General features: G+C 48.1%; 1 protein-coding gene across 2 annotated transcripts; it reads left to right on the plus strand.

Annotated features, from left to right (window-relative positions):
• Positions 1-42,748: 42,748 nt before the first annotated feature.
• On the plus strand, positions 42,749-57,394 carry PITX1 (paired like homeodomain 1). Of its 2 annotated transcripts, none has more exons than XM_086758918.1 (4): positions 42,749-42,836; positions 50,722-50,904; positions 53,584-53,789; positions 56,375-57,394. In XM_086758918.1, the coding sequence occupies exons 2-4, from the start codon at positions 50,742-50,744 to the stop codon at positions 56,912-56,914; spliced, it is 909 nt and encodes a 302-aa protein (XP_086615044.1). In that variant the 5' UTR covers positions 42,749-42,836; positions 50,722-50,741; the 3' UTR covers positions 56,915-57,394. The 2 variants fall into 2 exon arrangements, with proteins under 2 accessions (XP_086615044.1, XP_086615042.1); XM_086758916.1 differs by having other exon boundaries at positions 42,752-42,836; positions 50,657-50,904.
• The last annotated feature ends 13,640 nt before the right edge of the window (positions 57,395-71,034 follow it).

Below are 71,034 nucleotides of genomic sequence, written 5' to 3' on the forward strand. Positions count from 1 at the left end.
CTCTAATTCAAATAATTCCTCTGCCATTGCAGAAGCGAGTGGTGGAGCCAAGAAATCTGCAAAAGGACTTAGATGCCCAAGCACGAAACTATGATCTTTGAACCTCCCTGACCTTGCAGCAAGCATCTATAAACATCTGTGTTTTCTACATTAAAGTTCTCCAGATGTCTAAAATTCCCAGAAGTTCTCTGCTCCTCTCTGTGCACTGTGGCTCAGAGCTTATCTCACACGTAAACTCCATCGGCGTCTGCAGAGGAGGATTCTCCACCCTTCGCCCCTGCAGGTCCCAGCCTGGCAGGCACCGAAGAGGAGCACCCTGAGCTCCAGCCCCAAACCCAACTGAAGTTTAGGAGCTGTACACAGAGACCCTCTCCTCCAAATGCAGAGGACCCCCTCTTTCTTGTGCACCATGTGGACGTGCTGCCACCAGACATGACATCTCGTCGACAGAGTTCAGTGGCAATGGGGAAGGCTGGACGCGGAGGCAGCACTCACAAGACCCAGGGTGGGTGCAGGGGAGCACCCACACAGCACATAGCCTATTCACCCTCCTCTAACAGCACATACAACCAGCGCAGGGACGAGGAGTCCTCATCGGTGCCGTGCCCTGTGAAACGCTGCAGTGGCAGGGGTGCGGGTGGCTCCACCTCAGCCCTGGTCTTTCCTTCACCTCTGGAAGCTGTGGGCATGTTTCAGCAGGTCAGTGTTTTTAAGTCTTGGGGAAACACTGGGGCCAGGTGATGAAAGCTGTTCCTGCGAGGCAGAGCCGTGACCAAAGAATGATGGGCGATTCCCGCTCCTGGCATGCAAGCCATCGGCCACCAAAGAGAGCGCGCCCTTCCTTCTCCACACGTCCAGGCTTTCCTGCTGCCTGGCCTCTGCATGCCCTCATCAGGCTCAGGATAACACCTCATCCCGGGCGTTTCCTTGCTGCAATCCAGCATTTCACCATGGCTCATGCAAGCACAAGGTGCTTCACAGCACTTTACGTCAGTGAAAATACAGACACAAAACCAGGGCAAACAAAGTGGTAAAGTTGATAACAGAGACCTTGCTGTATCTATATCGAATGTGTTCCTTCAGTTAAACATCATGGACACAGGGAATCAGTGTGGATACAGCAAATCAAAGGGAGAATCAGACACAAATACATGAACATCCCAAGTCAGCCCACGTCCTGCTGGGAGACCACACCAAGGAAACGTCTGAAATGCCGGTATCACTTTGAACATCACACACCCCTTCCTCTGCCCATGAACCTTCCTAGCGTCCACATTAGGGGTGGCGACACAATTTGGTGTCCAGATGCCAGACAACCTCTTTGCTGAGAGGGAGCACCCCCACAGCCACATGGAGAGGTGAACAGCCCGACCTTCCTTTCTCCAAAGGTGTATCTCTACCCAAGCCTCCTGCAGAAAAAGCTACCCTACTTCTAAGCTGAAGGCTGAGGAACAAAAGGACAAAGTACAAACACCTTCCTCCCGCTGCCGGAGGAGGAGCTCAAGACCTTTGACCCAAATTCATGATTTTCTGAGGCCTGATTCAAATGTTTTCATTATTTCTAGAGTTGACAATAATTTTAAAGGTCCATTTGAATAGACAGAGAGGGTGATCCATTACAGTCTTGCAAGAGGTGGATGTTTGCATCCTCAAAAAGCGACTCTCGATTTATCCTCATGCACAACTAGTGAGCACTACGCCAAAATAACAATAAATCTCTTCAGCAGGTGACTCAGGGCTTGTTTCCGTCAAGCAGATCATATCTCCCTGTAAGTAGGTTTGTAGCAGAAGGGGAAGATCTCAGAACACCCTTTCCTTCTGTCTACTTGGGAAAACCTCCTGCTGCCTGCTCCTATCGTCCCAGAAGGGATTGAGAGAAATTCTGCTCCTAGGCAAAGGAGAGGAGAGCTGGAAAGTCACTCCCATTTATCTTCAATGTTTGAACCAGGTGCACCTACAAAAAAAAAAAAGAACCCAAAAGGTTGCTATTCATTACTGTATTACTGCAATTGTTTGTTCTGTAATTAGTGATGATAGCTAAGCAAGCTGGAAGGAAAGCAAATAAGAAGTTAGTAAATGGAGCGGCATTCCAAGTGGGCAGAAATGCAACAAAACGAGCCCTGAAAACGGCACTGGAAGGGAATGCTAATCACTGGTGGGTTATTATTTCCTTAGCGCCCACCTTTTAGATCGAGAGCTTTCTGCTTGCACGTAGCGAGGGGATGCAGCTCTAAAACTAGCCCCGGGCTGAGCCACACAATGACCTGCACCACAGCAGTTGGAGGGCATCAATCAGCTGGTTCTCTGTTGATGGATGGAAACAGAGAGGTCTTACCCCAGTGCAAAATCGAGCGGTGGCCACCGACTGTCGTGCCCAGAGATAGCACTGGCGTTGCTGAAGCTCATGAAACAGATCTGCTGTTTGAAGAGGGGGAAGGGTTTCCCCAGGAGCAGTTTTTGCTGGGAGGCTGAAGGTTTTTCAGGAAAACAGATGGGTTTAAAAGCCCGTTTCCATGGCAGATTGTGTAATGTTTGAAAAGCTAAAACTTCTCTGACATTTTACGGGGTAAAAGAGTAACAAAAGGGGAAAATACAGCTTGGCTGCATTTAGGAAAATATTATCTACCAGGGGAAGCCGTGGTTGAAGCCTGTACTCCTGCCTTCACCTGGATGGTGGCTCCTTCTGACCTTTTCCTTTTCTTCTGACCTTTTCCTTTTCTTCTGGCCATTCCCACCTCTCACCCTGCTCATGGCAATGCCAGCCCTCACCAGCAGCCGTGAATGGACCAGCAGCCAGAATGAAGATGAGGGCTGGAAGAGTATTCTTCCTTAAACTAAAACCAAAACGTGCTCTGGGGTTTTGAAAGCACCACATTGCGCATGCTGCCATGCCATTGGGTCATCACACCACCACACTGTGCCAATGCCTTCCTTCATGTTGTCGTGCTCTCAGGTTTCACATCAGTCTCAATCATATTGCACATTTTTGGGGGAAGAGATGCAGGTCAGTTGTCAAAATTATTCAGGCACTGAAAGATGCAGTGAAGTGCTTGGGTGATTTGAAGACAGCCTGGAGGAGGGACTTTTGCGAACCCCAATTTCCTCCATCCCAAGCACACATCTCCCATTACCTAGAATGCACTTCAATAGATGGCAGGTTTCTAATAGAGTTTTTTTAAATCTCCATATCTTATCTTCATCTTGAAGTACTTCAACAACTTCACACCTCGTCAACTCAGGCCCTGAGGCTTCCCAAGGGCTGCACCCTGATACCTCATCACTGCTCGGAGCTGAACAATGGAGAGGTTCAACCCACAGAGAAACCTGCATTGGGCAACCATCCCGCCCCACAGAGGTCACCGCAGCCACATGCCTCCACCATTTGTAGATGTCAGAAGAAGGCACAGTGCTCTGATCAGCATAGGACACAGAAAGGTTTACTAGGAAGAGGAGTTTTCGCAGATTTTTGCTTTCTTTCCCCTTTATTCTTGCCCCAGCAAGACACGGTTCCCAGTGGGTTCCAGCGCCTGGCTTGGTGGTGACAGCTATTCTGGGGTTCAACAACTTGTTTTGTTAGGGCTTGAAGAGGAGTTTCTCCTTAGTAATTACTCATAACAAAAACAAATCTCTGCAGAGTCAGCTTTGCCAGTGACAGTCCTGAAGGGTTGTCAGCCCCTCCTAGGTCACAGTGCACAAAGCATCGTAACATAATAATATAATACACCATGTAAAAAAAAAAAAAAATCCAAGGCTCTGGCTCTATTGTGGAGGCCTTGTAATTAAATAACTCCAAATGAACAGCCTAGGAATATCACACAAAGACCTGAAAAAAGCCCAACGAAGTGATAAGATCACTTATTAGTGCCAAACTTTTGATTTAATTATATATTCCTGGAGCCCTGTTCTCAAGGGAACTGCTTACACAACCACGTGGTGAAACAAAAGAAGGGATTAAAACCTGTGGGAGAGGAGCTGGAGAATTCACTCCCGATTCACAAAGAAAACTCTTCACACCTCTGACCAAGGAGGACTCCGAGATTAAAGAACCAAGGAGGCTGAAAGAAAAGGATTTCCTTATTTTTTCAGTGATAGGGAGGTAATAAAATACTCATTATCAACCTGAAACGGAGTCTGACACAGCATCTCTCTCATTAAGAGAGTTAATATTCACACCGGGGACAGGGCGCACCTTGAATCACCATCTCTCAGCCCTGCTTTTAGTTTTAGGTGATGTCCTTCAGAGTTTATCTGTCTCCACACTTTTCTTTACCCCAAATGGCAAGTTCAAGCTGGTAGGACACTGAAGGCTGAGCTAGAACCAGCTCAGCTCGTGAGAGGACAACGCGAGGGAGAAAAATGCTTTACTCTATATTTTGTGACCGGACCTTTGGGCTGTCAACAGCGTCCAAGGACAGGATTCTTCATCTCAAGGAGAGGATTCCACATCCCAGCTGTCACCTCTTCAGAGCCACCTCTGCTCCATCAACCCATGACAAAGCCTGTAATTGAGCAGTTGTGATTAACATCTCAGTCTTGCCCACACACTGGTTTCAAAACCTTTTTGTTTTGTCCTGGTGACATTTCTCCCATTCTTTCCTCCCTCTCTTAGCGTAGCCTAAAGTCTTGTTCAGGCTTTATCTTTTGCCATCTTCCTCATTACAAACCCAGGTTATTTGGCTTTTCTCATACTTATTTCTTCCCAACTGCTTAACTGGTGCCAGCTCCCGCTGCCGGCATTGCCATTGCCCCTACAGTAGGACCTTCTTGGGTGACTGCTGGTTTCTCACCCTGATCTTCACAGGACTTATTTCCCATGAACTCCACAGAGAAGTTGTAAAAGGAGCCTTTGAAAACCACCATCTCCAAATTCACATATCTACACAGACTCAGCAAAACCTTGCACACCCTCTCCCAACAAGCCGCACCCTGCCGTGTTGCTGGAACCACAGCCAAAATGCAGACTGACCCAGAAAGGTCTTTATTTTCTTTTTTCCTCTGCTTTGCCCAGTCCCAGCACAACAGCAGCACAAAACCTGGTCCCCTCATTGGCCAACTACCTTGTAAAAATTGCCAGCGCCAAGCACTTTAGGAAAGCTGTGGGAGCATTCTGCAGGGGTGCCAGCCACAAGCTAGGATCCCTCCAGCAAGCTGACCAGCTTCCACGTAGGACATATGACACGAGTGCCCCAAGTGCTCAGCAGGTCACCCTTGGCACCATCAGAAGTCAATGAACAGTAGTGGGGATGAAACAGCCAGCCTGGCAACACCAACAAGTTCAGCAGCGTCATGTTTCCTAGAGTCCATCTGGTTTCGCCTCGCCTTAGCAGCTTGCAAGACTGAAGCTCCCAATTTGCAGAGGGGGAGGCTCAGACAGTGTCTGCTGCCATCAGGAGCTGGTCCACAACACGACTGCAGGCACCCCACGGCTCTCCGTGCCTGCAGCATCCAAACCAGAGCCGGCAGGCAGCTTTCAGACCAGTGAAGCCGCAATCCTGTGACAAAGTAAAATGTTGTGCGCTTAAAGGCCGAGGACTTGTTTACCTCCAGGCTCCTGAGTCACCAAGCAGTGAGATATACAACAGGTTTTCTCCCAGACTTTGGTAGGTCCTAAAGGTAAAGAGGCTCATTACAAGGAAGTTTAGCCAGTAATCAATCATTCTTAAGGACTGAGGACTTAATAGCTCTTAAAGACCGGATCACAGCTCCAGAGCCTGAACACTGGAGGAGATGCTGGTGAGGCAAGCTGAGCATCTCACAGCACGGCGAAGGCGGCCCTGGCGCTGGGGAGATGATTCCCTGCCTGTCCAAGATAATCCTATTCAAAGCAATCGTCTGTTAAACAACTGGAGAGAGGCCAGCCCACACACTGCAGATCTGAACCTGAACATTCCCACAACCTGAGGAAGGAGCTCGGGATCAGGAAATGCTTTGTAAAAAGAAATATCATGTAAGAAGTGAGGAAAATGCTAAATTGCTCTCCAAAGGCAGTCGCCAAGCTACTGTTTATTCAAGAGATGCATTGACGCTTCACAAAAATGCCGTTTGCTTGCAGGGCAGACCCTCCTCCCCGCAGAGCAGCCAAGCACAGGCTGTGCCACATGGGCACCGTGCTTCCATCCCCCTCCAGGCTGGAGGCAACGTGTGCCAGCCCGGCTGGGTACCACCATCGCCAGCCTCCACCCTCAGCCCTCCACCCATCCATGCTCTCGGCAGCTGGGATTTGGGCCAAAGTCTCCCAGCAAGGACCCCAGTGCAGACCAACCCTGGAAATATCTCCCCCCCCCTCAACACGCTCATGTACAAGTAACCTTTTAGGCTGTTGTTTGGATATTTAAAGGAAAAATTCTGTGTTATGACAAAAAGACAGTTTTCCCCATTTATTAAATGCTCATAATTTGTTTTAATGGTTTCTCTAAACAAGTAGACTTTTTTTCTCAACTCTTTGAGCTTTTAAATGACACAACTGTTATGTTAAAAGGGAAAAGGGTGATGATTTACATTTGGAGCGGGGCGGGGGTGGCCAGGAGGCAGCGGGACAGCTGCAACCCATCGGACGTGGCTCTCCTCCACACAACTATTTCGTTTGCGCCTCTTCGGCAGCTCCAGTCTGTTGGTGCCCTCGACACTGGCCGCGGGTTCAGCCGCCGGCACACGGGTGGTGGGTGCCCCTCTGTGCCTGGTGGGGTGGGCTGGGACGGATCCTGGCCTCCACAGTGCTGTAGCCAGAACGAGTTGTCCTTCCTTCTGCATAGAACCCACGGAAGATGGGAAGTGTCCCCTAAAACATGGGTGAGCCTCTGTGGACCATAACCAAGCCAGCATCCTTGGCTAACGCCAACATCTACTTGCACCTTGGGTGATTCAGTGTGAAAATCAAACACGCTCTCATTTTTTTTGACTTACAGTTAACATCAAAAAGTAGTTGGCACACTTGGCTCCCTGCATAGGTACCACAGCTAATGGAGATCTTATGGAAATCAATGAATTATACAAAATAGCATTAACTGTATTTACGATGGACGTTGTAGATACTGCTGGATCAGCCACAAGTGGCAAACCAGATGAACAAGCTCCACTTGCTTTTCCTTTGTATATAAAATTCATCTCTTCACAAGAGGACTCCTAGCCATTGGTGCGAGCTGGAGAGTGTTTTTCACTCACCCATCTCCCTCCTCTTAACCTCTTCTCTTTGTGTCTCTCAGAGACTATTTGTCTCTCTGTGGCAAAAGCCACAAGAAGAGATGAAACAAGTTTGGATGTGCAAACCCCAGATTTTTTTTTTTTTTTAAGGAAATATCTTTGGATAGCAAACACCTGACTCAGGATTTTCCAAAGCCGTAGAGCGGGTTGGGTTATCTGATCACCCACAGGTATTTGGGTGGCATCTGCTGTGATTATTTCCTTCATATGTACACAATCTGCAGGAAGCATGGAACTATGCAGCCATGGGATGGATTCCAAAGAGAATACGTGAAAGAAACAGCATGTCATACTCATTTACAGAGCAGCAAATAGGAGCTTCCACATCTCCTGAGAGTTATAAAAATCAATGCCAGCTTGAAGCTCCAGACGGTATGGCAAAGGATGCACAGACTCGCTTGAGAGCTCATTGCTCTGCTGCTTGTTTTTCTTTTTCTCCTTCTGCCTCTGGTTGTTGTTTCTCAAAACTTTAAAATGTTTGTACAAACTTCCATCTTGGAAGCCAGGCAGAATAAACAAGAATATACATGAGCCGCAAGAAGAGCCAGCAGACGGGAAAGAGGTTTCTTTTTTTTTTCAGCTTACGGGCGTAACCATTGTGGCTATTGAAAATATGCACAAAAATAGCTATAAACCACACACAACAGTCGTTAAAAATTTCCACCTATCCATACCAGCAACTCAGGTACCCATCCAATGTAATCCCAAGAAAAATAACACTGAATCCTTATAAAACACTCAAGAAGTCAAAAAGCCTGGATTCAGAGGGGGAGGTATTTTTCACAGCCAAAGATCATGTTCAAAATCTATTGAGGATTGGAACAAATTGGTGAGTCATCCCAAAAATCCCATCTGAACTCATCATCTGTCTTGGAGTACAGCAGGCGAGGTGTTCCATCAGGGAAGAGCACCCAGATCCTAAAAGGTAGATCCCGTAAGAAAATGAAGACTTGGAACTGACTTGGTGTTGCCTTAGCCTTGAGAGAATGAAGACTGGCTGAACAACAAGAATCCAGTTTTACTAAGAAAAAAAAAAAAAAAAAATGAAATCTCAAGCTTCGGTAATGGGTCCTGTCCAAATTGAGGCAAAACTAAAATCCTTCCCTGAACAACAGTGAGGAAAGAATGATGCGCTGGGGAAAACTCTGCCTCATACAGAGTTTCTCCACCCCAAAGTTTCAATACCAGACAATGCTTGTGTTTCCTACACAGGCCACACAGAGCAAGTCTATGAACCACGAGGTTTGGCAGAGAAGTGCCACCTCTGTCAGGCTGTTTAGCTTTCTGGGCTTTGTATGTTTTGGAAGAGGTGTTACTCTGGTCCCTAGAGATTTTTCCCAGTGCAAGCTGCATAAAAAAATAATACATTTCTTAAAAAAAAAAAAAAGGCAAACAAACAAAAACTTCCTAGTTCAACTCATTTCTGCGTTCCAAATTTTAAAACATCCTGATCAAACCCCATTCCCAACCAGCTGTAGAGGTTTTACAGATCATATACAGAAATGCAGCCTCTGCAAGCTGCTTCCAGAGATGGACCTCCAGCCACCCTGGGGATCTGCTGACCCTCCACCATCCTCTTCGGCTCACCAACATGCTTGAATGTATCTCCAGGAGCAGTTTCTCCTGCCTCACTTGTCCTTGGTGGTCTTCGGGAGGAGCTGTGCGGATGGTTGGATTGCAATGATACACCCTGGAGTAACCACAGGCACGCACTACGGTGGCAAGATCTCCAGGCTGAAGAACAGTTTGCAACCTCATTCTTTGGGACAGTGACCAGATCTTCCTCTGCAAAAGAATTAAGACTTCTTTGCCAAGAGAGATCTCAAACCACAATCCAAATAGGTCTTGTTGTAGCCACAGAAGCTAACAGTTATAGAAGTGTCCTATTTGCAGACATGGTGCAGACAGTGTTATGTTTATGGTTGGACTCAGTGATCTTGAAGATCTTTTCCAATTTAAATGAGTCTATGATTCTATGATTTCCAGCATATAACTCAGGAGTACTAACTGTGCAGAAGACTGTGAATTCTACACAGGAGAACACCACCAGACCTCTGCTCTTACACCTTCCTTAGCCTTCCTACCAACACGACATGGAGAAAGCATGTACGTGACTGAGAGACACAACCAAAACCAATAATTACCTCCCTTGCCAGCATCTGTTTGGACAATGCAAATGCCATTAGCCCAATCCAGAATATGGTGGGTAATCTCAGCCCTACTCGTCAGTGGAAATGTTACCCTTGGTTTCAACAGGGCCAGATTTTTACCCATCTTACTCAATCCAGTTGCTTCATACCCAACCTCCCACCCACTCACAGAATCCAGATGGTCCTGAATGTCACCACTAAAGAGAATTCACCTCTTTCCCTAGCAGACAGCGTATTTACAGGAAGCAGCCTGCGATACGCACAGAGTGAGAAATCAAGTCGTTGCTGCTCCAAGTGCACTATTCTTCAACTAGATTAAACCCAGTTTACAGTAGTCCTGTTTGGAGAAAATCTGTGTTAGCCCAACTTTCAGTAGCTTATAAACAAACCAAAGCAAAGATGCTCAGAGCTTCTCAGAAGAAAAAGAGCCCTTTATAATACTACAGGCGCCTATCAGTAGTTAAACTGAAATCAAAGCTAATCCCGGGATTTCTAGGCTCACATGGCTATTAGGGCAGACATTAAAGCTTAATAGAGCAGGCTGCATGTGTTACAGCTGGAGTGACAGGCCAAGGATTAGCATTTCAAATTATGAGTTGTGATTGCATCCAGTTTTGAATTTCCTGTAAATTATGAGATGGAGAAAGAGATAACAGCATTGCAATGGGAAAATCAAAACCAATGCATGGACAAGAAAACGGTGTTTTAGTCACCAGCCAAAGTAGGGACATAAAGATTACCAGTGTCTTGGAAGTTAAATCAAGTGTACTTTGCAGTAACGTGGTTTGTAGAGGCACATTCACAGAATACTCATTTTTGCAGAAAGAAGAGATTCTGTTTCAAGAGAACCAGCCTGGGATAGGGGATACTATTCGTCCTAGCTCTGCTGCTGTCTCACATGGGCTTAGGGGCATGTCATTTTAGGATGCAGGTTCCCAAGGGATTGCCAGGAATTCTGTGTCCTGGTCACAAGGGCTTTCACGGGCCGTGAGTGTAAGTCCCCAAGATTGCCTGAAAACCTGAAACCTGAATGAGGCACCTATGAAAACAAGAATAATATTTCCACGTTGCCTATGTGCAATGTATGGCTTATGCCACAACTGATACCTGGAGTTGTTTTTCCAAATTGAGAACGTTTCCCTTCTCAAGTGAACAATAGTGTTTAATAATAAACTTGTAGTTGCACAAACAAATAAAGATTAATCAATACTGCAGACCTCCAAGTCAAGGATTGTTCCTTCCGCTGTGTTGGGACAATGCCTGGCACAATGGGATTCCAGCCCTAATTGTGGCCGTGGGGCTCAATAGCAAGTACAGTAAAACCAGCTATGTTCTCTTCCATTCCAAGCCCCACATTTCCTTCCAACTTTTTAGGAAAAAAAAAAATAATAATAAAAAAAAGCAAGGATCTAAATTTATTTCCTGCTAAGAAAATGTTGCATGACTTTTGGCTGGCTCGTGCCTCCCCGTTGAGTAGCCTCACAGAGAAACCCTCTGCTTTGGTCACAGACACACACAAAAAAAGTCCAGCAGTGGAAGATCCAGGTCGAATGCCTAAATTAATCTGTAGCGCAATTGTAGCTTTCAGCTTGTACCTGCTAGATGAGATGCAAATACTTCAGTCTTTTGCCTGGTTTCACTTGGTTTTTGAACTGGGTTTCAAAAATGACATTGGGCTGGTTGCGCCATGAATGGTCCTTGTGATGGTGGCACCTCTCTGGTGCTAGCGCTCTCCTAATCCTGGCAGTAGGTCGGCTCAGTAAGTGGGCAGAGAAAAAGGCAGAGGCTCCTTCTAGCAGAAACCATTTTTATCCCTGTTCGTCTCCCCAAGCACAGGCTTGTCCATCAGCTTAGCTTTGCAAACAGCTAAAAATTGGGACTAAAACCCTGCATGAGCAAAAGTCATTTTTCATGAAAAATTATGAAGGCAGCTTTTAGTCTGAAAAAAAAGGTTCACAAAAATACAGATACCAGAGGCTAAAAACCAGAAATCTTAAATTTTAATCTTAAATTTCAAGCAAGTGTAGGTCCACTGGCTGCTGCAATCGGCACCTCCAGCTTCTTTTAGGTCAAGCACACCTACGTTCATTCCACGCTTTTGGAAACCACACCGTTTGCAAAGCCGACTCGGTATTTATTAGGATAACCCTGGTAAGACAGCCAAATCTAGCATTTTTGGATCAATTTGTCTGCTCTGTGATCAAAGATGTTTAGATGTCATTAAGAGTCTGAAACATTATTATCTTTGGGACAAGCAGATAAATGCTGCAGATGCCAAGTTGCTGGATGATTTAATGGTTAAATTTAGGGTTTTTTTCGTCTCCACCCATTCCACAAGATTTTTGGATTACCTCCAAGCTGAGTTCATTCCAAAGTGTTTCCTCGTTTCAGTTCTGTCCTTCTGCAGAGGACTGCACATCCCAAAACCATAACAGAGGATTTGGCAAATATCACTCTCCTTGTTTAACATACTTCCAGAAACTATAGGCTAGTTCTGACTACACACAGTGTGTTTATGCAAACATATTTTGTAGAGGAACTTGAAAACATTAATGTATTTTCCCTTTGTCAGTCCCATATTTTCCAGTGCCTCTCTGGATACATTTCACGTTTTTTGAATCAGAAAAAAAAAAAAAAATCTGTTTTTTTCTCTTTTCCTTAGGGAAAAAAAAAAAGTGTTTGACCTAATATGGTTTCATCAAAGGCAGTGATCGTGAGCATTACCCATTACCTGACAAATTAGCTGGCTGGAAAGCAGTCCTGAGCCCCAACCTGTCCCCTTACACTGCACCAGAATGGAGAGGCTTCTCTCATCCCATCAGCAATGAGCAGGTCCAAGATGATACCGCACAGTATTTTGTAAAAGAAAAAAAAATCACACTATATAAAGTTATTTTTGCTTTGGAACTTTTATTGGCCTGTAAAATATTTTTACATTTATTACACTTTTAATGAGAACTCCTAGAATCAAGGCTGGTGTAAATAATGAAAACAACACTAGTAAATGTCCCCATAAACCTCGCACCAACCCTTTGATGCTAATTTGCAGGCCTGGCACTCCCTCCCTCCTCCCCACTGCCTTCTGCAGCGGGGCAATGGTCCCACTCAGAATGCAAGATTCCTAACAGGAAAGGCATCCCGTGGGTTTGCTGCTCCCTGCCCTGGTGATGCCGGGGGTCCGAGAGAGAGCAGCCCAGGCTCAACGGGGACCAACGCCGTTGTCTCAGCACCTCTCAGTTGCATCAGCCGCGGCGTCATTCCCTCCCAGCTGGCTCCGGAGACGCGAACCGCTGGTCCCCACGGTGGTGGAAACGGGGCTCTTGGCATTCTGGAAAGCTGTGTGTCGCTTGCTGAGTCATTTAATTAAGATCCTTACACAAGTCAGAAAATCTTGGAAGCACCTTTACAATTCCCAGAGGCTCAGCAGCAGCTGATTGCCTTTACAAATCCCAGTATTTCTGGCTTAGGTGAACTTCACTCCACTGGGTGAAATCTCCTAGTGCCCAAGCACAGCAGAGGTAGGGGATTTGGTGGGACTGGTCCCCAATTCTCGCCCTCCCTTGGACATCCTGTCTTCTTTATGCAGGTGGGACCTGGAGACATCACCATACACCCATTCAAGGATGCATCTTGGTAGCAAAATCCAAGCTTGGAGTTAGTGCACACGCAAAATGTGATTGTTCTCCACAGCCTTCCATCTCAGACTGCAGGTATTCCTCTAAATACCATTAGCTGAGTACCACCAAGCTCCAAGATCACCATGACACAGGACAGAATGAGAGCACAGCCAGGTTATGCATCAGGATTGAATGACCAGGATATGGGACCGGACCCTGAACTGATTTCAAGTCCTGTGCTCAAACCCCCGGAGCGTATTACCTCTTTTATTCTCTCCTGGAAGCCTGACCACATCATTGCTGTATTTTGGTTTCATTCCAATAGTAAAAAGCTCAAGAAGCATCTCAAACCTTGCTGATGAAACACAGAGCAGCGTTCCATGGCAGCGCATGATACACAGCGTGTTGCTGCACCCGGGGCAGGAGCGTGGGCTGCATGGCTGCAGAGAGCTTTTTATGATTTGTTTCCTGTCTTCTGCATTTTCCGGTCGAGCTTGACACTGCGCTGTGGACCTTCCCTTCGGCACCTCCGACTCAGTACGCATGGATTAATTTTGCCACATGGACTAAATTTTACCAAAGGGTTTACATTTTGCCACATGGAGTAATGGCTTCAAAAAACCTCTGGAGGCTGTGTCCCCTTTCCCACCACGGGACATCCTTCCTGAAGCCATGAAGAAATCCAGGGCTGCCTCAGCTTATTTCTTCAGCCCTGAATCCCAGACTGCCTGTGTGCACAGATGGTTGGAAATAGCTGGCTACAGGCAACTGTGACTCAAATTCCAGTTGCTACCAGAACTATCATTTCTGTGCACTATCAGTTACGAACAGCACATTGGATTTTCCTTTGCTATTTAATCCTCTCAATTCCAGGGCCAGATCCCATAAAAATTCCTTCCAGTATCTACATCACAGAAACTCACCCAAACCTTAACAAATCACTTTATGCAGGGCTTACCAGCCCTGTCTGCTGCAGAAGGCTGCACTCACTCCAGGTTGGGTCAGTAGATTTTCTCTTCCCGATTTTCCTATGACGTTTCAATTGAAGTCGTCTTTCCTCAATTCCCATCCCAAAATACTGTGTGCCAGCACAACGCTCTTTTAATGAAAATCAACACGTCTCACCCAGAGTCAGTTGGATTTCACTAGGAAGTGAAACTAGTTTCAGACTAATTTCATATTTTGGTTTTTTGTTGGGGAAACTCCCAGGCAGGAACAATCCCTTCAACAACCAGGTCTCTTAGCTGGAACTAGTGACTATTCCTTCATGAACTTTGCAAAACGTCATGTAATAAAGGAAATAATCTAAAAAGCTATGATAATGCATCATGATATGTCATATTACATGACGTTAATGACATAAATCTGAAAAAAAAACAAACACAAAGAGGAGTTTCAAGTATGCAACTGTTGAATACCACCCAGAGAGGTGGTGGATGCCCCATCCCTGGAAACATCCCAGGCCAGATTGGCCGGGGCTCTGAGCAGCCTGATCCAGTTGGAAATGTCCCTGCTCCTTGCAGGGGGGTTGGACTGGATGGACTTTAACGATCCCTTCCCACCCAAACCATTCTGTGATTCTATGATTCTATGATTTTACATCCTCAGTGAGGTGAAGGAAAAGGAGAAAGACCATCAGTGTCCATCAGGATGACCCAGGACATAAGATGAGCGACGTGCAGCACTGTTACATTCCCCACGTACAAACTGACAATGCCAATGTGCTCCCAGGAGCACTGCCCTCACAAAACATTGCATTGAGGTTCTTCATCATATAGACACCAAACCTGATGATGCCACCCTCACGACATGAGACAGAAACCTCCTTCTACCAAGTTAAAAATCCCTGCTTTGTTTTTTTTTTTTTTTATAGTGCAAAAATACCCTTCAGTATCGTTTTCCTGAACATCGATCATCAGGAAAGCAGCATTCCCACAAACGAAGACATTAAGCATTGCAAAATGCAAACGAGTTTCACGTTGCCTGGCCCAAACCCAGCAGGAGTGGGCCAGCGGTGAGGAGAGAGACCAGATGTGTCCAATAAGGGGCAACGTAAAACTCAGCCTTGGTGGGATCCGGCTTTACCCTTAAGCGGTGGCAGCGTTAACCATTGCGCTCGACTTCCACGATGGGAATGCTGCTGCTCTTGCCGCATAAATCAAACCCGGCTGAGAGATCAAAAACTTCAGCAGAACCAGATGGCTGCATATGGGGCAGATAACGCAAGGGTTAACCGTGCATGCAGTCCCTCTGCCTCTCTTCCAGGAGCCAAGACAGGGGAAAGACCATTTCTTCCTGCAGCCTCCCCCAGCTCCTGTTGTCTGTAAGGACGGGAAGGCTGCCACAGGGGAAAAATTGCACGTGGCCATTAACTAGGTGGGGGCTTGTGGTGCAAGCATGGAGGCATGCACATTTCACACTCAGGACCTGCAAATACCTGCACAAACAGCCCAGAAATGTCCTTTCCTTGCACTTTTCCAGCAGAAAAAAATACTCAAGAAAAGCATCAGCACTGGATCCTGCAGCACCCCTCTTAAGAAATCTCTGGGTAATCCTCCAAGTTGTGCAAGACTGGGCAAAGCTGGTATCTTCAAGGACGTTCTGGTTCCTCATTCCCAAGGTTGGTGCCTGTCTCCTAGAGCATGGGTGTCTGTCCCACTCATGCCTAAGACAAGAGCTGTGACATTGTGGAATGTGGAACAGTAATTAATATAAAAGCAACAAATATCAGCAAGAGACAGGTAACCTAAGCACGCAGACCAGCAGGTAGCTGGTTAGATTGTGGATTGGCTGTGCGACATTTCCTCCACCCAGCAACAGCCTTGGCGTGCCAGTGGTACCCAGTGGTACCCAGGAAGGTGCAAGCAGCTCGAGAGACCTGTCTGTGTTCTGTGCCCTCTGTGCTGTGCCACCCCCTGTCCCCACGTAGTGTGGGTGCTCACTGTGGGTCACGGACCCTGAAAAAAAACCACATTTGTGAGTGTAACACCAAGACACGTAGACCTGTTCCTTCCCTGGATGTGTCTGGCTTCCGATTCACAGAAAGGAACAAGCACGAGCTGGCTGCTGATGTGGTGATGGATTGCTTTGGGCAGACACTACCACAAGGGATGAGTGACAACCTCCCAGGACAGAGAGCACGCTGCCCAATCTGCCGAGCCCCACTGCTGAGGAGGTGGAGCCACCACCCAGCACGGACCATTTACAGGCGGCTTGATTTCAGCTGCCTCGGGCCACAGGAAAAGGGTTTTCTGGGAGATACGTGGTCTCTGGAGAGGTTCTCCACCTGTGTCTCTGCTCAGAGCAAGCATCAGTGGGGACATGGGTGCATTGCACAGCATGACCTTGCGCAATGGTTGCGGCAATGACGGGCTGGCGTATGCAATGGTGGTTCTCTCAAAAACAAGTTGCAGGAGCTCACACTCCTTTGTGATGGCTTTAAAGCAATGCTGCTATCTACATCAGTGTGTACCAAATGCTGTCCAGCCTTTTTTTAAAAATAAATATGAGCATCAGATCTAAGGAGCAGGCAAGTATTCACAGAGAGCGCGGGGATGGCATTGATTTACTAACAGTTGAAGTTCCAATTCAGATTGATTTCCATTAAACATGCCAAGGGGGGTTTTTTACTGTTTTTTTTTTCCTGAAAAAAAGATCTCCTCCATGCCATGTGAGCTCTAAGAAATTCACCACTGAAACCAAGAACAAAGAATAACTATGCTTCAAAGTTATTTACTTCACGTTTCATTGCAGAGCTATTTAACTTGTTATACACAGGAAATTGCCTCAAACGTTCTTTCTTTTGTACTACTTTCTTCAGAAGACTGTTGAAGTCACATTAGCAAAGCAAAAAACTCTTTCAGAATGAGAGATCTCTAATTCTTAGGTGATACTAAAAAGAAAACAGAATAAATTGCCCGTATTCTTTCCCTCGCCCCACATGTGGGCAAAGAAGCTGGACGGGAGCCCCCGACATCCAGGGCGCCCAGCCTGCATGCTGCCCTTCCTGAAAGAGCATCTCACTTATTTGTCCCCTTTCTACCCTCCAATCACAGCAAAACAAAACCAGGATTTCAGCGCAAAGCACTCTGTGGTTCTGGAAGAGATGGTGCTTGCTCAGAAAAAAAAATAAAATAATAATTTATTTTTTTTTTTAAGCACAATCTGAGACTGCCACTTCCAGACTTTGGTCCTGGTGAGTCATTCCCACATCGCAATGCCAAGTGTGACAACCTGCAAAGTTTGGGACAGGGCCTGGGGAGGCGAAAACCAACAGCAGTGTCACCAAATGCAGTTGAGTGCCAAGACTGAGGGGTAAATTTTTGTCAGAGGAATGTCACCTCACCTGCAAAATGCCATTCCTGTCCTCACTGCCAAGCCAAGAGTCCCAGGGAATGGCTCCTGGCATGGGGCAGCACCACCACCCTCCCTCGCTTCCCAGCCGAGCTGCACAGGAGAGAGCCTGGTCCCTGGGGGCCACCCCAGCCTGTTCCTGGGTGCTGAGGGCTTTTCCCTGACTGGAAAGGAGCACTTTTGTTCTTGTTCTTAATTTGAGGGCGAGGACCACGTGCAATTTCCCACTCGGCACCAAAGGCAAGCCTGGAACGTGGAACAGCCATGGTTTAACAGCTTTGGGAAATGCTCATTTAGAAGAAGAAGAAGGTCTCAAGAGTGGATATACTCCCCCATTTTTTACCTCGCTATTCAACCAAGATTTCTGATTCATGCTGAATTCAACTCTGCTGGCACTCCCCAAAGCCATATTATTTTCAGGTTACACTCCTTACTCCACTGTTGCAGTTTGAGAATGCAACGCCCTGCCCCAGTGGCTTTTCTTCCCAGTTGCTTTGCAAACATTTGCTGTATATCACTCATAATGCTTATAACAAATGTGTGCGCTCGTTTCTTAAACCGCTGCCAAAGCCGTCTGCAGGGGAACCCCAGGTAAGGGACTACACAGCTTCCTGCTTGCGCGGAGTTTCTTCAACAACTTTTTCTCTGCAAAGTCTCATCCGTTGTATCTTGTCTGGACTTTTCAGGAAGGCTTTTTGCTCTGAGTCACCTTACGTGTCCATATGGCACAAATACACCCAGTAGAAAACAATAACACATCTTAATTACGGTCGCCATCACTTCAGAAGAACACAGCCAACTTTATGGTAAGATCCCATTGCAACATTAAACACAGATAGCTCCTGTACAGCAGGAAAGGAAGAGAAAACAGGTAGAAACCAAGTCATTTAATTGAAAATGCATTATCTGATTGAAAAAATATGTTTCTGCAGCAGCTCTTTGGGCACAGGTTAAATTAATGAAAAGAAGGTTCCCAGCGTACATGTGTGACTCTTTAGGCGACAGTAATCAAGCCAGGGTGCATTTCCTGGGGATTGGGAGCCAGCTGAGAGGAGCTGACGTGCCTCGGGTCATTAAGTGCAGCCAGCCAGTTATCGACTGCACCGATGTTGTTACTGCTAATATCCCTGAGCAGAAAAAAAACCCTTGTCAGCTCGAGGAGGGGGAGTCCCAGGGATTTTGCCCCTTACATATCATTTACGGAGCTCATGGGATGTCAGGAACCTGTACTCATCATGTGGCGACAACACAACTTGCAAAGCTGGGGTTTTCACCAAAATAAGCACTTTCCCAAACTGAGGAACCCCTGGACATCATTTTCTTTCCCTAATGGCCCATGGAAGAGGGTGTTTGCTTTCACTGTCCTACAGCCAGAACGACATGTTTGTTCATCCCTGAGTTTGTTCCTTAATGAAGTGCTGTAAGAGCCTTCAGAAATGGCTTAGGAGAGGCAACGACTGCTAATTTAACTGTGCTTTTTTAGTAAATACCAGAGTAAATAGACATAAATGTGCAGTGTTTAAATAGCAACAGCCCTAAGGCATAAGTAAATCATCTTTATCCTCTTTTAACTAAATGGTTTCTAAGGGGTAGGGAGGGTTTTGCACATAAATATGCATCTTAACAAATATTCAGCAGAACGCTTTGAATTTATGTCCTGCTTATGCAAAGAGAAAAAGGAGTCTTCCAATTCCCAAGGCTTTCAGAGACGAGAGGAAGGGAGAGCAGCGAGGCCGCGCGGTAGGGAAGCTGCACTTTGTGCAGAAAATATACGTGCTTGCTGGTCCCAGTGTGGCTCTAAGACCAAAGGACCTGCTGGGGATGAACCATAGTGAGATGCCTCCTCGCCACGCCATGCACCTCTGCAAGGATGCTGCTGCCGCTGGGTGAGCTGTGCCAAATCTGCAGATGGTATCAGCACATGTACTCCTCGTCTATCAGTGTGAAATCTAAAGTGATTCACAGCCCAAACATCGCTCCTGGGGCTATAATTAAGCAGAAGTCTTGTTGCTGGCTTGCGGTGTGATTTGAGGAAGGGGAACGATGAGATTGGGGTTGGACTCTCAAAGTGGCTTTGATGGGAGCATATTCGCACCGCGTAATCACATTCAAAAACTGCAGGAGCCGTTTCTTAAACATGCAGGGCCATTTACACCAAGCCTTATTCTTCTTTTACCATGTTTGTACTCATCTTTTACAAAGTAAAATAATGATTCACAAACAAAATCATAATTACTAGTACTTAAGCAACCCATTTGATCCTGCAGTCTTCCCAAGCGTTTTCTTCACTCCCACCACTCCCAGCCCAAGCTCCCAATGCATGAAGGGGTGCAGGCATCTGTTGCTGGGTAGAGGGGTGCCAACACCACCCCATGATCCAGCCCCTGTTTGGGGCTTCTCTAATGAAAGGATCTTTGCTCATCTGCAGAAGGTTCTCAACAGCTCTTCAAAATGGGTCTCTGCTTGCCTAAGGAAGCTTGTTGGGGAGATTGTGAGGTTTTAGAGGAAGTTCACAGAGATTTTAGGAAGAGGACACAGTTCCTCTAATGCTGAGCCTTATTTCTGCCCTTCAGAGAAGCAGTTGCTATCACTTTGTGGTTTCCAGGAGGATGTACCATGGCTCACTCCTGCCAAAGGAAGGCACTTGTTAAGGGTCTTTCAGTAGATGGTGGACAGAGACCTCTCCAGAGAGCCAATACACTGCTGGAGGATGCTCCATGGATCTTCAGCTGGAGAGGAACCATCAGGGACTGAGCATGACGAGCTGGTAGCTCACTCTTGCACGCATCCTCAGTCTAAGAACATCAGTTTCCCTTGAATCAACAAGAAGCACTAACGGCTAGGGCTCAGAACAGGAGGCTATTAAACAGATGCTGAGCTCTCCATGAACTCCGGTTCGGTGTGAGGCCCTCAACTGCACATGGTGCCAAGAATAAATGAAGGAAGCGTACATGCCAGCAGGAAGAGTGAAGTGAACCAAAGCCCCATCAAGTCTGAAACTCTTCACAAATGTGAAAGGTGACCAGAGACTTTACAACGTGGGTGCAAGCAAAGAGAAAGAGAAGTGGAAAGGAGCTTTGACTGGGAGAGTCCCTGGATCTGGAGCACCGGGTGTTTACCAGGGCTGCTGGATGCCATTTCGAGCTTTGCACCTCAAAATCTGAGTGCAGCCCGGCGGCCCCTCGAAACTCCTGGTGTGAATTATCTGTCCTACAGGAAAGCCTGCTGATAAATCAGTCACTGAAACCCATTTTCTTTCTGGACTTCGGTAATTGTTACAGTTTCTCATGAACCCCATGAGGGCTGGGTTTCTCATTAGCATCTCAGTGAGCCGAAAGATGTGTAAACAGGTGTAGCTACAGAATTTCCTACTGGGTACACATCTGAGGAGGCTCCAAAGCATAAATTACTCTTTCCAAAGTCAGTTTTAAATCACGCTCACTAACAGCCATCCCCTGCCCTTGATCATTGCTCCGAGGATGGCAACAGGAGTTCCACATATGGTTTGAGTGAAGCGTGAGGCCTTCAGTCGCTCCACATCCACCTGTTTCGGATTGGGTCATAGGTATGCGCTTAAGCATTTCATTAACCTTTCTTAATGCTAACCCAAGCCACGCTAACTCCATGCATGCAGCTAGAAGTTTGCGGCAGAAATGCAACATGCATCCAAACCCGCCACACTTTGGAGGAGGCAGGGCCTGAAGCCTGCAGGTGAGCAAGGCAGGTCCAAAATATTTCTGCCAAGAACTGGATGGTTTGTCCTTTTTAAATGAAATGGGAACTCCATGGGCACGTGACCTGGGCAACTTTGAAGATCCAGCCCTAAAAGTAGGGCTGGAGATTTTGAGTATCTCCTCATTCCTCCTTGAAACATGCTCTGCTCAAGGATCTCAGCTGCATTCAAACTTAAGTTCTCCAAGGGCACATCCACGATACTGATTCCTCCTCGCCAGAGCAGAACTGCACCCCATTTCCTTTATTTCATGAGGTGGGAAGGTCCTTGCTATTTTGCAGTTGCTTTAGGAAAACCAATACAGTACCTGCGACGGAAAGAGCCGCCCATCGCTATGCCTTTTTTTTATGAGCAGCAACGTTATCCCGCAGCACAGCTCCGAAGCCCGACTGGGAGCCGAGCAGGTTTTAGCATGTTTTTTCATCTCATTCTTTCTGTCTCCTTTCAGTTGGAAGCTCAACTGTCAAGATTAAACCATCCACCTGTGTGGCATACCCCAGCGTGGCTGAACTTGATAGATCTGCACAGTTGGATTCTGCAGCAAAGATCACAGATCTGAGACGTACACATTGAGAATAGTCTACTAATCTTTCCTCCCTCCACTCCCCCCCACCAAAAAAAAAAAACCCAAACATGTGTTTTTCCTTACAGTGCTTTCTTTTTAAGGTACCTCCTGTCAGCAAAGTCATGATGGGAATTCTCAGTGGAAACCTTTGCAAAACTGTATTTCTGTCGTTACCTCGTGGCTTACGCACAGCATATCACAGCAGTCGAGGACAGAAACGTGCAAAAAAAAAAAATTTGCAAGGGGAAAAAAAAAAAAAAAGGAGAAAAGTCAGCTATGCAAGACAGAGGCAGGGTGTTCCAGGCTTGAAACCTCAGTGCAGCTTGGAAAGAGTGAACTCCTGTGCAGAAAAAGGAAGGGAAGCTCGTGAAGGGTGCAGGGTAAAGTGGGCATAAGCACCAGGCCATTCCATGGGGAAGCCTGGAGGTGAACGCATCTGCACAGAGGGTTTGGTGCTTATGTATTTTAGAGCAAGACAAACATCTGCACGCTGCTGCCCTCCTTCCATGGGAAAACATGACAGAAATTACACAAGCTACACAAGGACCTTAAACCCTTCCTGAGAGAAACCTTGCCATTCAGCCTTCTCAGGTCTGGGCTTGGAGTAACACGTCTTTCTCAGCCATTTCCTCCGCGAGGTGTTTTTTCCGTGTTATTTTCCAGGCTTGCTACCATACCACCTGCTATTTTATTTCAGTTGCAAAATCCGGTGCGTTCACATGCACCTTCAAACTTCTGTTACAATGCTCTGTGGCATCCCGTTATGTATCCGATCTTCTTTCCATTCCTCAAACCAGGCTGTTGCCCCTTTATCTTTTATTCTTACCTCATCTGTTGAACAAATGTCACAGCCGCAGTTATTAGAAATATTTGAACCTGACAGCTGCAAATACTCAAAGGCAACTATACGTGCACAGAGCTATAATTAGATGGAGCGTTTAATTTTGTTTTTAAACCACCGAGATCCAGTATTGGAATCTCTGCAGGCACAGACGATCAATACAGACAGTGTGACTTAGCAAGCTTTACGGTAATTTATTTTCCATGTATGTAAGGATAACTAATACACCCTGCCTACAACGACATATATTGTGTTGCCCAAGAAGGGATTTTGGCTCACTGAAGCTCAGACCATGATACATCTACTCATGCCAACTTTAGCAGTGATACCACCCTGACTGCAGCAGCCAAAAACTGTCCCTTAGTAAGCAGGGACTATGGGCTTGGGCTGAAAAAAAGAAAATTTGTGCGTAATAATTACTTAGTGATTGCTGTAGGGCACATTAAAAACATCAGCTGGAGTGCTTGAAGTAGGTATCTCTCATCACTCTTACCTTATAGAGGGCCAAGACACAGAAGATACCAAATTTGCTCAAGGCCAGCAGCAGAGCTGAGATTACAGTCTACAAGCCCCAGCCTCGCATCTCATTATTCAAAGCAGTTAGGTTTTCCTTGATATTTGCAGTAAATAAACATGTCTAATTTCTTGCACCTCCTGCAGTTTGATTTCTCTGATTGGACACAACCTTCTCCAGAGCTTTGGACCACCAACCCACCACCCTCACCATACAAAATCAATCCAGGAAATATTTTATCTTCCCTTCTGCCATGGCCAAAGAAGAGCAGAGATGCCCAGAGCAGAACATCTCCAAGCAGTCCATCCTCAAACAATCCAGTTCAAACATACCAGAAGACCCCAGTCTTCTCTCCCAGTTCATCAGGTTCTTCTTCTCTTTGCTGTTTTCCAAGGAATCCTTTTGGAAGTGGGATATTGTGAGTAAATATCTGGTCATCTCTGCTTCTACATTCCTGACTGATGTAGCCGCATGCGTTGCGTAATGTTACTTTGGGTTTCTAATTGTGAGATTAATTAGTTTATTTGAAGAGAATACATTTGGAGTAGTAAAAGAAAGAAGATGAAGAAGCAGCAGCCTATAAAATCATTATACCCTAGTAGTTTTATTGATATGGATTAGGAGAAATAGCTGGAAGACAGAGAAAAGAATCATATTTAGCTCAGGTAATAAAATTATATGAGCTGCCATTTTCATAATGTTAAACAAGACCTGAGGGAAGCTTAACTTAAAAGATTACACAGGTGGATTCTTTTCCTTTGGAGAACATGACAGATTATTGTAAATGTCTTTTTATGCAGCCCGCCTCTTCAAACACCGTCACAAGAAACTAGCCAAACGCTGATTTTTCACAAAGTGGCCTGACTCACACTGGAGCGTGGAGAAGGAGCCCTTCTTGCCGCCTCTGCTCAAAATGGGGCACGGGGGTGCTATTTTTTGCTCATCACAAGCTTGAGCACGGTTGCATCGTACCAGCTCCTTTCCGCGTGCCGCGGTCCCACTCCCCACGGCTTAGGCACCGCGTAGCCTGGCTTATGGGGCACCGCTGGCATTCACAGCTGCGGGCGTCGCGTGCTGACGGACAGAGCCAGGGGATAAATATGCAATATTTTTGGAGGATGTTAAGATATACCGTGTGCCTACTGGTCTGGGAACAGGCACCTGGGTTTTGCAAGCAGCTGGGCAATACCTGCAGGCAGGGGTCTGTCTTCTCCCAAAAACAGGAGCACCTACGAGCAAGCGACAAACAAGGAGAAAGCAGTCCTCCACACTCTCCCAACACGTATTGCTGTTGCTCGCTACCAGTGGTTTTAATTTATTTAACAAAGCTGGGACAAAACCTTGGGTAGAATGCATCTAAGCTTGGTTGAAATTGGTGGTTTGCCCCCCAGAGACTTTGCTGAGAGGTAACCCACTTGTTTTGGGCCATATTTTGTTAAAATGCTCCAGTTAAGCTCTTGGCTTAGGTATCCTAGTCCTTTACTTAGCAAGTTTAGTCGTATACCAAGCTTGGAAAGCTAGCAAGTCTCACCTAGCCTGAAAGATGAAGCTTAAAATTTAAAAAAGGAGAAAAACAGCAACTTTTCTGTCCTGCTAGCAGCAGGCTTTCCCAAAAAGTCAGCGCCCTGGGCTTGGGATTTTGTTTTGGTTTTTACCTTGATGTTCACTAGCTGAAAGCACGAAAGATCCAAAGCCTATGATGAGAGCAATAACCATTCCGAGACGTTTATAAATGACCCTCTTAACTGTTTATGAGACATTATCTGAGGTAAAGCAGAGTAGGAGAAATAAACTTGAAGTAGGAAGAGCTGGCTCGCCTCCCAGATGGAGCATGATAAAGCACCAGTGTCAGTGTTTCTTCTCACTTTTATGGCAGCCTTTAACTGCTTGGTGTTTAGGATTTTTTATCAGAAAACGGAAAGGAGAAGGAATGGATCCAAAGCAAAGAGGTTTTCACAAACAATATTCTCCAAATGACTTTATGTGAGCAGATACTGTGTTATCTGGCTATCAAGATAACACCATTTATTTTTTTACTTGCCACAACAGCCTGCTACTCAGATTCCCAGTCCTGGTATGTACGAGGAATTCCTGAGCACAGCAATAAATTTTCAAAGGGATCTGGATGACCCCACTGCTTCTTTCCTATTAGAAAATATCCTGAACAAAGTTAATCTCTGCTCGAATTTACCTCATTAAATAGATTTCTATTGTCTCTCTTAAACAGTGTGCTAGTTTTCTGTTCCTATATTTAGCAAAGCTCTCTGAGTTTTGTTTCTCTCCACAAAAGGTTAATGAATGGCCCTTCATGGAACCACGGGAACTGGATAAATTTGTTAAGCAGAAAGCTCTCCTGGAAGTTGAAATTACGTAAAAACTACTTTGTTTCTTACTTTTCCTTAACCGAAACCATCAGTCATCTTAAACCACAATTTTTCACTCCCTCTTCAAATCATTTTCAATACAGCTTTGAGGGGAAAAGGGTAAATCACAGTTGTTCCAGTTTGTTCAAATTTTCAAATGCAAGATGCAAGTCAAAGAGTGCCCATGTTGGACCTGGAGGAAAAGTGAACAGAAACGGAGGGATCTCAATAGAGATCTCTGCTTTTAACCACCTGCTTTAGGCAGCTCCTCAGCAAGAAGGTGCCTAAAATGTGCAACAAGGCTGCAAATAAAAAATTATATCCATGAACTGAGGGCATTCAGTTCTGAAAACACGATCTAGTTTGCTATTAAAATAGAAGACAGTAAGCTATAACATTTATAAAGCTGGTGGTTGGACCTTGACTGGTTTTTACTGCTTGATGATTCTGGCTTACTCCTTGGTTGTGAATTGGTAAAGTCATTGGGTTTACCCAACACCATTCTCCATGCAAGAGACAATCAAGGTCTAGGAGAAAGAAAAGGGAAGTGAATACTCCTTACTGAGCAACAGCTCTTCATCTAGAACAACCTATAAGGAAAATTCGCTCATTGCATTGGACATATTAATATTGGATGAAAAGCTTTCTTTTTCTCTATTCCAGTTTTCAAAATATTGTGAAAACTTTATTGAAATGGTTGTCAAATTCACAGAGCGAACAGAGTTTTGACAAGCTAAAATGTCTAGATCCATTTAAATGACATTTTTCTCGTGTTTCTGCAAGAACTTGGAAATGTGTCAAACAAAATTCATGAAAGAAATCTGGCAAAAAGGGATTTTTATTTTTTTAATACTTCAGAAATAGAAGACTTCAGATCATCCTTTGCACAAACAGAAGGTTTGACTTTTCCAGTCCACCAGCACTCACGGCACCTCCTGTGTCACGTGAAATGCCTGCAGAACCAAGGGATGGGGGCCGGGAGGAATGGAGCCGGGGGAGGCACTGGAAATCCTCTGCATCTTCTTGAACTGAAGCTGACATCGGTTCACGAGAAGAGAGCCAAAGAGCCAAGGAAGCTCCATGTCTCAGCACCCACAGAGCCAATTTTTGATTGGATCCAGCATCTCAGGCTTCTGCCAAGTCCAGTGTAAATTTATCATCAGTTCTCTTGCAACCAGTTTTCCTCTTACCGCTAATTGATTGATTCAATTTAGCTCCCTCACATCGAACTACTGTCCGCAGGCAAAAGGCAAAACCTTTTCTTCTCGAGAATTTACCAGTGGATAAAATATTTTGTGGACTGTTACAACAAATGATGAGTTACAAGAATAGAAGAGCTGGCTGTTCCCATGTCATTAACACTCTCAGTCACTTTGCTGCATGAGACAGTCCCATGGTTGATGCTCGTCTTACTTTCCCACGCATAAACTACATCCTTCAGAGCAGCATCGCTCCTGATTTTTACCGGGGCAGCTGAGCTCAAGCTGCTATCCAACAGCAACTTGTCTGCCATATCTCTGCAGGGCTGCCCAAAGCAAAATTGTGCGCTTTGTAGCTCGTGCTCCTGGCAAGCATTGGGTCAACTGCAGCAGCTGCCGCGATGGCCGGGCACAAGCAATGCCAGAGAGACCGGGCTGCCCCGGGGCTGCACAGCCGCACGAGAGCACTGGGAGTCCGCGTCGGTGACGGGCAGGCAGGGCCACTGCTTCAGCCAGGCACCAGATGCTGGAAATCCTGGATAAATATGTAAAATCTCCTAATTCCACTGGTATAAAATTTCCAGGCAGAAAAAGAGAACGTGTCCAGGGAAACCATGCAACAGCCTGAACTTCAAGCTTTCAGTTCCAGGGATTTCAGAAAGCCCTGAATCAAAATTTCCACTAACTCTGTTTAAAAATATACCCTCCCCAGCCAGCAGGAACCCAAATGGAGAGCTAAGCATTACTCGAGGCCACAGCAAACAAAAGAAATCATAGTCGGGCCCTGAAGGACCCGAACAGTTTTGGGTATCGAGGAGAGGAAAGTGATCCCATCCCTGCAGTGGTGAGATTTCCCTGCAGAGCCGTCTCCCGGCAGGACTTCGTGTCTTTCCCCCATGCACGACCTCATTGGCACTCCACGCATTTTCACTCACTTCAGTTTCTCTCGCGTTGAACCAGAGCTGCTCTAAGTCCTATTACAGCACTACCCTGGTTTACACTTGCAGGATGTTTGACCCCATCTTTCTTTTTTGTTTTCACCTTCTAGTTGGGTTTTTCTTCAGGTGAGAATAAGGTTCATGGAAATGTTTATGTATGCTACACCCTCAAAAACACAGAAATTACTAGAAATGTTCCTTCCTATTACACTTTCTAGCTGCCCAAGTGAGGGAATAAGTTGTTCTTCCAAGATGAGCCATAAGAGGTTAAGAACCAAATTTCTCTAAGAATTTAAATTGCAATTCTGCTGCCCTCATTATTTACCGGTAGAATAAAATGTAACATCCAAGTGCAAAGCAGGCAATAAATCTTTATACTTAACACAATCCTCTGCCAAGTAAACCTCCAAGATCTACACCGCTTCTAAGTACAGCCCGATGGCTGCAAACATTATTTTAAGCATCTTAGCACGTCTCCACCGAGAAAAGAGGTGCTTTGTTTGAGATCTGTAGATTTGCTCCAAGCAAGTTGATGCCTTTATAAAATATGTCACACCACCCAAAGCCTGTCGCTCGGGTACCGAAAGCACGATGGCTCTGTTAATGCAGCGCTGAGCCCAGGATAACTCATCTGGAGCAACAACGCATTGTCCATCTCTTCTGTTTGACCCGCCATTAGCTTGTGTAGGTCTTGCCTGAGGATATCTGCACCACAGACATTTGCACAGACTAGACATTGTTCCCAATACAGCAAAGTTAACCTCAGTAAAAAAGGAAAAAATATTTGAAAAATCTCTTTCATGGTGCAACTGCGCAATTTTTGATCAAAGTCATCCAGCACAGGCGCAGGCGAGGATTTTTGGACACGGAGGTGTTATTCCCCGTTTGCCACTTAGAGCAAAATGAAAGGAGAACCCAAGAAGCAGTGTGCTGCTCACAGATTAATGTAGAAAAGAGTAACTTGTAAAACAAAAATGAGGCCTTAAAAATAAAATAGCTTGACAAGGAAATACTTGAGCTGTCTAAAATAGATTTATTTATACTTTTTGGCAAAGATCACATTTTAATTGGGGTTATTACTCACTTGAGCCCGAAACTATATAATATTATCCAATAAGACAGAGAATCTGACACCAAAACATGTCACAGCACACATTATATTTGCATTTGCCAGACATGGAATCCCATAAATTGTTGTCTGATAATGGTCTGCAGTTCAATGGACAAGACTTTAAACAATTTGCAGGGGATTATGGATTTCGACATACAACATCCAGTCACGGTTATTTGTAATCACATGGTCTAGTGGGAAAGGGAATTAAGTCTTCGAAGCAGAGCCTGGCCCGAGGCTCTGTTGAACTTGAGAACAGCACCTATAAACCCTGGACCGTCTTCTGTGACGAGAGCCTGACAGCCTCAGCTATCCAAACCTCCCGAGGAAGGCAGAGCTGATCTTGATGTCTAGGAAGAGAAGGCACAAATCATCTTACAGCTTCAAAGATGGAAAATCTAGGATACAGAATTTACTGCTTACAGGATGCTATTTCAGGGACAAAGGAGATGATTGAGATTTTATAGCAGCTGCTCGTGTTTCCTCTAAAATTCAAGGCTCGTACAGGGAAACTCTCAGGAGGAAGCAAGGAGCAATTGCAACCTATTTCCTGGGGGAGCAGGGATCTGAACTGGGAAAAGGATTCAGCAGAGCCACTGCAGGGACAAAGTGCAGCAACAGCAACAGGGATGGAAATGCTCCCCAGGGCATGAGCCCAAATACCCAGAACTGTTGAAAGATTTAGTGAGCGCCGATACAATAGTCACCGTCACCGTGCTCCCTACCAGGACTGCAGTGCTTATGGGGCACACTGGAAAATTTTCTGGTTGTTAAAGAAAGGGAGGGTTGAGTAATCCAGCACCAACCCCTAATGCTGCAGGGTGAGAACCGGTCCCAGCCAACGTGCTACGGGCTCTGCCACATCCCTGCAAGACAGATGCTCAGCCTCCTTGGGGCACCTTTTTTCCAGGTCAGGTCCAAGACCCCTAGGGAAAAATGTCAAGGAACTCCCCATTTTTTGCTCATACTTCATTTGATTTAACCCATCCTGGGTCTTGTGGACCTGGTGGATCACCAGGACACCAACAGCGTGGTCACGGGGAAGCAGGGAGAAGCCTTACTTGGAGAAGCACAGACTCACATCCTTGGCAGCCTTGTCTATTTGAGAGAGTCGTGAAATCACGGCTTCAGGAGGGAACACCAGCTCTGGTGCTCAAGTTTTGATTTCTGTTGTACTGAACCCCTGCTAACGGTAATAATTAAGGATTGCAGGCCATTGCCAGGGACATGTGCAAAGAACTCAGTAAAATCCAAGTGTGTCAAGGTTTGGAAACGTGTCGTCTCAGAGCATTTCAGGAAAGAATGCATTTAATGGAATGAAATGGTAGAGAAGGAGAAAAAGCAGGTGTTGCTTTCATGCAGACCTCTGCACACACTGAGAGCAATAAGAAAAGTACCGATGACAGGACGGACCTGTGTGCGGAGATGTTCTTGGAAAGGAGGATTTTAACTACCTTAGATTATCTTTGCCTTGGTCCATTGCCTTGGAGCAGTACAAAAGAACAGCAAAGCACATAGCCTTCAAGATCTTGAATGTCAGCCTGGACATCAAGGTTATGCTCAGTTCTTTCCAAAATCTCCACAGAATTATTATCCTTTCCCCTTCTTTCTATGGAGAGTGCTGGAAACCGCTTAAAAGAGCGTGTGCTGAATGTGTGCGATCAGACCAAAGCTTTCCAAGTGAACTGAGCTCTGGCAACGCAATCCGGGTTGAGAGCGACGGGAATTGCTCTGCTCCATTTAGTAAGAGTAGAAAAGCACCACATCAGTAGTACAAACAGCCCTGCATCCCACTGCCAGGAATCTCTGCAGGCTGAGGAAGGAAAAGAAAGAGAGGCTCATAAGAAGCCATGCACACATTTGCTCCCCACGCTACAGCAATATCTGGTTCAAGCCATTTTAATCTGTCCTTCATGAATTAGGAAGGGGTCCTCTCCTTAGGGTCTTGTTCGCTCTCTGTCTTGAAAACAAAGGGACCCTCTGTCTCCAGAGAGACCCCGTGAGCTCCACATAGCACAGAACTGTGCGTTTCCACAGAAGTCAGCAGGTAAAAAGCACCAAAAAGATTGGAAGTCAAGGGTGTTCAACCACGCTCTGCCCTTCCAAACACTCAAAAAGCCAGGCTAGCCGAGCTTCATCATTTTCATAGATCTTTCGATTTAAGCAAAGGCAAAGTTTGGCTTTCTGCTTCTCAGAGCAGTTTCAAAGTACAGAGAGTCAGGCTGAGTAGCTTCAAATTCACACGGAAGGGGAGCTCCTGGTTTTGCACTGTATGATGGCAAGAGCAAAGCAAGTGCTAACCAAAAGCCAGTGATCTGCTTTTTTCTAGCAAATTTAAAGTCATCTTCTTTACCTTCTGCTACTCAGATTGCACTGCACGTGTATTGGAATCCTCTGGAGTTAGAGCTGATATAGCTCAGATTTGGGTCATGGCAGAGTTTTGAATAAAGCAATAAGAAATTAAAGTATAACTTGAGAAATAAAAAACTGTGTACTTTTCTCATCTGAAAATTAAATTAATCCAGTATGAGAGCCGGCTGGGAATACTCTTGTAACACCAGCAGCAGCTACCACCAAGCGTTTTGAAATGGGATACGGTGACATCCATTTTACTGATGGGCTCCTGAGGCAAAAAAGGCAAGAAGTGACAGTCCACACTCACCCTGGAGAGCAACCGAATCTGGGGGCTTTGCAGGTGTAAAACCACTACAGAAGATTGACATAGCCTCCTCACCTTACCAGAGCTCCGTGGAAGTTTTCTGTGGCGGAGATAACATCTGTGTAATTTCCGTGGCATCGGCAACATGAATGAGACGATGTCAGTATAAAATCAGTATTTGTGATAGGAGATTAATATTAAGGCTTGTAGGTAAAGGACTTTAAATTCTTGACTCTTTTCCTCCTGCAACCATGAAAAACAAAAGGGTGAAAGTACAAAATTCAGCTTTTCAGCTGCTTTTGCCTAAAAGTGTGAATTTTAAATGAGGAAAACTGTATCTATTAAATGTTTAATGCAGGTCTTCCAAATAGTCATGGAGCTGGTGGCGCTTGGGGATGTTTTGAATACCGCTGGAGATTTTTCACTAGGATTTTAAGTTTTCCTGGCAAATGGCTCAAACATTGATGAAATACTTCCATTACACTGAAATGGCTCTGAGGAGGAGGAGCGCACATTTCTCAGCCATCCGCTCGCCTGGACGAAGGGCAGGGTTGACCTCAGTCCCATTCAGCCTGGGACAAACAGCTTGTTTCCAAATTGGCTCCAGTACCTTGTTTCCTTACTGGTGCCACAACACAAGGCATTCCTTACGGTGCGTTTTTATTCTTTTTGCTCTTTTAACGTTATTAATTGTCCTCAGTGGCAGTTCTAAAGGGCTGGTTGTATTTTTTTTCCCCTCTGATAAGACAAACACGTTTGAATCGAACAAGCCTCGACAAATGCTGGCGATACACACTGCAGCGAAATAATGAGGGAGCTCTTTAACACACCACCACAATATGTATGGGCAAGTTGTTGTACTGGAGCAGTATGAGCTTGTCAGAGCGCAGTGAAACGGTGTTTATTGAAAGAAGAGGTACGAGGAAGAACAGCAGAAAGTATTCTGCTGTGCAAACATGCAGCTGAGCAAAACTCTTGGAAAAAAAAAACAGGACACATGCAACATCAAACCATTTGCTGTACCGAAACCGCCTGATGCCAACAAAATCGTACACAGTAAATTGAAATATTTTATTGCAAAAGAAAAATGCAAATTAAGTCCCAAATTTAGTCAGGTCCAGACGCATAAAACAGAGAGAATCAATAGCTGTCAATAGCTGTTGATTTATTGGGCTGCCAACTACAAAAAAAAAAAAAAGGCCCTGATATTTGTTGAAATACCCAAGGTTACAGCAAATTTAGAAGAATTGTACAAAGTTACACTTCCCAAACCAGTGAACCACTCAGATTGACTTGTGTGCATTTCTAATAATATTAATTTGCTAAAATCAGGAGAAGGAAAGCGTGAGAGCAGCCCTTCACACTAGGCATGTGTTCGAGCGCGTGTGTGCATAACACGGGCAGCCAACTTCACAAAGCTGGCAGCATGACTCACGTTGTCAATACAACTCCCCAACTCCGTAATTATAAGGAGGTGCCGGTTTCATGCTAGTCAAAGCATATTTTGAGGGGTAAAACACTTTCTGGCCCGACGGCTGACTGGCCAGTCTGTGTGTGTGATGCCGAGCATGGTGCCATTCTGCAGGCCAGTTGAACTACGGGAAGGAACAATGCTCCAAATCCAGCTGCAAGCCGCCTCTTCCGCCACCGCAGGACCCAGCCCGTGAAGCTGTGCCCTTGCTTGATGGTTTAGCAATGGGAAGAGGTGAAACGAGGCTTTCCAAGGGCACGTCTGGCCTGGGGTACACACAGATGCTTAACACAACCAAGCTCCCACCTATGTCACCACCACCAAAACGAGAGCTGGGTGCTACGCTGGGAAAAAGGTTGGCCACTCCGTTTCACAGCACCTTGGGAAGGGAGCTACAAATTTGAAGCCTCACATGCTGAAGAAGGAGGAAGGCAAAAATCCTACTGCCAAGATACTGTCCAGCGCTGGAAAAACAATCCCGGAGGGAAAGGGCGTGCATGGAGCCAGCTGCCCCACTCCCGGCATGCAGGACTCCCAGTCACCTGCTTGTTCTCCCTCTTGTCTTTGCTGCCGGCGCTGCAGGTCAGGGGAAGATGATAGCTGCAACCCAACACAGAAATAATTAACTGCGGTGCACCGAGGGGAAAATACCGTGATGACTGCGATGAGCATCAAGAGCTCGCAGCCTGGGGCAGCTCGGCGTTACAGGAGAAGGGAGCAGCATCCCCGTGATAGTTGCCACTCAACGCTCTAATTTGTAGTGGCTGGGCAGCCCTCTCCCAGCCTGCCCTCCGTCCGCTGTCAGAAAACAGCTCTGGGTGTGAATTTACACGGGAGGAATTAGCAGCCAGCCTGCCTTGGGCTGGAAGGAGGTGTTTCAAGTTTCACAGCTGCCGCCAGGTGAGCTGAGTGCTGGGGAAGAGGGACCCCGCACCTCACAGCATCGTCCCGCAGCCACGGAGCCCGTGGGCAAAGTGCGGGAGGGCTCCCGGGAGAGCGGTCTGGAAGATGAAAGGCAAAGCAGGTTGAAAACATGGTTTGGTCCATGCTTGGCTCCATCTTAAGAAGCTGCAGGAGATGGGAAAGGAGCACCATGAGGAGCGGGAGGGTGACAGCCTGGTCAGGTCATGGAGACAATTGTGTGTCCCCAAGGACACCCCATTGGGACAGTCCTGCCCGCCCAGCTCTGCGGGCGCTGTGCGGGGAAGGCTGCATCCTGGTCAGAGCCCCTCGGGGCAGAACAGGGATGGGGAAGGGACTGGGAAAGGGTTTGGGGAAAAGCAGAGGACCATGACAGGGCGGCCAGGATGGAGAGCGTGGGCTGAGTTCTAAGGAGAGGTTAAAAGAGCCAAATACGTATCGCTCAGCTAGGAGATGACCAAGGGGACACGATAACAGCCTGCAAGTATTTGGAGGTTGTAAACATCAAGGAGGGAGAGCAATTATTTACTGTTATACGTGGGGCATAGCTAAGAGTAATGGGATGAGATTAAGAAAGGAAGGGTTTAGGCTGAATATCAGGAAATATTTCCCAATGATGAAATGTGTTAGGCTGCAGAATAATCCTTTCAGGGGAGCCATGGGAGCGCAGCAGTTTACAAGGTTACGACTACCCATGACTAAACCCTGGGCTATGCGCTGCCAGGCGTAATGGATAATGTAATTTCTGTCTCTGGCCTCCAAGGTTATTTCCTTTCTGTCTATACTGGAGGAATATCTTATCAAGTAATACATGCTTCTAACATGATGCTCCTTTTGTCAGAGACAAAAGAGACTCCCAGCTCCCAGCCCTGCCAGGAGTGTCACCGGATTAGGGATGTAGCCTGCTTTGTGGGTCACACCTCTTGCCTTCAGGGCACAGCCACTTCTCCCAAATTCCAACCAAAACAAATACAACCCAAACTTTAAAAAAAAAAAAAAATTAAAAAAAGAGTAGAGATCAATAATTTGCACTGGTTTTAAATTTGCAGTTCAATAGCATGAAATGGAGAAATGTGAAATAAGTTGATTCAAATGAAGCACTGAAAAAAAAAGAAAGGGAATGGGAGCATTGCAAGCTCACAGCTAATATCCTTGGTTTTTTGCTGCCTCTCTTGTCATACAAGGGACCTGGACTGGCCTCAGTTCAGCGTCAAAGTACTCCTTCAGTCAAACTAGGAAGCTTTTGTGCCCCATAAACCACTGACCTCCTCCAGAAAACAGGATTTCCAGTCATTTTCATGGGAGAGCTTCCATCCAGCCTTGATGAGGAAGAGTCAGTCACCAAACAAAGAGGAAGGCACCTGGGAAGAGCCATCCATGGGGATCTGACTCACTGCATTTGCGTTTGTCATTGGGGGATTGGAAACACCCAGCAGCAGCGTTAGGTGGTAGCAGAACTGGAACAATATCACCTTTCATAGCTCTTGCGAAAAGCATCGGCTGCAAGCCCTCAGGACAGCGGTGTCATGCGGTGGCAGGACCAGGACACGTGGACGCAGGGGACCAGGGGACAGAGCAACCACACAGGCGTTTCCTGAGGGCAGGAGTGCTAAATCTTCACAGTTCTACCATGTTTCTCCTGTTTATTTAGAGCAGAGAGTAGGAGAGCAGCACAGCTCCAAGCTCCAGCCTTTGATGGAGATCCTCAAGTGGTGAAGAGGCTGTCAGGGAGAAGTGGCATTTCTGAATCTTTCAGAGCCCCAAGGCTGGGCCATGGTGGGAGGAGGAGGAGGACTAGGGAGCTATAATAAATAAACACTCTTTAACACTGGATCCCAGGGAGAATAGTCCATCAAATCCTAAAGGTTTGCCCTGAGCAACTACCTGGTTTATGTAGTGGGTTACTTCCTTTGTACAAAACCTTTCATGCATCCTCGTTTCCCATATACTGTTTCACCTCATGTTGTACCTTGTAATCTTGGCGTGTAACGCCGTTTAGAGTCATTATATGTCACATAAAGGTTGAAGTTTAAAAAAACCAAACCGCAACTCGGCTCAGACGCACCGTAGCGGTGGGAGGAGTGGCTGTGAACACTGGAGTAAATCCGGGGAATGCTTTTCCCACCTGCAGTCTTTAATACCAGCGATTTCTCCATGTGTGAGCTGTGACCTGGGACCAGGGAGGAGCTACTCCGGGACATGCAAAAACAGAAACCACAGGAGGTTTCTCATGGCAGCGTGCCGGGACGGCCACAACGTGGAAAAGACCGAGCAGCAGCAGTTCTGCAGGCGCTATCGTCGAAGAGGATGAGGGTCTTTTGAAGAAGCATTTCTAACATTTTGTGGTCTATTAAAGCTAGGAAGGTGCCATGATGTGAAACTAAAGGGTCTGCAGCCCAGGATGGCAGCTTCTCCCACTATCAGATGTGAGTCACTGCCAGAGGCAGGAGACCAGACCTGATGAACCAGAGGTCTTATCCGGTGCGGAGGATCCGAACTTCCAGTGTTTACTTAAGCATGAAGCAGAATAAACTCTGGTCCTTAAAACTAAACATCTAAATGCACTCGCTAATCTGGCGACGTACAGTAAGCAATTATACAAACACACCTTAAATGTTTTTTGGCAATTTTTGCAGTTCGCCCAGAAAGACGTGTCATCTTTCAAAACACGAGAATCCAACTTCCCCAGGTCAATGGGGAAGCGCTCTGCAGGTACCGAAAGGTGAAGCAGGAAAAGCCCTGGCCAGGTACATCTTCACACAAAACATCAACCACTACGAACAACACAGAGGTGTTTTCAGGGTGTGCAGCTGGATTTTCTCTGCAGGCTGGGGGAGGCAGAGGAGGATTAAAATACCTGACACCCTCACGCGCAGTGCTTGATTTCACCATCAGGAGCCTAAGCCTACAGTTTTCCCTCATAGCCATGTGTGATCCCTTTTAAAAAATACTGTGGTCCAGCCACACCATTGAAATACTGTTCAAATACATTCTGAAACATTTTTTTCTTTTTTTTTTTTCCCAGAAAACGTGGGCAGTCACTGAATTTAATGTTTTGTAGAGTAAAACCACAAGGTTTCACTCAGTCCTCATCCATAATTGTGGTAGACACTGAAAAATCCCTCGAGAGTCCCAGCATACAGAGCCAGACCAGACCCTCCAAGTTCTCTCCACACACAAATCCTCCTGAATAACAAATATTAATATATAGTAAATAATAATTGTAATACTTAGCACTTCCCACTCAGAGATCTCACGGTATTTCATCAAGCTGGATGAATGCCTTTATTCTCCTCCTCACAGGCAAATGAGGATTTCTCTTCTGCAAACACTTTCCACGCAGGTGTTTAGTTTTAACCTCGTACCCAGTTTGGGTGATTACGTTGTGGTCAGCCCAGTCGCTGGGAGAGCTCCAGGTTTGTCTTCTTCCATAGACATTCCCTTTGGGAGAGCAAAAATGCTAAAGGTGTTTTTCATACACACACGGACAATTGATTTGCTTTCTAAATGCCAAGTATTTGCACTCAAACTCATTAATTTTCTTGCTCTTTCGTTGCTACAAGCATCTTCGGTTTAGCGTAGTGCACGGGGAGCTCGTTGAGGAAGCTCACGTGGTGCAAAGCTTTCGGGAAGAACAAGATCCAGCAGATCTTTACACGTGCAGCTGCCAAATCCACCGTGAGCATCCTCAGCCCGGTGCCCAGCTCTGCTGTAAAACACCCAAAGGTGGATAAAATGATGTTTTGCCGCATCAGCTCAGGTTCCCTCTAGAAGTCGCCTCTCCTTTCTGCCCCACTGAATTCAGCAGATCTCGGGGGCAGGTTTGGCAGTTAAATCTCTAAATACAGCTTTGTATGGTAGACCCGTGAATAAAGAGATGCATATTGAGAAATCAACGTTGCATCCTCCCATGGCCCCAGAACGGCACAGAAGGTGAAAATTCCCTCAGAAATGCAACGCCAGCCCATGTTTAACCCCAGCTTCATCCATGGCCATGGCAGAAAGTGTGAGCTGGAGGGGAGCCCCCTGGCCCCTGCTCCTCGGTGACAGCTCAAGGCTGACGCATGGCAGCCTCTCCCTGAACCAGCACACTCTCTCCAGTTTAATCCATCCCTGCAATTAGGAGGTAATAACTCTGGTGGGAAAAATGTAACAAAATATTAAGCCATCAGCTTTCATTTGTATGAGGCCCTGCGTACGCTGCCAGAAAGCGCCGCCCGTTGTATAGCTCCTGCCAAATAACGCATATTTACCTCATTTCCACGCACAGGCCAGAGCGGTCACCTGTACAGCTCAACGCTGGGGACCTGCACGCAGAATGGAGATGAGTTTCAGATGGATCATCAGGCACTTAAACAGTATTAGAACAACTTTGGAAGTCATTAACTGTAATAGATATGGCAATAATAACACGAGATGGAGAAGGTCCCGCAGGGCTGGCGAGGAGGCAATCCTGGCTCTAAGAAAATCTCAGTCCACGGCAACGTGTAACGTCAGGGGATGAAAAGTGGCCAGGCCAGACCAAAGTCCACTCTCACCACAGCCCAAAGCCAATCCCCGGGGAAGAGGGAGGAATAAAGCACATACCCAGGGACAGTCCCCAGCACACAGCACATCTCAGCCCTCAGTCACCTGCAACGTCGGTGTGTCAGTTCAAAAGGTACGTGTGCCGTTCATCACTTCCCCCAAAATCTACATGGAATAAACTGCAGTAGAGATACTTAGATCCATGTCTAGACCTCAAGTAACTTTTCCCTAATGCCCAAATCCCCAGGATCCTGTTCTTTGGCAGTAAGTCCTTGGACAGATCTCTAGAAAGTTGTTAAACGTGTTGCGATTTAACTGGCAAGTAAACAGCTGACCGCAAGCTGCAGAATCCAAAACCCTGCTCATGCAAAGACGAGAAACGCATCAATATTTCATTGATTGAGATCTACACCCATTAATGTCTACATTGTATAAGGAATCATCTCCAAATGTCATTCTTGAAGAATAACAGGCAGTTTTATTGGAGTAAATGTGGCCTTTCCAGTTGTCCCAAGCAGGGCTATAATTATTTTTAAAGGCCTAAGAGAATCAAACTAAGTATTACCACTCTCTACAAAACTTTGTTTGTTTGTTTTTGTTTGTTGTGGGTGATCCTTCATTTGCAGCTTGTTAGCAGCATGTCACCAGGGAATAAACACAACCACACACACCAAAAAAAAAAAAAAATGCTCTTTCCCAACATCTCATTTCAAAGCATTTTGCACACTCTGCGCGCTGCTAATTGCCGATGTACGAAAAATTGCTGCAGCTTTTTTTTTTGTTGTCGCATAAATGCCGCCATTAGCATTTAGAGATGAGTAAACATGGCCTTTGTTTATTATTTAAAGATGACAATGATGATAACTTTGGTGATTTAAAAGGAGTGAAGGGATTTCCTTGCCACAACAAGTATTTTCTGTGTTCCCATCCTGCCAGCAATGCATCCGTCATCTTGTCCACACAGAAATCAGGTCTAGCATCATCCATCCAGTGCGGCTACGGCAGCCTTCCATAAGCATGACCAAATTGCCAATAAACTCTGCTCTTTTATAGCTTCTTCCATTTGCCTAACACCTTTTCCTGCCTTAACCTGCCCACACCCTGGGGGGAGGTCGACGTCGTTGGTTGCAGGCACATAAACCTCATGGGATTTGCTGGAGTCAAACCAGGAGGCTGGGCAGGGCTGGAAAGAGGACGTCTCCTGGTCCTCATACTCAACTTTCCTTGCTCCAGCATGCTTTTTGCTTTCCACAACTGTCTGCATAACATCACAGCTATGTTTTCGAAGTGACGGAGCTGCTCTGCCTCTTCCTTCGCTGTAGTCCATCGGCAGTGATGCCAGGCTGTGGGTGAGGTTAGGAGGGACAGGGACACCTCTGGGTCCCATCCCCTTGCTCTTACCACAAATCTGAGGGGGAATCCCCACTTTGCTCCTATTCCTTTCAGTGGGAAATAGGAGTGAAGCAGGGAGGGGACCGAAGCGCTGGAAATATTTCCCTGAATGGATGATCTTGCAGGTCTGACTCACACAAACCTCCCAGCAGAGTGAATGGGAGGGCTGCTGGACTCGAATATAAAGGGAAAATTTCAGTATTGACTCCCTTCCCCCATATGGTTAGGTCTGCCTTGGGAAGGACAATATTTTCCAAACAATTTGTCTTTTTTTTTTTCCTGAGCTCTCCTTTCCATTTGGCTCCAACACAAATGTGTGTGCACAGAAAAGAAAAATTATTCCTTTACATTTTGCCTCTTCTGGGAAGTTTAGAAAGGTTACAATCCACTCATGTTCCAAACATCCCAGTTTCTCCCAAAAAAACAGTGCGGCCTCTTAGACCCTACTCCAAGGATGCTCTAACAGGGAAGACTGCAAATAAAGGAATGAGCGAGTTTGGAAAGTCGTTTCTTCGCTATATTTGGAAACATTTTCATGAATGTTTGTGATTAAAAAAACAATTGCACGGGGTTCTTCTGTTCGTGTAGGAACAATTTGTGCCACCATCACACAGAACACGAGCTTGGCTGTGGAAAGCATCCTTCTGGAAACTGGGTTAGGTTGGAGATACTTTGAGGCTGGTTTGGTTGGCAGCAGGACCCTCCCCTCCCGACTCCCAGCAACGCTGTGCGCTCCTCAGTGTCTCTGGGCACAAGCTCCTCTGTGTTGCTGGCATCTGAGTCCATCTGATGTCTTCTCTGTGGGAGAAGCTTTATAGAATCATGGAATCACAGAATTGTGTGGGTGGGAAGGGACATGCAAAGCCCATCCAGTCCAACCCCCCTGCAAGGAGCAGGGACATCTGCAACCAGATCAGGTTGCTCAGAGCCCCGGCCAACCTGGCCTGGGATGTTTCCAGGGATGGGGCATCCACTGCCTCTCTGGGCAACCTGGGCCAGTGCTCGACCACCCTCGTGGAAAAATTTCTTCCTTATGTCCAGTCTGAAACTACCTCCCTCTATTTTAAAGCCATCACCCCTCATCCTATCACAACAGCTCTACTGAAGAGTTTCTCGCCTCCTTTCCTACCAGCCCCTACAAAAGATGGTGGCCATCTTTTACACTGGAAGCTGAAGCACAGACACTGTCACTAATTAATCCATCTGTGGATCAACCGCAAAGGAAATAAGACAACCTAGGCACCTGCAGAAAGATTTACACTCACAGCTTCTGTTTCCACCTTATTTCAGGCACCACATCCAGAAGTTCACTCCTACATCTTGCCGCAAAGCTATGTTTTGTTTTGGTTTTTTTTCTAGTACCTGGAGCTTGCTGTTAGTACACGGTCTCTGTGTCTCAGTCCGACTGACCTGTACCAGTGCAGAGCCTGGCCAGGCTCCAGCCCAGTACACACACGTCGCGAGGATCGTCGCCTCATCTAGGAGGGATGGGGTCTGTATAAAATCTGCCCTTGCAGCCCAAAGGTCCACAGGCCACCCCCAGCCCTGCCCCTCCTTCGCTGTGTGGTCTTTGACCAGTTTGACTTCTGATCCCCCGCTAAAAGGGACACCACTCGGAGCTTGTCCCCCCAGAAAGAGACCCCTGAGGCAGGGGATATTCCTGCATCCATGTCTGATGGAGGAAGGATCCTGGCAGCCCTGAGCTGCGCTGAGCACGGGCAGGAGGTTCTCAGCGTTCGCCAGAGTCACAACTCAAATGGCTTGAAAACCTTGCATCTCGAACTTGGAGATCTTTTCCAACGTTAAAGATTCTATGATTCTATGAATTCAGCATCCCAGAGGAGTTTCCTCAGCACCCACGCGGAGACGTGGGCAAAACCTTTCCCAGTGCCAGCCCTCATCCAAACCCAGTGCTGAGTGAGCCGTGCCCCACGCCAGGGACATCGGGGCGAGACCGATGGGACACAGGCAGCCTGGGAACCTCCCCTCCATCCTCAGCATGTTAACATCTGCCGGAGGAAGACTTTTCTCCTAATAACACATCATTAAACATTGATTTAAAGACAATCATCTTCCCCCTCTTTAATTTCACAGCACCTTTAAAACAGCTGTTAGGCTGCAGCGGGGACGATCAGCCGAACAGGAAACGCGTTGTTAGCTCCTAGCATTAAACCGGTAGAATGCATTAATTTATGAGCTCCTGCTCCCTCTCCAAACGTTTTATGATGTTAATATCACCTTGACGTGCTGGTAGGCCCCGGTGCCAAAGCCTCTTTCACACAGTGTGTGCCATCCTGAATTACAGGCTGGGTGCCTCCTGGAACTGCCTTCGGAAAAGCGGAGTAAAGCGGCGAGCACTAAAGTTAATATTATCTTACAGACTAACAACCAGCTAATGCTCGACATGTGAATCCCATTTACTTCTCCTCTCTCTAACAAATGGCAAGTGTGGGACCGGACTGTTCCTGATTTTCTGCTATTTATCTTCCTGATCCATTCCATATTCGTTGTCCTTGGTTTTCAGCTGCGGCCACGGCCTCTGCGTGAGCGTGCACGTGCGTGCGACCAGCTCCGCTCGGGAGATGGCACGTCCCCGTTGCGGTGTTTGTTCAGTCGCTGCACGACGTGGGTGTTTTTTCTTCTGGCAGGAGACCTTCCAGGGTGGGGTAGACAGGAGAAGTGAGGTGCCTGAAACTCCGGAAGCATCCCTGGAAAATTAAACTGGGCAGAGGGCCTGGGGATGGGTGTTTGGCCAACTGGGAAGCACAGTGAGCCTATGTGAGCATCTTCACTGAGCCCTGCATCCTGAAGGATGCCGTCCTGGGTGCCTTTTGCTGCCTCCCCCCGGGGTGCTCGGCGCTGCGCACTCACCTCCACACTGAAATCCTAAACCAGGAGCCCTATTTCAGAGCTTGTCAAAAAAAAAAAAAAAAGGAAAAAAAAAAAAGGGGGGACTTTTCCTTGTCCCTGCCCCCTCGGACAGGGAGGAAATGAAGAGGGCAGGGGCCGTGTAACCGGGAGCACCGGTCGGGGAAAGCGGGGGGTGCTGGGGATGCTCTGGGTTGCGGGAGGGAGGCGAAGGGCGCGGGGCGGCGGGCGCTACCGGTCTCCCGGTGCTGGCGGCCCTGCCCCCGGCCCTCCCCCGGCCGCGGCACCCTGGGACGGGGCTGACGTCAGGAGGAGACGGGGAAAAATCTCCCAAGAAAAACCCTGGAGCGGCGGCCGGGGCGCGCACAGCCCCCGCCGGGCCCGGCACCCCGCCGCCGCCGAGCGCAACGCCCGGTAAGTTGGCCTGGGGACGGCCCCACGCGCGTGTCGTGTCTCCCCCGCGCCCGTCACTCCCCACGCGTGTCGTCGCCTGTCCCCGTGCGCCCCCGTCCCGCCTCCTCCCCCCTTCAAAACGCGTGCGCCCTGCTCTCCGTCCCGCCCCACGCGCGCCAGCCGTGTCCCCCCACGCGTGTCCTGCGGGGTCGTCCCGCACCGCCCCAGCCCCCCATTCCCCCTACTCTCACAGCTGCGTGGAGGCGGCCGGCGGTGCGGAGCATTTCGGGGCTGGAAAACAAAGCCGAGACGGGACACGCGTGGGGATTGGAGTTGCGGGGGAAAGAGTGTGGGGGGGGGGTGGAGCGCCCCTCACCGCGGCCTTGCCCCCCGCCCGGAGCTCGGCCGCTCCGCTCCGCGCTCCGCGCAGCCCTTTGACATCTTTATACCGTGTATAAATTCTTTCGGGGCCTCTGCGCTTCGTCAGCTCTGACAAATGCGCTGGGAAATGCAATTCCAGAGGGGTTACCTCATTTTATTTCATATATATAATTTTTTTTTTTTTATGAACGCGCAGCACCGTTTTCAGCCTCCAGCGCTTTTGCGTGGTGTCCCGGAGAGGCCGGGGGGGTCCCCGGGACGTGGCGGGGGTCGGATTCGGACGGCGCGGGCCGGGGCTGCGCGGCCGCGGAGGAGAAGCGGCCGCTCCCGGGGATGAGAGTCTGGGCCGTCGATGAATTCTCTTTTCAGAAAAATAGTATTCTACAGCCCCTCTGCATTTCTTTGTTGTTGGTGGTGATTTTTTCCCCCTTTTTTTAATTTTTAAAAAATGCAGAATCTTGAGGAATTATCCCGCTCCGGGATAACGGCTCCTTGCAGCGGAGCGGAATTCTCGGAGTAGGAGGAAAAGGCGCTTTTTTTCCGCTTATCAACCCCGCTTAAACCCGCTTAAATGGACGTGAGGGCTCCCCACCGACGGTATCTTTCGGAGATTTTTTTATTTTAGGTCTCGCGTTTAAAAAAAAAAAAAAAGTTATTGGGCAAGTTTTCTGTTATTTCCTCCCTTTTCCCCAAATTTTGCCAGCCGCGCCGCGGGCGAACACGAAGTCCGAGGCACGGATTGAACATAAAACAATACCGTTGCGCCTCAATCGAGGACCCAGCCGCAGTTTGCTTTTTTATAACAATTCAAAAATATATGTATTCCGCTTAACAAACCCAGGTCCGCGTTCTCCGGGTCATTCCCTGCGCCGGATCCAGCCGTTAGTCTAAAAACCGACTTCCAAATATTTCCTGAGAGCCACTTCCCTGGCAGAACCTCCTCAAAATCCTTCATTTGCCTGAAATACGGACAAAATCCCTGGAAATCCGGCAACATTTCCCGGGGCAAGTTTGAGCCGAGTTAAAGCAGATATTTCCCACCGAAACCCACCGCCCAACCATAACCGGGCGGCTCCGCAGCCTGTCCTTTACAGTCGGTTTTATTGTTCACGCAGATTTAGTTATGAAATAGCGTGTTTCCAAGGGTCTATATCCTTCTTATCGGGTTTGGAGAAGGGAGCGCTTTCCTACGGGAAGAAAAAAAAAAATAACCGCAGATTGAGCGATGCATTATTTCCCTCCCGTGATGAGCAGCTCGGATAGATGTTGCTTTTAAATAACAAAAAGGGGAGGAGAAAACATTCTCTAGTAAAGCCGAATTCCTTCGTTAGACCGCCTCCTAAACGTGCTAATAAAACTAATTCGTTTTATTTGCCCTGAACTTTTATATCTAACCCGGCGCGCTGATTAGCCCTGTTTTCCTATCTCTCCCTGAGATGTGCCCGTTAAGATATGGTCGTTCCCAGAATGAAACTGGAAAGAAAAGTGTCCCGGTGCCTTTATCTCGGCGGTGTTTGCTCCCCGGGCAGCGGAGAGGAGAGGGGAGTGCGCTGAAACTGCGCCGGGAGCAGCGCGGTGCGGCCGGGCAGTGAGGCGAAAGTAGCCTTTCGAGGGGAAATTGGAAAAAAAAAAAGGGGGGGGGAATGAGGAAAAACAAAAAAAAAAAAAAGAAAAAACACAAAAGAGAGGGGAAAATAGAAATTTTTTTTAAAAAGGAAAATAAAGAAAACATAAAGGAAAAAGGGAAATAAGATAATCTAGAAGAGAAAGAGCTCGATGCACACAAAGGTTAATTGTTTCTCTGATTTTGCGTTTTAAAGCAGGAAATGTGCGGCTCTGCAGAGATTCGCTGCTGTTCTGCGAACATTAAAGAGCCTGGTGCGCTATTAGAATATTTCAGCCGTTCAGGAAATGTCCTGTTGAAGGGGAATGTGTTTCCCCCATCCAAATGCTGCGGCAATTAAGAGGCTGCTCGCCCGAAACAAGGTGGGGGAAACCCACATGGCAACAGAATATCGGTGGGTCTATTTTTTTTTTTTTTTCCCCCTGCCGAAGAAGGGTCTTCAGGAAAAGCCAACGGAGTGCCCGGGCCTTTGATTCTCCTGCTTCAGAGGCATCTTTTTTAATCCACAAAAGAGACATATTTTGGGATCTAAAGATGCACAGAGTAACATGAGCAGGCTGCCTAGCAAACTCCGGTGCCCCTTCCTCCGTCAATTAATAAGAAAAGCATGTTCCCTCTGCTCGGAGAGGGAATCGTGGGACTATATTGGTTTTTCCCCTCTTCCCCCCCTCGCCCCAATCCAGGGAAACAGTCCCTCATCCATCCCCTGGCGCTGAAGCTCCCACCTCACATCAGCCTGCAAAGGGCCAGGATAAACCCAAACTGCTGCAAAACAGCAATTTTTTTTTATTATTTTTTTTTTCTTAGGGCAGAAATTCAACGCTTGTGGTCTGAAGGATGCAGAGAGGAGCTGGGAAGCAGCTCCGGGCCGGGGTGGGACTGTGCCACCGGGTATTTGGGGGAAAAAAAAATTATCCCAGGCTGACGGCGGACACTCAGGAGACGGTTTTATGTTGGGAGCCAGGGTTTTATTTTGGGGGTGAAGGTTTTATTTTGGGGGTGAGGGTAGGGGAAAGAGGGCCGAGAGGAACCCCCCCACACCCCAATCTGCTTCCAGCTGCAGAAACCCGAATAGGAAAACCGTTTCTGCAGCCGTCAGTCGCTGCGTTTCAAGAAAGCCTTGGGGTATCATTTGTATCTGTCAGAAAACATTAAGCCTTCCATCTTTTCATCCCAACTTTTTGCAAGCGCTGCCGCTGGCCACCGGCTCCCGCGGCGGGATGGGGACACAGGGTGGGGGGCGGTGGGATAAGCCACAGCCCCGGGTGTCCCAGGTGCCCTGGGAGCTGTCACAGCCCAAACACCCCTAAAAAAAATTCCCTTTCCCCCATTGGGTTTTAATGTCAGGGGGGAGCTGAGCGAAGAGGGATGGGGCTGGGGGGGATGCTGGAAACCCCTCCTGCCCAGCATCCACAGCTCAGCTCTGCGCAGAGGAGCCCTGTGCGCCCACGGAAGGCTGCGGATGCAAAAACAAAATTAAAAAAAAAGGGAGGCTGATTTCGTTTTGCTTAACTTCTTAGGAAAATTGCTCTCCTGGCTGCACAGAGGAGGACAGGCCAGCTGGGAGCCAGTGTAATTTTCCACCTTCCTCTCCTGAGCGATTTAACACGATCCCCAGGCTGGGTTTGTTCCCCCTCTCTGCTTTCCACTGCCCACTCCTCCCAGTCTGAGGGGGACCCAACTCCAACTCTGGTAGGAGATTGGGGGGTGCCAGGGCTCCCAATGGACTCTTTTAGGATGGTTTTTGGTATTAAAAAGTTGGGGGTTTGCAGCAGCTCACAGCTGCTGGACTGTATGAAGGGGGTACTAGGTGGAGGTTGGCTCAACTTGGCTTGACTTGGTCTTGGATTGGCTTGGCTTGTGCTTGGTTTGGCTAGGACTGCTTTGTTTGGGGTTGGCTTGGCTTGTTTTGGTTGCATCGGTTGCATTTTTGTTTGGCTTGTTTGGGTTTGGTTTGATTTAGTTTGTCTTGGTTGAGTTGGGTTGAGTTGGCCAGGCTTGGGTTTGGTTGGCTTGAGTTTGGTTAGGCTGGCTTTGATTAGGTTTGGTTTGGTTGGGTTGGGATTGGTTGGGTTGGGTTTTGTGGGGCTGGGTTTGGCTAGGCTGGGTTGGGTTGGGGAGCCTCTCCTTCCTCTCTTGCCTTGCCGCAGCTCTGTTTTTCAGAGGGCCTTCATCTCCTCTTGTGCAGAGGTGCACTTGGGAAAGGATGCTTTCGTTTTTGTAACAATTTCCAGTAATTTATAGACTGAATCTAAGTCTATACAACGCCAATAAATCTGAAGAGGAAAAACTGGCAGAGACTGAGCCTCGCCGCCTGATATATGGCCCAGGTGGTTTTGCGTTGACTGCAACCGCAGCAGCTTGTCGGGGATGGGAGCCCCTCTCCGAAAGCAGGAACGCCCCTGTCCCTGGCGCCTGGGGGGTAACACAGCCCTGTCCCTTGCACTCTCAGCAGGGTCTGTCGTCCCGTTGGACGGCAGCGGGCGTCCTGCTCTCCTTCGGACGCGTCTCATCCTCTTCACGGGGCTGTCACTGGCGTGGCCAGCGCTGATTTGTTTATAAGCGCTGTCCCCCGTTCTTGGGTTATTTATAGCAGGAGGAAGCGGAGGGGTTTATATGCGGGCTTACAGCGTTTTACAGACCCCCGGTGCAACCCCCAGCTTGGGGGGAGCCTCGGGGCACAGTGGCTGCACGGCGGTGCCAGCCCCACGTGGGTTGCGTGGACATTTCCCATGCAAAGCTCTGTAGAAACCCACGCACACCGACCGCGTCCCTGGCAGGGGCTCCGCAGGTCCCGCTCGGCCCCCGGCCCGACCCCTCCCTCCGCCTCTCCCCGTCCCGTCCCACGCCCACGCAGGTCGCGGGGACGCTTCACGTTGCGGGAAAAGCAAGCGGCTCCGAGCGGGCGCATCAAGGCTTAGAGGTCGTGGCCTGGCTGAAAGGCGAGGCGTGATGTCAGGGAAGCGAGGCATGACGTCACGCGGGTGGACCCCTGACGTAGCGCCTGGTGCAAGGAGGGTGCCAGAGGAGCGGTGTCCCCGGCGTCCCGAAACGGAGCGGGCCTGGAGGACGGGGGGGGCAGAGGAGAAAGCACAAATCTGAGCGGGGACAGCCCAAAGACTGGGCTCCGTTGTCGCGACCAGCGTTGTCGCGACAGCAAGGGGAAGAACCAGGCGGCTTTGGGTTTGGTTTTCGTTTCAGGAGCGCGCCGCGCTTAAATCCACGGAAGACGTGTAGGAGACACACGCGAGACATACAGACGTAGCCGCCCGCCTGAGGCTGCCCACCCGCGCGCAGGTGTGGGCCGGCCGGGGCGCGGACACGCGTGGGGAAGGGCAGGAGGGAGCCGGGCACTGCTCCGCCTCCCGAGGGCCGGGAGCAGCGGGGCCGACCCGTTACTCTCAGTTTAACAGGGGGAGGAGGGGGATCTGCCCCGATGACCCCCCTAGAAGGAGTCGAGGGGGCCGTGATTTTAACCTGACGTTAAAACCAGGCCGGTGCCCGAGGCTGAGCCTTTCCCTGAGCACGACCGGGAGGATTTGAGCCTAGAACGATTTTTTAAAAAAATATATGTTTATAGAGCAGAATAAAAACTGTAAATTAGGCGTGTTAGAAAAAGACAAAGAAAAAGCGGGGGGGGGGGGGGGGGGGAAAGAAAGAAAAATCTCGCCTACAGTTTTGAGGCTGCTGTGAGCAGTGAGGTTTAAAATAGCAGGAGCGGAGCAGCCGGGCTGCTGGGACCTGCCCCGGAGCTGCCACCGGTCCCGGCCCACGGAAATAAAGGAAAAAATTATTAAAAAAAAGGGGGGACTCTGAAGGGTCTGGGGCACGGTGCGCGTTTGCAATCCGGTCACCTTCCTCCTCCTCGGGGGAAAGGCCGTTCCCACCTCTCGTTTCTGCCCCGGGAGCAGATCTCCATCCTTCTGCATCAGCTGAGCCTCTCGAAGCCCAGAGGCCCTGGCCCGGGTAAATATTTGCGTTTGAAATCACGTCCATCCTTAGCAGCCCGAGATGGCTTGGTTCACCTCGGGTGCCCGAAATTCCCGCATCTTTTGCGGACTCCTGAGCGGAGTTCAGCCGGGAGCGGCGGACAGACGGACGGACATCGATATGCTACCAAGAAAAGGAGATTTAAAAAAAAAAAAAGAAAGAAAGAAAGAAAAAAAAAGAGAGAGAGAGAGCTAGACCTGACCACCTGTACATCCCCTAAACTGGAGGGCAGGGGTGCAAGGATTGGGAGCTTTGGGGTCTCGTCCCCGGGCCCACGGGCCCTGCGGGGAGCTGCCGGGGGGGGCTCAGGGATGGAGTGGGGGTGTCAAGGAAAAAAAAAAAGCCTGCGTGGCTGGAACATTGCTCCCCTCCGCTTTTCCAGAAAGCGGTTCAAAAGTTCTCTCCCACATCTTTACTTGATTTGAAAGGAAAATACAGTGTCGGGAGGGACCGGCTACAGCGAGACGAGAAAATACAGAGGGGAGAAGGTCCTGGATTCCCTGGGCAAAGCTGCACCCGGGGTCCCTCTCCCCCTTCCCCTCGCCCCCTCTCCGGTGCAGCGAGCCCCCCGCCACCGGTCCCACCGGTACCCCGCTTCCCACCCGCCTCCCCGAGGCTGAGGGGGTTTTCCCATTTATTTTTTGTTTTGGGGTTGGGTTTTTTTTGTTGCTGTTTTTTTTTGAGTTTTTTTACCACCTCCCCAAACTCTGAGGTGTTATCCTGGAGTGCTCACGGTCGTGTCCCGGCCTTGCGTGGTCATAAGGGGGTCCCGTCTCGGGATAGGATGCACCGGTACCCACTGCGGGATGAGAAGCGGGGGGGGCTCCTCCCCACCGGTTGCCCCGGCCCCCGGGCTGGCAGAGCCGCGGATACCCTGTCAGGAGGGTCACGGCGAGTTCGGCTGCGGGAAGAAAATTGTTTATTATTAATTATCTGCTGAAAGATGGTGGGATGGGAGCGTTCTCACTGCCGCTCTTCCCCCGGCTGCGGTCCTCCGGTCGCCGGGCAGGGTCCGAGCTGAATGAAAGAAAAAAAAAAAAAATTTAAAAAGTTTTTTAAAGGATAAAAACAGTTCAGATACAACCACAGGAGGAACTGGTCCCCCGCGGGACTCGCGCCGGGAGGGGCCGCGCAAGGATGCGGAGAGGGATGCGCAGGGTGCGCAGGGGGCGGAGGTTCCCCACGGGCCAGGAGGCCCAGCCGGGCTGGGTGCGGGGATACCCACGGAGATGCAGTGCTTGCGCGGGGGCGCAACTTGCGCACTGGCGGGGGGGGGGCGGGGTGCTAGGGGCGGGCAGGGGAGTCCGGAGCACGGGCGGGGCGTGATTTTCCACCTTTCCACGCGTATTTTTTCCTACCTCACCAAGGCTGCGGGGGGGAGGGGGAAGGAGGAAGCGAAGGCGGGGGACGCACACACCCCCGTCGGGGGCGGGGGAGGGCGGCCCGCGGAGCTGGCCGCGGCCGCGGAAGGTGCGCACATCGGCGGGGGAGCGCGGCCGGGCTGGGCTAACGCTAGCTGGAGCGAGAACGGGGAGGTTTTAACCTTGAGGGGGAGGAGCCGCGTTTCACTCCAGGCATTTGTTCTCGGGCAGGTCACTCGGATCTCTTTGGCTTTAAACTGTCCCACTCGCGGCTCGCCCCGCTCCAGAAGGAATCTCTGCCACTTCCCTGCCTATGCGGCCGCGCTGCCCTGAGCAAGGACAACCGGCTCCCAGCCACTGCCCGCCTCGCTTCTGCCCTTAAAATAATACTCATTATAATAAGTGGATTTGCTTTTGGTTTTCTTGTTGTTTGTTTTTTTTTTTTTCTTAAAAAAAAAAAAAAAGAAAGAAAGAAAGAAAGAAAGAAAGAAAGAAAGAAAAAGCTCCTTGTTCCTTTCTGTGTGGAATAAACACCTGCAAACTCCCCCAGGCAGCCCGGCGGCCCCTGCCATGGATTCCTTTAAAGGTGGAATGAATTTGGAGAGACTGCCCGAGAGCTTGAGACCCCAACCCTCCCATGACATGGCTTCCAGCTTCCATTTGCAAAGAGCCTCGGAACCCAGAGACCCCATCGAGAACTCGGCCAGTGAATCCTCCGACACGGAGGCGCCAGGTAACCCACCCACCCCCGCCCCGCACCCCCAACCCCTCACCCCCCCCCCCCCGCATCCCCGGCCCCCCTCCCCACCGCGCCTTCCCTTCTGCGGGGCGGGTGGTGGGACTTTGCCCGCACCACCACCTCCCCCCCTCACAATCGGAGGCGTTGGGATGGGATGGGGGGGGGACACGGGAGATGGGAGGGGGGAACACAAGAGCTCGCGGTGATCCCGGTGGTTCCATCCCGAGTGGGGAACTGACAGCGCGACGGGAGGGCTTACACCGCTCCCATCCCAGGAGTTTCACCTTTATTTTTTTTTTTTTAGTAAAACCCACAGTTGTTAATTGATGGGGTCGAAGGGAAGCGGGGGGGGGGCTCTTCGGGAGCACGGTTTCGCCGGATGTTTCTGCAATAATGTCAGCTTTTGCCCGGGTTTATTTTCCAGCTCGGGTGGTGCAGGGATGGAAAAAGATCTCTCTGTCAAAGTAGAGAAGGGGATTTAAAAAAAAAAAAAGAAAATTATAATAATAAAATTAAAAAAAAAAAAAGCCCCGCAGAGCAGGAGAGGCAGGCCGCCGCGGAGGGGATGTGCGCGGCTGCGGAGAGGTTTTGCGCGGGGGGCCGCGCGCTTTCCGCGCTGGAAAGGGTCGCTGAGCGCCGCGTGCGAGGGCTGCAGGGAAAGCTGTGGTTTCCCAGTTTGTGTTTAATTACAGCAGCAACATTTCTAGAATGCGAGGAGAAGGAAACAAAAAGGAGCGTGATACCCATTCTGCACCCCGACCCTTGCAGGGGGGAGTTTATCCCTTATTTAATTTTAATTATTTTTTTTTTAATATCTGGTGTGGCTCTCCGGAGTTTTAGCAGGTCCTAGAGAGTGGCTGGGGCAAGAGGCACTCGGGTGATAAAACAGGGTTTGGGTTGTGCCCTCCCAGCCTGATTCGCAAACAAAGTTAGGGACCGGCGTCTGGAAAGGACTCCGAGATTAGAGGGGATTATTGGAGATTAGAGAGGGAGATTTGCTCCGTTTTGCCCTACCCCTGTGTGTGACCCCTTGGTGCCGGAGGAGGGCTGGGGACCTGCCTGCTTTTCTTCTCCGAGAAGCTGCAAAATACCTTTCACGGTTTTGGTGGGGTTTTTTTTCCTTTTTTTTTTTTTTTTTTTTTTTAAGGAGGGGAAAAAAAAAAAGTGCAAATACCAAATAAAGCTAACGTGCGTTATGATTTGAAATGGTATCACAGGCCGGATTTTTAACGAAATTAAACTCCGTCTGCTTTCCTACCGGCTCTCTCTCGGCCCGGTTTTTCCAGCCTTTTTCCAGCTGAAATCCTGAGGATTTGTCTTCGCGGGGGTTATTTTGGTTTCTCTTTCCCCGCGGCTGGACCGGGAAGGTGCAGAGGGTCCGGTACGGGTGGGGTTTGCCCCGCAGAGGCCTTGTTTGCTCTGCAAACGATTTAAGGGCAGAGAGAGGCCGACTGGGCTGCAATCGACTCCTTTTTAGGGTTTCCAGCCCCAAAAGTTTCCCGAGGGCTCCTTCGCCGCCCCCCTTTCCCCGTTTTTTCCCCGCCGAGGAGCGATTCGGGGGTGACTTTGCAAGGACGAATCCTCCCGGGTTTTGGACACAGCCCGCGATTATTTTTAGACTCCCGCTTCCCTCGCAGAGGTCGGGACTGTAGAAATGCTCCCCCGCCTCCGAGCCCGCCGGGATAAAACCCTCTAAAAACTGTGGGAAAAAAAACTCTAAAAAGGAAAAATCCCCCCGGCCCCACCGCCCGGCCGCACCTTTCCCCGTTCCGCTGGGGCTCGGGCCGGGAGCACATTTCGTAAAGGCCTTTAAATCCCTTTTCCGAGCTCTTAAACCGGGCCAAATCCTGTTGAAACCTGGGCAGGGAGAGCGGGAAAGGCCGTTAACGAAAGGGAGCGGGGAGGTTTTGTTCCGTCCGCGCAAATCCCGACCGCGAAAACGCTCCTGGTTTGTTTGTTGTTTTTTTTTTCCTCCTTTCTTTCTTTGCTTCTTTCGATATGATTTTTTTTTGCAGAGGGCTTCGCTCAGGCCGGGGTTAAACTAAACGCTAAAATCGTAAAAGTGGCTAAAGGGGGAAAAAAAATTAAAATAAAATAAAAAAAAGAGAGAGGGTTCTTTTTGCAATGAATCGCTTGCTGGGTTTTACACCCCTGCCCTTCCAAAGTTTCCTGTCGCGGCCGAGCACAACAAAGACAGCGGAGCAAAGATCGCGCCTGACGTTGAAGGGAGCGAAAAGCTGCGGAGAAAGGCAGAGCAGGCGATGCTGCGGGGAACACACGCACCCCCACTCCAATTTGTCTCACCCGCTTCGAGCCTGGGGGAGGGGGGGGGGGGGAACTGGTCACCTAGTTTCCCCTCACACGCACCTCGGGCAAGGCTGGGTTTTGCTGAGGGACGCTCGGTGGGTGCAGGGCCCAGTAGGACACGCGTGGATGCCAAACTCCCCGCTCCCCCCACGCGTGTGTCCAGTGGGGCGGAGGGGAGGGCTGGGTGCGGGGATGGCGTGATTGCCTTTATGTATTGGGATTTCTGTTTGGAAAAACAAACAAAAAAAATAATTAAAAAAACAAACAAAACAAAAACCCTCCAAAACAAAACAAACAAACAAACAAACAAACAATTAAAAAAAAATAAAAAAAAAAACCCAACAAATCCTGACACCTTCCCGGCAGAAAAGGAGCGGAGCGGCGAGCAGAAAAACGAGGACGGGGCCGCCGACGACCCGGCGAAGAAGAAGAAGCAGCGGCGGCAGCGAACCCACTTCACCAGCCAGCAGCTGCAGGAGCTGGAGGCCACTTTCCAGCGGAACCGGTACCCGGACATGAGCATGCGGGAGGAGATCGCCGTCTGGACCAACCTCACCGAGCCCCGAGTCCGGGTAAGAGGGCTCTGCTCCGCACCCCGCTTTTTTTTTTTTTTTTTTTGGATGGGGGGGAAATTGCCCCTTTTGAGAGCCGTTGAGGCTGTTTGCGAGCAGAAGCTGGTTGCTGTGGGCTTGATTTTTGGTTGCTAAAATGGGAATCCGGGCTGCAGAGGAGAAATTCCGAAATTCGGGTGGCCGGGAGATGCAGCCCGGAGCGGGCCCAAACCGCCGGCACCGCGCTTGAGGACGGACCCGAAAAGCGGGGGCCGAGCAGCGGGGATGCTGGGGTTTGGGAAGGGCCCTGTCCTGGGGTGCAGACCCCCCCCCCGAATTGGCCTAAACCAGGCGCGGAACTACGGCAACCCCCCTCCCGCCCAACCCAGCGCTTCCCCTTCCTCCGGTGATTATTCCCAATAATCCCAGCCATCGCCATCAGCTCCCAAAAAAACCGCTGCTTGATGCCATTGAGGCGGAGAGATTGGGGCTCAGCCCCCCCCCCCACCTCGGACCCGCCGCGATCCCCCCCGCCCCGGTGCCGGCTCAGTGCCTCCCGGCCGCGCATCTTCCGCGGCCGCGAGCGGAGGGGCTCTTTGCGGAGGACGAGGGCTGGGGAGCGATCGCGCTGCAAAGTCAATGAGCGCTGTAGACACATAATCGTACGGCCAGGGCGCCTCGGAGCCGATGCCACCACATTAAAAAAAAAATAAAAATTATATATAGCCTTGGCAGTTCCTTGGAGAGATTTAAGGGTGAAATATCCTGGCAGTGAACGACCAGACCGGAGTGCCCGTAGACTTTCTGCCCGCCGTGCGCGGGCTGTCACGATTTTTCCACCTCCCCTTTGTGTTTCCCTTCCCGAGATATTTCCACGCGCGATTTCAGCCGTGGCCGGACACCCCAGCCGTGGGCTGAATGGGCTGCCACGAAGGGGAGAAAGTCAGGGAAAAAAAAACGGGAACCGCGGAGGGCAGCCCCGCCGTCCCGAAAAGCCACTTCTTTTTTTTTAATTATTTTTCTTTTTCTTTTTTTTTTTTTTTCCTTGGCAATTAAACCGCGAGTGACCAAATCGGATTACAGAGATTCTGCTTTAAACCTTTCAAGAGTAAACACCCCTCTGCAATGGGGAAAATGCATCTGCAAGCGTTGTCTTAATTGAGTTTAAAACAAAACAAAGCCGGAGCGGAGACTAAACTGAATTAATATTGCTGGAATATTTCAGGAAGCAAATAAAACTAATATACGAGTTGCCATTAACGTAATTTCGTTCTCCCTCTGTGTGGAGACGTTTTTGGGTTGATGTTCTGAGATTGCAGATTGCAAATCTAACCTTAATTTGCTACGAGGGCCTTCCTTTAAAATGTCTAGGAGCCATAATTAAAACTATTACCCTCATTTTCAGGAAATTCCTGTCTGGAAGCACCTTCCGAGGAGTATATTACAGGTTTTGAACATGTTGGCGTTCGTTTCCTATTTATACGTGATTCTTTTTATTATTGTTATTTTTTAAAAATAGACTCCGCCATGCGTTCCCCCTCAAAAAAAAAAAAAAAAAAAAAAAGTTTCCATCCTTGAAACCGGTGTTTAACCACAGTTGCTCTGTTCCTGCGCCGGGAAGGGAGGCCCTAAGGGGGTCAGGTCCGCGTCCCCCCTCACCTCCCCGGGCTCCGGAGGGAGCGCAACTTCCGCGGGACAGGGCGCAGGGGAGAAAACCGGGAGAGGGATGGCGGGGATGCAGCGGGAGAGGCTCGCAGGCAGGGAGCAGCCGGTAGGCAGGATAAATGCAGGGGTTTTAACCTGAAAAAAAAGAATTTTAGGGCTGCCCGGCTTCCATCACTGGGGGGCTCCAACGCTTTCCGAGGGCTAAAAAAAAAAAAAAAAAAGAAAAAGAAAAAAGAAATTAAAATAAATAAAGAGGGAGCTTGGATCAGGTTTTTGCATCAAACACCAGGAGCGGCCCCCGCTTCTCTGTTCCCCAGTCAGGGCTGTAAATTCCCGTCAGACATAAAGGCAGAGGCTGCATCCATCCGAGGGCGATGCGGGGACTGCTTTTTTTTTAAATTTTTTTTTTTTCCCCCCAAACCTAAACATACTAATCCAATCCCCGTTTTTATGATCTGTAACAGGGGACTTTTATGACACAGCATTAGCGTTGGGAAACGCGGCGGGGCCGGGGTGAGCCGGCCCTAATCAGAGCTTTGCTCCGGGGATAGGGTGAGGGACCCGGGTGGGGGGACACGGCCGGGACACCCGCGCAGTCACCCTGGGCGGAGAAACCCGGCTGCGCTCATCCCGGCTGCGCGCATCTCGCGGGACGGAGAGAGGGGATGCGCGCAGAGGCCGAGGGGCTGCGCGGAGCGGGACTCCCGGGGCTGGGGGCTGCAGGGAGAGGCGATGCGGGGCTTGGGGACATAGGAGAGGGAGACACACGCGCGATTGGTGGTCCCCACCCCCGCCTTGCCATCCCGGCCAGGGCGGGGGATGCCGGTGCCGGGCTCGCAGGTTGCCTGCGCGCCCCCTCCGCGTGCCCCGGGAGGCGGTGGTCCCGCACTCACCGTCCCGTGTCGGTGTCCCCCGTCCCCCTTGTCCCCCCCTCCCTTCAGGTCTGGTTCAAAAACCGCCGAGCCAAGTGGAGAAAGCGGGAGCGGAACCAGCAAATGGACCTGTGCAAGAACGGCTACGTGCCGCAGTTCAGCGGGCTGATGCAGCCCTACGACGACATGTACGCCGGCTACCCCTACAACAACTGGGCCACCAAAAGCCTCACCCCGGCACCTCTCTCCACCAAAAGTTTCACCTTCTTTAACTCTATGAGCCCCCTCTCCTCGCAGTCCATGTTCTCGGCCCCCAGCAGCATCTCCTCCATGAACATGCCGTCCAGTATGGGCCACTCGCCCGTGCCGGGCATGGCCAACTCCGGCCTCAACAACATCAACAACATCGGGGGGTCCTCGCTGAACTCGGCCATGTCCTCGCCGGCCTGTCCCTACGGGCCACCGGGCTCGCCTTACAGCGTCTACCGGGACACTTGCAACTCCAGCTTAGCCAGCCTCAGACTAAAATCAAAGCAGCACTCCAGTTTCGGCTACAGCAGTTTGCAAAGCCCCGGCTCTAGTCTAAACGCCTGTCAGTACAACAGTTGACGGACTTGACACAAACCACCTCCGACAAAACACCGCCGACAAAGCAAAGCGACGTTTAAGGGAAAAGGGAAAAGTAAAAAAAAAAAAAATAATAAAAATTTTAAAACCCGATGACGATTGAAAGCAAAACCCGAGCAAGTGAGAGAGGAAAAAAAACAAAACAAAACAAAACAAAACATCACGGTAAAAAAAAATACCCACAAGCTCCGCAGACATCGATTGTCTCAAAAAAAAAAAAAATAGTATTAACGCACCAACGATGCAACCAACAAAACAGCGCTTTTTCTATAAATAAATAAATAAATAAATAGAACAAACCATCAAAAAGAAAAAAAAAACAAACCCAAATCGTAAACGGACCAGAAAACTTTTGCAAGAGACACCGAAATCTGGTACATGGATGAGTTGCAATTTTTTTTTTCTCTGGATTATGCGGGTTGTATGTGTTTACTTGAACTTGCACAGGAGTTGGTAAGGCGGCCGCTGCCCCGCGGGGAGGGCGGCGGGGGGGTGCGGGCTCGTGGGACGGTTCTGGGCCGCTTGTCGCACGGGGAAGAGTTTGGTTAATGTTTACCACTGAGAAACAGAATCACACTCGAAAAAACTTAAAAAAAAAAAAAAAGAAATAAAAAAGGGGGGAGGGGGGAGAAAAAATATAATTCGCAGAGTAAGTTCTGCAGAAAAAATGGTTAAAATATTAGGTATGAAACTATTAAAAATAATAATGACAAGGGTCAACCACTTATATAAGGTTATATTTATATCTACCGTTGCATTGTGCCGGATCATTGTCCTTGGCCGTTGAATAAACTGTTTTTAAAATGCATGATTCTTGATGTTTTTTTCTTTAGTTGGAAGCTATAATCCAGTCATTCCTGATACTAAGCAGCTCAAGGTTTCTACCTCTTCATCCTTTCCAAAAGACTGCAGTATCCCCGGTTGTGAGAGAGCACAGAAACCCTGCAGTGATGCGAAAACTGTTCAGCATTCTCCCCATCCAAAGTTTTTTCCTGATAATGAAATTATCATTCATCTTTATTTAAGCGCAGGGGTGAAAAAACACCCCCCCCAAAAAAAAAAGAAAACAAAAACCAAACCCCTTTTAGAGAGTCTAGTTTAAAAAAAAAAAAAAGACGAAAGATGGTCTGTTATGAAGTGAATCCAGATACTGCATCTCTGCTAGAGAAACAGCGAGCCTCGGCGTCCGGAAAGGTTGCTTAGCAAAGCTGAAAGCGTTCCTTGCTTTTCTAAATGTGAAGGAAAAACAAGGAACCAAAAAAAAAAAAAAAAACTTAAGGTGTTATTATGTAAATGTAGATACTTTAACAAGTGCTTGTTGACAAAAAAAAAAAAATGGAAATGATAAATATGATCTTTATTAAAACGCATACAAAACGCATATGAAGTTTAATTGCAGGCATATTTGTTGCTTATTTTTGTCGATACTTATTACCTGTAGATGACAAAGAAACATAATATAAAATGCACACGGTACTTCTTTCCCAGTGTATTTCACACCTGTGGTAAACGTTACGCTGGATGTTTCAATTATGCTGTTGTGGATAAGGATGCAGTATATATATTGTTTTATAAGTTATGTTTTGTGATTTTATTTTTTTTTTCAAAATTAAGAGCATGGGAATAAAAAAAAAAAGCAAACAAAAAAAAAAAACCAAACCGAAACAAAATCTAGAAATGCCTTTAATGTTCTTTTCTGGCTGTTTGAGAGATGGACTAAATAAGAAGTAAAGTGGCTTTGTCGTGTCCCCCCTCACTCCACCCTGCAATGACATTTTGGGGAGGTCCCCTCCGCTTCCCCGCGATATTTGCGCCGTCCCCCCCCCCAGTGCCCCCCGCCCCCGCACCCCGGGCAAGGAAGGAGGCCCCTGTCCCCGCCACCCCGAGGGGCACCCCCGGCAGTGGAAATCATCCCTCCCCCCTCCAAAAAAAAAAATTCCCCGATTTTATGGCAGATTTTTACTGTCTGGGCGGCCGGCGGGGGTGGGGGTGCAGCCCTCCGCGCCGCCGGCATCTCTGCTCCCATCGGGTAACACCGCGGCCAGCCCTGGGTTGGGTTTGGTTTGGTTTGGTTTGGTTTGGTTTGGTTTGGTTTGGTTTTTTCCCTCCCCAAAGATTTAATCCTCGCACGCAGGAGCCCCCGCCCTGGGACCCCTCCCTCCCGCCGAACCTTTTTTTCCCGTTTTCCTAAGGTGCCTTTTCCTCTCGCTCCTTCAGTTTCTCCGGCATCCTGAATTTTAAAGTTTGTTCGATTTATTTTTTTTTTTTTTTCCTCCCCAAGCTGTTGCAAGCACGAAAGACTGATTTCCTTACGATTTCCTCACTATTATGACCGCTATTAATATTTTGTGAAAAAAAAAAACCGCCACAATTCAGCCAACGAAACAACAAATTACCCGCGGCGAGGCCGCAGACGCAAAAGCCGCTGTCACCCCGCGGCCGAAACGCGCTGTTTGCGCGCCCGCGGATGCCCCGCACCCCCACTTCCCACCCCCTGCCCCGGGGTTGGGGGTTTGCAGCTCTCGGCGCGGAGCCGCCGGAGCCCCGCGGAGTTTCCGCGGCCGCGCAGAGCCCCGGAGCCGTTCCCAGTGCAGTCTCCTCGGCTGCTTGACCCCTTCTCACAGCGCTGGGAGCCTGCACCAGATCCAGAACTCGTTTTGCCCTCCAGTTTCCACCCGGGAGGGCATCTGCAAGCCCTCAGCTCTGATTTTAATCTGGATTTTCAGCGTAAAGGAAAAAAAAAATTCCCTGTCGCAAGCTGCAGTTGTCCTCAGAGCCCTGACCACCCCCAACCTGAAACTCAGGAGGTTTGGGTCCCATTGGGTTTCGGTGCTGGTGGCCATCACCAGCATCCCTCTGCTCTGCCAGTGTGCCAGGGAAAGCCGATCCGCCTCTGCGCTGGGTGAAATGTGGGCATCTTGACACAGTCATGGCTCAGGGAAAGGAAAATTCCAAGGGGAGACTGAGCGGAAAGCACCTTCCCTGGGCGCTTTGACGGATGCCCTGCTCCCAGCAGCCTTTAGGACTACCCCCCAATGGTTAGGGCTTGAATTATTTGGGGTTTTGGTCTGTCTGAAGCATGGCATGGGACCAGCTTCCTCAGGGATACGTCCTTGGGAGTGCCCAGGGGGGCTGTCATTTAATGGTCCCCAAAGTCGCCAAAGCGGGGGGGTCCCACCTATAAAAACATCTCTCCCCACCGCTCTTCACACTTTCGGTGTTGAAAGTCCCATTGCCAGCGCCTGGCTGCTGGGTGTTTTTGCGAGCCAGAGTGATGGTTTTCCATCCCTCGCCCTGCACGTTCCTCCAAGGGGTTTCCCCCAAAAGCCTGAACAGGAATTTCCGAGGCTGCGTCGCTTCGATCTAGTGTGGCGTGGCCTTCCCAGGGGGGCTTTAGAGAGCCCCCAGGCTCCTGCCCCCTGCCTGCAGCCTCTGTTTCTCAAGGCGAGCGGATACATGGAGTCGGAGAAACAGCTGAATCAAGTTTTCCATTTGTTCTGGCTTACCTAGCAGCATTTTCCGAGGCCGAGCTGCCTGGGGAGCACTTCGCATACCTACCTGGGCTGGGGGTCTGCTTGGGAACGCTACGCGGTCCTGAGAGGTCCCGGGCGACCCACCCAGCGCTTGCTCCAGATGAAGTTCACAAAGACTTTGTGCCTCAGACCGAACCGTTCTCTCCAGATTAAATGTCTCCTAATAAAAAGCTGTGGTCAGTTTAACTCCAAACGACATACTTTTCTTTATCTGTGGCCTGGAACCCAGCAAGCTATGCAAAGTCCCATTTAAATTAATGGGATGCTTCAGTACTGATTTTAATGGGATTTTGTATAATAAAAATAACACTTAGAAATGCCCTAACATTTTGCTGCAAACTTGCAACAAAAGTCGCTGGAACTGGAATAATAAAAATGCAGGCTTCATGCGAAACCTATGAGGGGTTTGTCATTAACTTCAGTGGCACGGTTTCAGGCCTTATTATTTTCGTTTACCCTCGTATAAGTAAAAATTACTTTACCAATTAAACAAGAATCTGCGACAACTTTTCTGTTCCAGCCTGGCAACTTGCATGTGGACATTTAGTTTGATATTCTCAAAACAGACAAGATATTCAGACCCATAAACCGGTCTGTGTACAAAGGCTGAGAATAAATAAAAATAAGAAACTGCACGTTGTTTTTGCTAAGAGTTTGCCCGTGAAACAACGCTGTTGCTTTTGAAAAATACTTCAGATCCTTCCTTTAATCTATCCAGGAGAATAGTTTTCTGCTCACCCCCATAGAAAACAGTAAAAACGTCCTTCAAAGTAAAATATGTTTTAATTAACAGAGCTGCAAAATAAAATCCACAGCTATGCAACAAGCCTCCTCTGCCGCTCGCCGTTGTGCGCACCGCTCGGGCAAGCTGCTCTTATTAACAAGCTACAGGCTACGCTCTGCTCCAAACTGATTAAGCGGTAGGGCTGCAGGCAGATTTTCTATCAAAAATGTTTCAATGGCAGCCAGCATTTTCTTTTGTGGCTTGATGTTTTTTTCTTTTAACAGGGAAAAATAATATGTTTATTCTCAACCCCAATTTCTCTAATAAAGAAAGCACACACAGAGATATTTTATTTATCAAAAAAACTTCCCAACAAATAAAAATTCCCATAAGAAATTAGAAAAAAAAGGAAAAATGAAAAAACAAATGTATTTGTTGGTGGGTTTTTTTTTTTGCCTTTCTTCACCCAAGCAATTTCTTGCAAGAGCCCAGGTAACAACGTTCGCTCTCTGCTAGAGACAAGCGCCTTTGCTCCCAAATCTTCCCAAATCAGCGGAGCTGAGCAAAGCTTGTACCCACGGGCGAACCCCACCGCTGAGCGGCCCAGAACCAGCTCCTCCCGCCGCCTCTGCGGCTGCAGACCCACGCACGACCCACAGCAGCGCGCGATGCCTCCCCGCAATAACACGTAACGCAGCGCTCCATCCGCGTCGCCGATTCGAGTCTCTTGTAGCAGCTTCTCCAAAAAAAATTCTACATGTTAATACACAAGAAACAACAACAAAAAAAAATCTAACTTAGTACGAGCAGGGACAAAGTAGCTGCCGTCCCCCAGGAGCGCAAAGCAATTTATTTTACAGGCTTCAAAGCGATACGTGCCTGGGTATAGGAGATTAGCAGTGGGATTTTCAAAAGCCCTATGTGAGTGAGGACCAGATTTTAAAAAATGATTCAGTGAATCAGTCCTGGTGTGAGATTTTCCTAGAAGTGAGGTAGGCACCTGGGATTTAGACACTAAGAGTGAGACTTTTAGAGGGATTTAGATGTCTGAAGATACAGCTAAATACGTAGTGGGATCTTTAAAAGCACCCAGTGCCTGTGTCTACCCGAGGTATCGGCTCTGGCTCGCTCTGAGGCTCCTCTGAGTGTCTGGGTGAAACTGGGAAACCAAATCCCTTCCAAAGGTTGGCTCTTGGCACTTGGGCACCCTCAGAAATTCCCCTTCTCCCTCCACTCCCTTCTTTTCTTTTTCCCAGAAAGCCTAGCAGGAGAGTTCACTCCTTTAAGAATTAATTCAGGAAACTACTTAAGCGCAGGAGGAAACTACCCAGCAAAATGCTCCCAGGCAGGAGGAGAAGCTCTGGTCCCACCGAGGGCAGCTGGAGATTTGCCGCTGGCGGCGGGGGAGCGGGGCTCTTCCCCACGGGGAACCGCAGCGCTGCTCGCACCCTGCTGCTCACGCTCCACCCGAGTCAGCAAACTAAAATAGCTTAAAGTCAGGCATAAAGGTAAGCGAGGTCTGCGGAAGCTGGCAGCTTTGGGGAGCATCCCCCCCCAAGGAGCGTTCAGCAGCGGAGACCGGGGCTGGGACGTCATGCACATCTCCAGCTTGGTCCCTGCAGCGAGGAGAATAAAATACCATGAATCACTGCAAATATTTGCAGCAGGAGAAAAGCTCGTTATTGTTTACCACAGAGGGGAACGCTTGCACCTCTTGCTTTGCTCTCTGCGGTGCCTGCCAACACAGGTTTTGGCCCTTCTGTGACCCGCCTCTGCGGTCCCCGGATTGACATGGTGGCATTGCACTGAGTTCAGCACTACACCACGGCAGAGAAAAGGGCTGGACCCCGTCCTCTGAGAGCTCATCCTCTTGCCCTACACATCTTTGCGTGTTTTACCGCTGAGCCCATCAGCACACAGCCCCTTCCCACCCGCCCGCACCCCCGCCAGAGGGGCCCGTCCGCTCCATACACCCACCCCAGTAACCGTCAGGTTGTGCGCGTCACCCTGTCTATGCACCTTCGGCTATCTGACCTCTGATCCGAGATCCCAACTACGATTTCCTACTTACTTGTGCGCCCCGAGCTTCCTGGATAACTGTTCTGCACAGACACAATTTGTTCATCTCCACCTTTTACCCACTCATTTAGCCAACCCTCCAACCTCCCCACAGCCAACAAATATAGATAATTTTATAATACATAAACCTGACAACTCCTTTGACATGTTTACCTAATCTTTCTCTTGTTTTAACACAGTTTCGTACCAACTAAATACAAACGTATAGTATGTTTCTACCTGTTCCTCAAAGGTGCAGGGTTAAGATTTAGTTAGAGATAGGCTTAGGCTTAGTGCTTGGACTCAGGATCAGGGTTCAGATAGGATTAGCGCTGGGCTGAAATTGGTTTAGAGTTAGGGATAGGACGAGTTCAGCATTTGGGATTATGTTTGGGTGATGGCTAGTTTAGGGTAAGGCACAGGTCTGGTTTAGGACAGGTTTATAGTTAGTGTCAGGGTTAGGATTGGTGTGATAGTCACATCTCAGCCTTGATCATGTCATTTCTCTATGTTTATTTCTTGTGCAAACAGATCCGCTCTCTTTCCGTCTCTCTTACGACTGCGGATCACCTAATTTTCTCTCCCACACACCCCTGTAGGTGTTTGTAGCTGAGTTTCATAACACCTAGCAATTCATTTTCCCCATGTCTTCTCATTTACCTGGCTCTTTGCCTGTTTTGCATACATTCATGTCTCACACATCTTGTCTATAACATGTCTACTAATCTCTCATCCCTTCTTACAGCACTAACGTGTTCACCACTTCTGCTTTTGCCTGTCATGCCTAAGACATCAGTGCAACTAATGCCACGATTAACTGATCTTTTATGGCAGTCTCTTTTATACATACTCATTAAGCTAATGCCTGTGACTACTTACTTATCTGATCGATCTGATGCAAATTTTAATTAATCTCTCTGGATTTCCATAGCAAATGGTAAACTATGTATTTTCGTCTTCCTCCTTGTTCCATCCATATTCATCTTTCTGCTCACTCGTACCCACTCTGTTGAGTTTCCTGGTACCCACTCATCCATGCGTGCACCCACCCATCCTTCTTCATCAATCATCCTGTCCAGGCTTTACTCTCCCGTTTAACATCCCTCTAATTCGTACTTGATCATCAGGCTAATTTCTCAACACTCCCAGCTCATGAATACTCCTCTGTCCCTTTATCTCCCCAATATCTAGTCCAACCTGTTAGCTCGCTAATTGTTCCAAGCTTGTTTTTTCAGCATAATCTCTTTATTCTGTATGAATTTTGTATGTATTTACTCCATGCCTATTTTATTTGACTCTTCCTTAAGTGCTTTTTTTTTGCTTTTTCCCATATCTACTCTTCTTTTCTGGCTGTGCACTTTATCTTTTATTTTGTATGCATCTACCCAATACTTCCTTCGCTCATCTGTGTCTTGTACGTCACCCTTTTCACACTCCCCTGACTTTGCAGGGAGTCTCGAGGACTGGATACCCTCTCTACGAGTGTTACTCATCTATTACTCTATTAACTACTCATCTATTAACCCTGTTATCATTCTTCTTTTGTCTGTTCCTCCCTCTATCCACATTCCCCATCATCAAACTGCCCTATTCACCCTATCAGCCTTATTTTCTGGCTGCATTAGTCTTGTATTTATTCCACCGTTCCAGCTATCTTTCCACCCTTTTACCCAGACAACACATGTTCATCTACCATAAATCTGTCTATCTCAGTTTAATCCCTTTCTCTTTCAACCTTTAATTTATTAATTTGCTCTCTACAGGTTTATTTAGTCAGTCTTTCTACCTAAACCAAGCTCAGTTAATAATCTCTTCAGTCCATATATATATATATCTCCATCTCTTCATCCACCCATCCATCCCATTTCTACTCAGCTGACCTAACCCCAGAATATTCCCAGTATATCCAGTGGATCACCTCTTCCTCCTTACGTCCATTTTCCCATTTGATCTGTTAGTGCCACTGCTGCTCGTGTCACTTTTATTTAATTTACGTAGCCCAGAACATCTCTACTTATCTATTTACCTAAACATGTTAATTGATACAGACACCAGCTCATGTCTCCATTTATTCCGTACGTCCCGCTAAGTTTCTATTATACCTGTACTTATCTCCTTGCTACCTATTACAGCTACACACTTACAATACCTGCTTGCGATAGCCCTCATTTCCATGTTTTAATCTACCCACATTCCATTTACTCTGCTTAACTTCCCAGCCTACCCAATCCAGCTTTCTCTATTCCACTTTTATCTGTTCCACACCCATTCAACAAATCAATACACGATACACGGACATTTATTTGCTCATTTTAGCATGGCTATCAGGCTCCGGTAAGCTGCAATCCATCCCATGCATATTTATCTGTCTAGCTAGTTTCAGGCTTAGTCTAAGCTTTCTATGTGCGTTCTTTTTTTCTTTCTTTCTCTCTCTCTTTCTTTTTCTTCTTTTTTTTCTTATTTCTTTCTTCTTTTTTTTCTTCTTTCTTTCTTCCTTCCTTTGTTCCTTTCTCTTCCTTCCTTCCTTTCCTTCTTTCTTTCTTTTCTTCCTTTCTTTCTCTCTCTCTTTCTTTCTTCCTTTCGTTCCCTCTATAATTCTCCTATACCTAGCTCTACATTTTGAATTACTTCTATTTTATGAGAAATCTCTTCAACGCCTTTTCTGCCCATGTGCTTATCCCATGGGTTTGCTGTGGAGCCCATCAGCCACCTCACCCCTAGCTCCACTACCCAGCTGTCCAGCCAGCTCCTGCCTAAACTTTCCGCCCACCCAGATGGGATTTGCTCTAACACAGCACATCCCACATCCCTATAAACATTCAAGGCTGGATTGGATGGGGCTCTGAGCAACCTGATCTGGTTGGAGACGTCCCTGCTCCTTGCAAGGGTTTGGACTGGATGGGCTTTAAATGTCCCTTCCCACCCAACCCATTCTGTGATTCTATGACTCTATGATCTGTTCTAGGTATGCTGATACGCATTGAGACCACACTCACCACACCAAACCCCTGGCTTGGCCATCTAGTCCCTGTCAAAAACACGTGTTTTCCCTCCATCATCACTTCGTCTGTATTAATATCAATTTGTCCATCCTCTGTATGTGTCTCTGTAATGCTGCTTGTTGTTCTCACCCATCCATTCCCCGCGTACCTGTCTGTGTATCTCTATCCATTCATTCCTCTTTGTTTATCTAAACTGTCCATCAGTTTACACCACAAAATGCAACAACCAACACGTGACCGTTGGGTCCAGGAGTCCAACGTGCTGTCCCCCGTTATACAAGAGGTAATTTAGTTCAAAGTGACTTTCAGTAATAATGCTTTTATCGCTCCCGGTGACCCAGCCTTGCAGCAGACCGACAGGTACAGGGATGTGGAGAGCAAGAATGGATATTGTCTGAGTAAATGTCCTGTAACGCCCAGTGTCCCAAAGCAGAAAAAATAGTTGATCACAAACAAGTAGGAGTTTGCTCCGGTGTGGGGATCAAGACCATTATGTCAACAAGCTGAAGAACAGCAGACCTTGAAATAATCACCTCTGCATTTATGAAATGTGGCTTTTTTTGTGGTATGAGACAAATTTCTCCAAATTTAAATATCTACATGGGTGTGATGGCTGCAGTGGTGTTGTGCAGGTAGGTCTTTCATCATATTAGGGTAAGAGAACCGATATCAAAGGTTCCCACCTGAGCTTTCAACCCTTTCCTTATAAGTTTGATTTCCTACTTTTTGGTGGTACTCCAAAACTTTCCCTTACCAGGCAAATCTACACCTGCAGCTGTTCCTCAGGGAGTTTCTGTACTGTAAAGCAGATATTGTCCTTCTTCTTGCTCTTAGCCAGTTTTTTTTTTTATCTGCTGCTGAAATTCTGGACCCTGATCTGGGTTCAAACAAGAGCCTTGCAGGGCCAATCTGCTGGCTGAAAGGGTGAAAATCTTTGAAGTCCAGAGTTTGGAAGTGCTCAAACCCAGGAATTTGGATTATCGGGATGCTGAGTCACAGGATTTCATTTTGAACGCTTTGCTGTTATTTTATCTATCTATGCTCAATTACTCTCCAAAACCAAACCGGTGTCACTTGATGCCAAAAACATTTGGGGATCAGTCAACCATCAGGTGGCCAAGACAGCCAGGGAAAGTCTGGAAGCGCGTGAAGTTACGCTCCGAGGTGCCGCAGAGGGAGCCGAGGACCGGGATGTCCCGGGAGCCTTTGCTGAGTCCTTGCAAGTTGCACACAGGGGCAGGAGCTGGGGGAGAGGAGGGCAGGAGTCAGGAAACTCTTGGGAAAGTGTCATAAATACCTCTCGATATTCCCTGAGATAGCAGAGCCCGTACATGCGCTGCTGGCCGCAATCACCAGCCTGTGCGAGAAATTGTTTGTCTTGGTCTTTGCGTTAGGTAAATGCCCAACCCAAATTCACTGATAAAAGCAGACACTGAAAAAAAAAAAAAAAAAAGGAAAAGAAAAAAACTACCCAGAGACAAGGTCTCCTTGGGCCCCCAATCAACAACAAAAAAGGCAGCAACCAGACAGCCATTTAGTGAGCATCTCAAAGCTATCTGCCGTCTGCTTGAGGGGCTTTAAAGGCATCAGATTTGTGTGTTTGGCTCAAGCCGAGCGAATTGGAGTCTAAAGCTTTTCCTTGAATTCAAGGCTGTGTTTACTGCAGCCAGGGCGAGGGGAAGGAGGCAACCCCAAAGCCCTCCCTCCTCCTCTTCCCCCACCCTGCCAGCCCCAGGCTTGAAACTTGATTTAAAAAAAAAAATACAAGATTGAATTTCAGTTTGCAGGATTAGGGAGACGACTTTTAGGGGCTGCTTGTTGGAAAAAAAGCAAAGCAAAGCAGCTGGGAGGGATTAGGCTGAGCTGGCGTCTGCACTTTCAACTGATTCAATTTTGCTCCACAAGACATTGTATCTGAGCCTTTCTGGAGACTATTCAAAGCAAATCATTTTCATTTTACCATTTGGTAAGTGATCAGAGTCTATTTTTAGTGTCTTGGAAGCGTCGGGGTTTTTCTCTCTCTCCTTTTCTTTTCTTTTCCTTTTTTTTTTTCTCCCTTTCTCCATTTTCTTCGACAATTGACTATCTGCGTTTGGGGTATCAAGAACAGGCATGTTGGGAGGAAATGTTTACCACAGCCAGCAGCTTCAATTTATTTTATGCCTCACTTCAAGAAGAAAAGGCACCGGAGAGAGGTTGGAGCTGGCAGGGCTGTCAAGCCACTCTCTCAGAAAACCTCCCAGAGCCCAGTTTGTTTTTTTTTTTTCAGGTGATTCCTTACGATTTTGGCAAATCCAGCCAGTTGCACGCGGGTCCCTGCAGCCTGCGGGGCTCTTAGCAGAGGTTGGGGTCCCCGTGCCATCGGCAGGGGGACTGGGATGCTGCGAGGTCCTATCTGATGTTTTCCCAGCTGATTTTTATTTTTTTTTATCCCCTCAAAGTTTAATTCATCAACTCTGTGATGTTTTTGATGTTTTGTAAAATCTGTGTTGCCTTTGCTGCATTTCTCATTAAAAAAAAACCAAAAAAACCCAAAAAACAAAAACCAGAAACCAGAAAACCTTTTTAAAAAATAAGAAAAGGAAGGAAAAAGTCCATACGCACTTGTGGAGGAGAAATGCTTTTCCTTCCAGTTTAAATGTATTTTGCTACATTTTGCTTTTTCTTAAATTTCACTTTACTGAAAACTGAAGAGGTTGGATGGTGTTATTTTTTTTCACCTTTCTTTCTTTTCTTTTCTGTTCATTCTTGGAGCTGTTTGGTCTGGTACACTGCTCCACAAACTGAAACCCCTCTACAAAAGGGGGCACAGGTTGGGTGAGGATGCCACAGCATCATCCTCTGGTCCTCCCTGGCCAAAGCATTTTCCTTACACTTTAGGGAGGATGAGGGGCTGCGAATGCCTCACCAAAACTTCTGCTGGGGGAAGGCGCTTTGAAGCAGTGGATAAAAGTATTTCTCTTGCTGGCCTTGCCACAGATTCATTGTGTACCTTTAGGGCAAGATATTTATTCTCTTTGCATCTTCCCTGTCGTGAAGAGAGATGGCAGATAACCCATGCGATACCAAACGCTGCATTTCCAAATCCAAAAGCCGACCTTTGGATGAGAGACCTCGAGGACGAACGTTTTTCTTTCTTCAGGAGGTGTTTTTCCTCTTAGCGGTGTCTACAAAGCACTTGCTTTGTGTAATAACCCTCAGATTGCGTCCCGATTTGAGTGGGTTTGTCTGTAAAACGGGGATAAGGCAGCGTCAGTCCCGGATGGGCTGCCCTCCCGGCGGGGTGCTGGCAGCAGCCACCTCCTTTAGGAAGGTTTGGTGAGGTGGCTGGGATCAGCTATTCCTTAAAACCAAGGAAAAAGCCTCCCCTGCCTTGTCCTTGCCGTCCTGGGCTGAGCTGGGTGTTTTAGCCAAAGCAATCCCCCACCCCGCAAAAGCTCCTAGCTGTGGTAATAGCCACAATTATTTATTCACAAGCTGGAGTAAAAAGGAAACTGCAAGCAGGGGGAGAGACGGGGGAGCAAAACACAACCTGATCTTGTAAAAGAGAGCCTTAAAAAACGCCCCCATCCATGCAGGTCCTTGCACAAGCTTTGTATTTATCAGTCTGCAGCCAGAAGAGGAGAATGCAATAAGTGCGTGGCACACAGGGAACTGGGGGTAGGAGGGTCTCTTCTAATAAAAAAGAATGGGTCTGAACAAAGAAAAAGGTTCTGCGAAACCGATGGTGGCAGATGGCATCAGCGCCACCATGTTCCCCTTCAATTGCGGGAAAATATAGTAAAGCAATTTAATGAAAACGCTTAAATAAGCAAACAGTGCAGTTAATTGAACCCATATGCATTAGGAAGGAAATCTAAAGTATACTGATTCATTAAGTTTTATATAACTGTAAACCCCCAGAACCTAAGACAGAGTAAGAAGCCATGATGAAGTGCCAACTGGAAGGAGACCTTCTACCCAGCTTCGCTTCGATCTGTTTTGTTATGACAAGAACAAGTGGTTTTAACAAGTACACCATAAATCAGGAGCGTGCACTCCAGCCTGGAGTCTTCCAGGTACCAAACTGTGCTGCAAACTCACATTCCTTTTCTTCTGGTAGGTTTTTTTTTTTATTATTTTCCAAGGCAGAAATAACTGGAACTTGGATGCTGCCATCTGCAAAGAAAATAAGCAGTGAAGAGCTGGTCCTTGAGGTCTTTATTATTTTTTTTTTATTCAAGAAAATTTGCATAGTATCTAGACGATGCTCCCTGAGTCATCTCTAACTGAAGGCCACAGGTTCATCACACTCGGCTTTGACTGGTAAAGTAAAAATCCTTTCTTTTGCTGTGAGCCGTGACCTTTTGGGTAGAGAGGTGGCATATACAGAAAGCTGGGGCTGGGAAAGGCAGCAGACTTGCTGTCCATCAGGCTCCTCTCTTCCAGAGAGCTTCTGCCATACCTGCAGTTTAAAAACTGTCCAGACCCAAAATCCTGGGGGAGAAAGCAGTTCTGGCCCCATTGAAGCAAATGCGAAAGTTCCCTTTGATTGCAAGAAGGGCAGAACTTCACCCACAAACCAGGAAAACTTTGGAGATGCTTGGTTGAGGATTTGCCTCATGTGATTTGGGTCAGGAGGTACCAGCGTTGGTTTCTGCTTTCGCTGAGCTCTCCCCAGCTCGAGAAACAAGAGCTGTTTGGTTTTCAGAGAAATCTGGGTCACTGCAAATAAAAGCCAACAGCTGATGATGAGTTGATGTTAAGCCGTGGAAAAGATGGAGAGCTGGGCTTTGGGGCTACCAG

The sequence above is a fragment of the Chlamydotis macqueenii genome, chromosome 14 (genome assembly GCF_036417535.1).
Source record: "Chlamydotis macqueenii isolate bChlMac1 chromosome 14, bChlMac1.mat, whole genome shotgun sequence".
Taxonomy (NCBI): Eukaryota; Metazoa; Chordata; class Aves; order Otidiformes; family Otididae; genus Chlamydotis; species Chlamydotis macqueenii.

What these genes read in the sequence shown, in the direction of transcription:
- PITX1 (XM_086758918.1), top strand. Translation starts at nt 50,742, where the DNA reads ATGGATTCCTTTAAAGGTGGAATGAATTTGGAGAGACTGCCCGAGAGC. An exon ending in CTCCGACACGGAGGCGCCAG is followed by an intron (nt 50,905 to 53,583) that starts GTAACCCACCCA and finishes CCTTCCCGGCAG; the next exon opens with AAAAGGAGCGGAGCGGCGAG. An exon ending in TCACCGAGCCCCGAGTCCGG is followed by an intron (nt 53,790 to 56,374) that starts GTAAGAGGGCTC and finishes CCCTCCCTTCAG; the next exon opens with GTCTGGTTCAAAAACCGCCG.